General features: G+C 33.7%; 1 protein-coding gene across 1 annotated transcript; it reads right to left on the bottom strand.

The window, feature by feature from the left end:
• Positions 1–2628: 2628 nt before the first annotated feature.
• Calr (calreticulin) lies at positions 2629–30825 on the bottom strand. Its single transcript, XM_085807333.1, has 9 exons — positions 30631–30825; positions 20264–20368; positions 16552–16755; positions 11006–11100; positions 10715–10924; positions 5375–5632; positions 5205–5297; positions 4086–4226; positions 2629–2930 (listed from the first exon to the last, which is right to left on the bottom strand). The coding sequence occupies exons 1-9, from the start codon at positions 30710–30712 to the stop codon at positions 2907–2909; spliced, it is 1212 nt and encodes a 403-aa protein (XP_085663459.1). The 5' UTR covers positions 30713–30825; the 3' UTR covers positions 2629–2906.
• Between the last annotated feature and the right edge of the window lie 31216 nt (positions 30826–62041).

Here is a 62041-nt window from a genome sequence, read left to right as displayed (position 1 = left end):
CCCCCCAGACATTTCATACCTAAACTAGCTGATTCACAAGGCAATGATACTAATTCATATCTTAATCACCAACAGAAAACCACCTTTTATGATGCTTCTAGAGTAAAAGCCTAACAAATCAATTCAGAGAAATCGCATTTGGAATGCTAGATCTTTCACTACACTGCCCTCCAAAAGTTAAAAAACAGCATGTTTTTCGTGTCTAATTTGAGGATGAGGCAACATAGAATGCTTCTAAAGTTCAACACAAACATGAATTACAACAAAAACTGCACTCTTGGCAGAAAAATCCAATCTTGGAGAAACAGTATTCAACAGTTTTTTTTTAGGAAAAATGGGGTGGTAACATTACAAAACTGGGTTCTAATAAGTAATGTGTCCACCCCATTACATTGGTGACAGCGACATTCCATGCTCTCAATTAAGTTGTCAGTCAATGAAATGGGAAGCAATGACCATACACTGAGTAATCCTTGTTCAAGCTCATCTTAAAGCAGCAACCTGCCTCCCAAGGTAATCCCAAAGGATGCTCTTATCAGATTCAAGTCTGGGGAAGATTGTTTTTACATAAACCTTCATTACCATCGTACACATGAACTGTGAATTTAAATGCTACCGACATTTTTGTAATGCTGCTGCGTAACTTTTGAAGGGCAGTGTACCTTAAGCATCCAGCCAACTCAAAATTTACTTACACTTCTGGCAAATAACATGGCTCTTGACATATTTATGTGCAATATGTTACAACTTACGAAAAGAAACCAGCTTCCCACATTACATCCATGTATGCCAAAATCAGACTATCAGAAAATTTTAATTTCAGAAACAACTAAATGACTGACCCCAATTGTAGATTCTCAAACTTTGTTCTCTTTTAAAACAAAATGTCATCGATAACTTCATAATGTTCAGCCTAATTTCTGAATTATTAACTTATTATCTCAATTCAATAGATCCTTTTAACTCTCCAAAAAAATTTCTTATATCTAAGGTGAGAGACAGATTAATTTAAAAGTCAAACAACAGAAATCAGCATTATATTTGCAAATTTTCACAGGACTAGTTTTGATGGTTTAACCGAACCATCACCCTCAGGTATCAAAGAGCAAATGAAAACTAGTCCTGTGAAAATTTGCAAATATAACGCTGATTTTTATTATTTGACTTTTAAATTAATATTTTTTCGGTGTTATTTTTACCCAAGATTAGAACACATTACAATTTTTTTTTAATATCTATTCTAATCCTTGATAGTGCATCTGGAACTGCAGTCTCCCTCGCTGATAGGATTTAAATTACATTCCTGCACCTTCAGTTTCCACCTATTCATTCTTGGGGTGAAATTTTTCTTACTTGCCAATTTGATGAAAGCAGCATGATCAGTGAAAATGACAATTTTGAACAAGAGGATCTGCAAAACTCTACATATTTCTAAAACAGTAGCCGGTAGGAGCACAAGTAGGATGAAATTGAACAATTACATTGAAATTGCTTTCAAAATGATGTTACTTTAGAGTTAACTTTACTTATAAGAAAATTTCAAATATTAAAAACTGATGCTTAAAACAACATTTGAATGTTCTACATCAATTTCTGTAGAGATTACAGATAAAAACTAAGAAAATGATCAAGCAGCTATTTTCTTTAGGAACAAATTTATTAGTGCTTGGTTGGTTTTAATTACCAAATCAACTGTTTACCTACTACACAGGACTCTCATGTCTGCAGATGTTTAAAGAAAATAGATTCCCACTTAAGGAAACCTTGTATGGTATATTTTAATTTCAATGTACTTTCCTATGGAATGTTTCTTCTTACAACTCTCTACCAGTATGAATTTTTAGGATCGCTTTGAATGCAAATAGAAGGTTCAGCTTACTTCATGAGAGAGAGCTAGGAATCCTGAGTAGTGCACGTTTACCTTTGAGCTAAGTCTCTCTAGAAGCTGCTAAGCTTGATAATTTATTACATGCCTTTTGATATTCGCTGGCTTGTTTAAATTAAGGGCCAACTGCATTAGATTTATGTTAGCTTCAGCTGTCTAATTTTGTTAGTTTAATTTCTTATTTTGAGTTCAAGCATGAGTGAAGGCTTTGCTGTAAACCCAAAAAAGGGGCCAACTGTTCATCTTATTTCGAGTGAAATAAAGTGTAGTTAGCCCTTCAAGTCTAAGACTTTCGTTTTTGAACTCAGCGATAAGTTGCTTAACAGTTCACTAGGTTTTTTTTTTTTTTGACATTTACTTTAAAGCAGAATAAGAATGGGGAACTCCACAACCTTACCTCTTACTTTATCAATCTATACTGGTAGCAATATATATTTTCTTCAACAGAAAGCTACAGAGGAGGTTGATTGTGAGGTATGAATGTTTAGATACTTGCATACAGCGAGTTTCTGGGAATGTTATTGCTCAAAGCAAACAACTCCCACAACTATCTCAATGTCTTAGTAAACAAAATATTTTATCAGAACTTTAAAATTATTTTCATTAAAGTTTAAACCTGAATGTTTCAGACAAAATTAAATATGAATTTAAAACCAAATACCATTCATGAACTTGATTTTGATGAATCATGTTTCAGTTGCTATTTTAAAACTACCACCAATGTAAAATGAAATACAAGACAATTGAAACAAATTTTTATTATATTGAAAGATCATACCAATTTTACAAGTAACAAAATGTATAAATCTATTATATCATGATAATATATACCCACTGAAATATATAATACATAGTTTACAGTTTTTGAAAATAGTGCAAATGGATTCAATTGTTCCTATATGACCTAGTCAAAAATGATGATACAGAACAAAAACTTCATGTAAAATGCAACTATGAAAAACGAAAGTGTGAGCTATCAGTCCAAGTTGTACACAACATAATATAAATAACTCTTTAACAGCTAAAGTTCATCATGTGTATCACCCTGAAAAGGAAAAAAAAAATAATTATATGTATTTTGCAAAAATAATTACATTTTATACATACAACTTGAAATTTCAAATTTTAAAAAAGCCTTGAATTTCAAAAGAGAAAAATAAAATTAGTGTTAAGCTTCTGCAAAGGAGGTGCAAAAGATTTAAATCCAATACTGAATAAAATAGCCTGAACTTACTAGTATTCTTACTTGTTAAAGAAAATGCTGATTTCTGACAACTCGTAATAAAGATGAAAAAAATTTACCTTGGTACCATAAAAATTTAAAATTCCCATACAATGAAATCAACAAAATAGTTGAACAGCGACATTCGTTTCCAAATGCATACATTTTGTTCACCTGGACCTAAATCAACAGGTTACAAAGTGCAGGTCTGTTTCGGACATATTATGCACATTAAGAACTTTCATAATGCAGTGCTTGATACCTGTTATGTGCACCAGAACATTTTTATCGTATGAAACATGTTTCCCACAAGTTCATTCAAAATTTAGAAAAATTAAAATTGTACACCATTTTTAAACATACTCAAATTTTCAAAACTAAGATGTCTACAACTTAATAGGTATAGGTTAAGTGCTTTCCTACACTAAATCTGCTTATTCAAAATAGTTTTGATGGAAATTCCAAATAACTGCAAAGGAAAGTTCCAGTTGAGAGTCTGGCGTAACTACTTTGTATAATTGCAAATTAATGGCAGGGAAGTTTTTTTTTTTTTTTTATAGTTATGACATAATTACAATGTGGAAAATTGTAAATCTTGTAAAATTTGTAAAACGCTGCTCTGAAAATATAGCTACCGTAATAAACTGCTCTGCACTTTAAGAATCGACAGAAACAGACTGTAATTAGTATTTATTAGATTATAGCAAAATACACTAGGTCTAACCGGAGGAAGGATTGCCTTCACAAAATTTATAACCAATTATTGTAAATTTTTCATCAAAAATGAATTAAGAATATTAACTGTTTTAGAACTGACAAAAGGCAATTCATCTAAGCACTCTTACATGCATTTTCAAGACCATTGTATTATTTATTTACAGTCAATATCTGCTCAGGATAAATAAGTTTTAGAAATGGATTTTAAATAGAGCATGTGAGCTGATTATATTTCTGGAAGGTTATGAACAATTCTCATACCTCTGTTGATTCATCTGTACTGTCTGCAGCATCAGTTTCTTCTAGCTCATTGTCTTCTTCATCTTCATCCTCATCTGCTTTTGCTTCAGCAGATTTCCTTTCTTCTTCATCTTGCTTTTCTTTCATTTTTTTCTCCCCTTCCTACAGATAGATTTAAAACAAGAATTTGGGTTTATTCAGATTGCATTTTATATTTAGAATACATATTTAAACATGTCTCAATGGATATTAAATTGAAAGTATACTCTGGAAGATAAAGCTACAGATATTCAAACTGAAGTGATAAAAATGATATGGAAGGATGTAACAACCTACAGAATTGAATCAAATCTAGAAAAACAAGCAAGATCCAGAGAAAACCTCTTTAATTGAAAGGTGGTGATAAAAAAAGCCATCAACAGTTTATAAACTTGAGAATAACTGAAAAACTATTGATGAACAATCTTGAAAAAAATGGATATATCAAATCCTTATAAAAGTTAAAAATTTCAACATGTATGCAATTATAAATGCATCTCTTTATAAAAATAATTTTCAATATTGCATAATCAGTTTAATTTTATGCACCTGTTTACATTATTATTTTAGACATTATTAGACAAGACAGATATATTCACAATACACAAATTGCCGTTTATTAAACTCAGTCGCATAATATACTGAAATATGTTTGAAGCAGAAGATATTTTAATAAGCAGGTGATAGGAATGCTTTAATATATATTAGCGAAATACTGATATGGCTAAGTCATAGGCCTGTTCAAGTAGCACTAGAAATTTTAACTTAAAAAAAGCACTTATAATGGATAAAAACATTTAAATCAGACTGAAATCTGCAAAAATATGTATGAATCATTTTCTTTGGACCACGTAACTAGCTTAGATACATGAACCCCATTTACTTGAGTTGTGTAAATGCAATGCAAGAAATAATGTTCTGGGATACAATGTCATAAGATATTTTTACATGGTTATCCACATGCAGAAAACTGATATCTACTATTTAACACAAATTTCAAATTGCCCTTTAGAGGAACTAATAATGCAGTTCAGAAATAAATTTGCATTGAATTATAATCAATTATTGAAAAAAAAAAAGGATTCCAAATAGAGAAAATACCTTAATGGCTCCCAATGTATCTCTGCCGTGTTTCTCAGCTTCAGCTTCGTCATCAGATATAAGAACATTATCAAAAATTGTTCCAGATTTTACCTGCAAGACACAAAACTTGAATGTATCTAAAACTCACAGAAAGCTTCATTCAGAAAAATGCTTTATCATAGTCTTACCTGCCACAAATCGAATCCAATTCCACAAATTTCATCGTACTTGTAGAGATTTGGATCTGGAACATAATCGGGATTATCGATTTCAGGATGAATCCAAGGTCCTTTGTAATCTGGATTATCTAATAATCTTGGTTTAAACTCTCCTTTATATGCAGGATTATTAATCTGTGGTGGTTCCCATTCACCATCCATTTCATCAAGCCAATCTTCTGGCTTAACTGCATCTGGGTCAGGAATGTACTCAGGCTGATCCCAATCCTGTAATTAAGACAATTTTTAGCTGGAAGCTGTCATGATGTAACAAAAAAATTATAATTCAAAAAGTACTTCAACATTCTGCATCTCCCAATAAGCATTTAATTTATAAAGTTATACTTTCATAATGATATAAAATTTCAATGCAACATTTCATATTCTATGTTTTCAATGCTTTTGCAATATACAATGGGCCTAAAATCACTAAAATTTCATACAGACAAAGATTATGTTAAAATTAATGTGACAAACTTGGTATTTTTTCACATTTAGTTCAAAATTCTGTCAATAGCACTCCACCATAAGAAGCATATATATATATGCATATACTATAGGAAAAACTAATCTCTTGTACTCATTTATATTCAAACTTCAATAACATAAGCTCATTAAGACACTGCTAGTGAAATAGTTCTACCTCCCATACAACTTTATGTGTTGAAACAGATGAAAACATGCTGATGCTTGGTGACTCAACTTACTGAAGAGACACTCAAAAAAACAAATTTGGCAGATCACCACTGACAGAAACTGACCTTTTACCACGAAGAAACACAAATGGAAATCAGCAGCACAATCAATGATCAGGATCAGCAACATCTAGAAATTGTAAGAACCAAAAATCTACCAAATTCATCAGCACAGCAGGCCTTCTATGACACACTGCAATTAAATTCCTACAAGTTACAATCACTACATCATTTGTAACTAAGTGATACCTATAAGAGGGAGAATTTTCAAACTGGCTTTAAAAAACATTGCTAATGTACAGTGGACTCCAAATATCCTTTAGGTAGGACATTTTAAATACAGTCAAAAGTCTTTATTCCGGACTCGTCGGGACTTCGGCGATTCCGGATTATCGATCATCAGTTTAAATCTGGTAAGATGGCATGCAGAAATTATAAAATTAAAAATATGAGACCGTAATTTATAAAATAATGAGCAATTATGATCTAAAGGGTATCAAAATTTACCAAAAAAGAAGCCTAATATTTATTTGTTTACTTTATTAAACATTTCTTTCAACGTGCGGATGCGTAAAGCATACCTCATAGCCGAAATTAGAAAATTGCAACCAGAAAACTATTTGATTTGTATTCGTGATATTTATAATGACCAGGAATTTGATTTAAATCATATCAAAGACGGAGTACATCGAAATTAAATACTACATTTAGTAAGGAATTATAAGCTGAATAAAATAAAAACATCTGCCCTGAAGATAACGATAGTGTTGACAGATCAACTTCCAGTTCATTGCGCGCCGCGACGTCCCCCCCCCGCGCGCGCAGAGCAGCGTGAAATTGATAAACAGATTTCGGAACGGTTAGATAAACAAAGGATATGCTTTTATCCATTTTTTGTAGCAATTCGTTTTTTGTTTGATGGACATCGAAATATACTTTCGTTTTCTAGATCCTTTGGGAGCTCCAGCATCGGAAATTCTATTTGACATAATCGAAAGTTCAAGCTTACTTTTAGAAAATTGCTCTTACAGTCTGCAAAAAATAAGCCGGATCCAATTCGAAGATTAAGGAACAACGCAATTATCAACATTAACTGAAATAGATAATTTTAGCTTATACCGTCCGTTATAAATTAAACGCGCACGCGAAAACGTATTCTGCACTTGCGCAGACGCATATGCGCAGTCGTAAATGTCTTGCGCGCACGAGTAAAACGCCTATGCGCATGCGTCAATGCGGCACATGCGCAGAAAGATTTTAGCTTTGAGGTCCGGATTATAGATCATTCCGGATTACGGGTGTCCGAATTAATGACTTTTGACTGTATAGGGAATATATGGAATAATATAGTATATTGAATATAGGGAAAGCACACACCCCACAACTCACTGTGCAATACTTTCATGATATTATCACCTGCCTATTAAAGTCACGAGCAACAAAAGCTGGAAAAGGTACTTACAAGCTAGCATTACCAAAGAATATGGCAGCCAACTGCTTCTCCTTATAATAGTAGTTTTTCATAACAGCAGAAACCATAAAAAACAACAGTGGAGCCAGAGCCACCTCACATTAGCTCGAAGCTAAATCGAAATACCAGTCTTCAGTGATCTAAACTATTCAGCGACTGGTGGGTTCCTTCATGGCTAGAATTGGTAATCAAGGATTGTCTGTTAGTTTGGAGGTTATATGAAGTATACATTAAGTAGCCTACCATCCTCAACAGATGCTGTTTACCACAAAGTCATTTCTGTAACCCAGTTATGTTCCTAACATTAGTAAATGATACAATAGCATAAAATAACAATAAAGCACTTGAGTTTTTTTATCTTTCAAACCTGAGAAAAAGATCATGAAATTTAGATAACTAACTGTAATTAAAAATCTTGAATTTATAAGGATAACAATTTTGTAAAATTACACCCAAATTAAAAACTGAATAATTTCATTTCGCAAAAGAACTTTTAAATACTTGACTTTAACATTAATTACCTAGCCATCTATCCCTGAAGAAAATTTTAGTTTTGCCTCCCAAAAAAATAAAAATGTTCTTTGAAAATCTTTAGTTATATTTTATCAACTCCAGAAAAATACGTTTTTAATGGCTTTTCTGACTGCTTTCATAAATTCACTTTATCTTTTTGATCAAATACAAATTACATGAGTATTATGATTTTTGGAGATAAGCTATATAACTTACCACCATTAAAAATCCAACTATTGCAATAAGTTATTTTTAAAAAAACCAGCAACTTTAAATAAATTTTGGATTTATGACATTTCATACTTTTGAACACATTGTAGAAATTTAAGAATAGAGAGGAATTAATTGAAAAATGAATAAAAGGTAATACATTGCAGATCAAGAATTCTATTACAAAAGCCACACAAAATAAAAGGAAAAAAAAAAAACATTTATATTATAGTACACTTTATAAAAAGGATACCATAATAGAACTATTTTTGAAACCTTTCTGAAATTCAATCACATTATTTAAAACATACTCGAATGGCAAAAAGTTCCTTTTATCCTAACTTTAATAGCTGACCATGGCATTACACCTTTTACCACATGCAATGTGGATTTAAACATTATGTAGATAACAGCTCTTATAAAATAACTTTGCATGTCATTAAAAGGTTCCATACCAGCACAGTTTAGAAAACTTACCTGATAACTTGAATACATAACTTGTGTTTTGATCTTTTAAGTGTTACAACATTACTGTATGATGAAGTACAAAAGCAGGATATGATGCACAAGTTGTACCTTCTATGAATAAATTGTAGGATCTATGAAAATAAAAATTATGTGTGCTAACATGTGTTGTTGCTGATATTACAATAAAATTCTACACAGTCTACTTTCTTGGATAAAATAAAATTTATGAACATGAAATTAATAAGACTTAGAAAACCTGTACTCTAAGTCATAACCATCTATAGCTTAAGTCTTATTACATTTAAAATTGGACAATAACACTTTCTCAATTTATTAATGCATGTAATTACAATAATTTCTTGTCAACTCCAGCACACAAGTTACGTATCCATTCTCTGCATTTATGGCACCCAAATGTTCTTTGTGGTCTTCCTCACAAATATGACAGGGAGACAAACGTAATAGGAAACAATATAGTTTAATAGGGAGCAATTTGTTTTCCCGAAAGAGGTGCAGCTGACATATTACGCCTAATATTTAAAAGGTACAACTTGTGCAACCTTAACCTAAGTACATGTTACTTACAACTTGTAATTTTTTTTTTTCCCTGCTCAGCTATTTAATAAAATTATAAACACATACACATGCCAAAAAATTATGTGAGCTTTAGAAAAAAAGAATTCATGCCAAGGAGGATGATGAACCAAAATGTTAATACTTCTACATTATAAAAATATTAGGTGAATCTATTGGTTTAAAAAAAAGTTAAAAACTGCAAACTTTGACAGGATGACAATAAAATTACAACAGAAGCTGTTATTCTTAAAATATAGAGCAAAAATGGACAAACATTTAAAAGAAATACCACTTTAAAACATAAAAATACCAAGTTTCAAACTTCCTAAAAACTATGCAAGTCATTATAGCAAATAATGATTGCTTGGCATTCATTCAAGATTTATTTTGCATGAAATTAAAATCTGCAGAAATATTAATATACATACAGACTGTTAGTGCTCATAATCAGCATTACTAGAATAACTGCCTTTAATAACAATGTTAACTCTCCACATAAGAGCAAATTGGGCCAATGTTCATACTTGTGATGCTTTCTGCATTAGCTACTACAAATTATATTGGGAAAAGTGCAGAATCACCCACTGCTTGGCGTGTTTTTTAGAATTGCACAAAAATGGCATTGCGCACTCCCTTGATCCATGTACACATCGATCTATTTTCACTTAAAGAGTCAAAGAAAATTGACAATAATCCAATTCTTACTCTTGTCAAAAGCGCCAAACAAATAAATAGGCGATTTTGCACTTTATTATATTTACCATTAATGAAATTTTTAATATTTTAAATATAGAAGAACGCACAATTTAAAAAATAGCAAATTTAGTAATTGTAATACAAACTGAATCCGACAGCACATAAAAATGTACAACTTATATATGGAAAACACTGTCGGAAATTCCAACACTGTGCACAAACATTTAATTCTTCCGATACAAATAGTATATGCAAGCTTGCATTTAAAATTACCTCCTCCACAGTCCCACTACACTCTTTATTGCAGGGTTTCGCAACTGGCAGTTCGCAAACAATATTTGGTGGTCCTTCCAATTATTCCACAAATTTTGTATAAATAAATATTATGCCAATAGTTCAAATTGTTAACCTTACTGGTCCCTGATGAAACACTGAAACATTACCTATGAGTAAATTCGGTTGAGAAGCACTGCTTTAAGATATGATTACACTTGTTATAAAGCAGCAATACGAATAACCAATTATGACACCAAAAGTATTTTACTCTACCTATAACTGGTCATTTGATTGACCTTCATAAAACAGACAAATCTAAATATGCTAAACAAAATCTCAATACAAAAAGCCTATTTTAATCTCGCAAAATTATTTTAAAGATTAGAGCCATTAAAACTAGCATACTTCCGGTTTCTTATCATCAGGATCTTCAATTTTTGGATTATCAACCCAATCATCTGGCTTCTTAGCTTCTGGATCCTTAATTTTTCGTGGTGGGAGGAAATCCCAATCTTTTTCCAATTCCCCAGATTCAACCTTCTCATTATCAATTTTAACAACATAAGTGTTATCAGGCTTGACTATTAAAGTATATAAGTGCGTATATACATCATCCTGAAAAAATAATTGGAAATTAAACTCTTGCAATATATTGCAACTTAAATTATAAATCAGAAATAAAAACAAGCATCATACCTTACAACGAATTTCTTTGTTTATTAGTAAATTCTTTCCTTTGTAATTGAAAATAACATGTACTTTCTTAGTTCCTGGACCACAGATATCAGGACCTACAGTATTTACCATATTACTATTAATACTGATCAAAATTCAGTCAACATTTCAGTTGAATCAAAATGCAACTTAAAACCCTGATAATGACGAGGAAATCTAATTACAAAATTTCTGCAAGTTATCCAACACATGTTATGGAAAAAGTAATTTAGGCCAAAAACTCTTACAAAACATCAATACTTAGTACTTGAAAACAAAAATCACACATTAAAGAAACATTTAAGACTTCATACATATGCCTTTATATGAAAGGTAAGAATCTTAATGACCATAATGAAAAAAAAAAAACCTGGGAGCAGAAATGATTTGAATAAATTATAGGTAGTAACCTATGAAAACAATATTCAATATATTATAATACTTAACAGATTTAAAATTGCTTGAAAATTCCCAGGAACAATTAGTTAACAGTAAATAAGGAATAATTTCTTGAAATGGTTACGTTTCACAATTCAGTCGCTCAGAATTTCAGTATACTTTACATTATATACTTTTCAGTATACAACAAATTTTGAAAAGTAACATTTAAATAGCTAAGAGGAAAAACATTAAATTTCACTCTTTAAAGTAACATTAATATGCATACAATTTTATTTTTCCAAAAGGTGCTACAACGATTACACATTTAATATCTAAATTTTTGTGGCAGTATAAAGGTTCCTAACTTTTTTGTTTGAATTTTCAGATATAATTGCATCTGGTTTATAAATATCCATTTTCTCCAACTACATTTCTAACTTAATCACCTTAAATAAGCAACCAAAGTTCTTGCCATTCCAATATCTGTCAGTATTTTTAATATCTTAAATAATATTTACTTCATAAAATTCTTTTATGTTTGAAATCTGACTTGTTCAAAATTATTTTACTGTCACAAACACTGCATACATTTAAACTTTTAAAAACTTTCAAAATGAAATTAAATATTACATGCATTTATTTAAAGGCTGCAGAAGCTATAATTTCATTTCTTTATTAATTTCAACATAGAAGATATTTCCAGGAAACTAAAATTATGTATGACAGCATTAAAAATATGAAATCGGTTTTAAATGCTGCATTAATAATTAATCACCCTTTCCAGAGTCTGCCGATGTATTTTTCACTTTTGAATTGTGAAATAAAAATACTATCAAGAGAGATTAAAAGCTTAAAGACATATTTATTTTTAATCTCATTCTTTAAAACTGAACATTTAAAATACATCATGAAAAGGAACTTAAGGAAAACGTCGGAAAAGCAAGGAATATTTTCATATCTGGCCAAAATGGAAAATTTCAAAAGACTAAGAAAATTTCCATAAATGTTAAGCCTACATACAAATCATGTTTTACAGTTTGTACTAACCTTTCTTAAAATAATTCAAATGCAGGATATTAGGATTACACACAACTATACTTATGTATTAGTGCAGTTTGGTGATATTTTACAGAAGAAAAGAATGACTTAATTGAAAAAACACAAATATTTATTCAGAAAAACACACAATAAACCTATTACAAATGCAGTTCAGTTTTTTCTTACCAAAAATATTATGGTGATAATTTTAAGAATGGATTCAAGGCAACTGTTTCCTTTAACCTTTTGAAGACATGATGGCCATTATAGTGGCCTGTTTGAAAGGACGGGATTGTCCACTTTAGTGGCCATATCTCTTTTCTCCATTTTCCAGGCTGAAAGAATGGGGTGAAATGTCAAAATTGATGTCCCTGAGGTTTTAACCACTTATCTCTTTCAAAGATCTTTGCGTTAAGAATCCTGTTTTTCCAATTTTCCCCTTTTACTTCTTGTAGCTACAGAATTCTCAATAACTGCATTTGTAAATCGTAAACAGAGCCTTGCGTTGCTTTAGAATATTGCACATTTTCTTGTTTTCTTTTTAATTATTTTGACATTTTCTAGCAATATGCCGAAAAGGAAAAGAAGATCTGACTAAAGAAGAAATACAAAATCTTCTTCAAGAGCTTGATGATGAAATATATACATATATCTATGTTTAATACATGTATTCATAAATCCACATGCAAACACATATATATATAAATGCATATGTGTGCCTGTGTGTGTATATGTACGTGTCTGTATATACGTTATTTGCATTTAAGGGTACACATGCTTTCCGCTTTATGTGCATATCTGCACTTATACGATATTATAGCAGTGCAGACATACATACTACATGGATAAGTAGGTATATATATACATTTCCATAAACAAATTCCCACGTACTTATGTCCATGTACAAGCACTTTTTCTTACATTTTTATCAGTTCATTCTGGACCCTCGGGACCGGCAGTGAACGTTCCGTGTGCCGGCACTGGAATTTTCGTTTGGCTGCCGTCGGTCCTCCAGGACCGACAGTATAGTCTAAATGAAATGTGATCTAATGTATAGTCTAAATATAAGTATAGTCTAATGTATAGTCTAAATATAAGTATAGTCTAAATGAAATGAAAGTTTAAAAATATAGTCTAAATGAAATGTGATCAAATTTAGTTTTAATGAAATGTACTGAAACATTCTAAACAAAAATACGGTTTAGCTCACTGCCGGCTGAACGGAAAGGACAGCCAATTCGGCGCCACGCTCAACGTGTTAACAGTTCTGTCTGTATTTCTATATATATATCTGTTTATGCTGAAGTGACCTTCACACATGGAAGTTTACTGTGATGGTACTGTTATTCAGACAAACCACAAGGATATAAATTTTACGTCAAAGAAACAACAGTAGTTTTACTATTTCAGTCTGAAACCTGGAAATTGTAAATACACTAAAACTAGTCAATCAGTTTGAAAGGTCATCTGTAGCCATTAGATTCCACATATACTAATAATACACATATGCCATTAGATTCCACATATACACCTTTTAAAATAAAAGGTACCTCCGATCAGTGTCTCAATTTCACGGTCAAATAATTTTGAAGTAAGATGTGCAGAATGCATTAGAGTAGCATTTGTGAAATTTCACTGTCTGTTAAGCTCCGAGAATACAAACAGGATGTAAAAGCTCTCAAATAATATACAAATCATTGTTCTAAGACAACACATGTTCCCCATCTGAATTTCTGAACCTTGACCTTTTAAGTGATTGAATGCCTGTGTCATTCATTAGATATATATCTCAGCAATTACATTCAAGGACAAATTCCTGGGAGCACCTTAGGCACTCTGTTATGAAATAATTTCGACATGACAGCATAATGACCGAGGTGTTAATGAAACCGATGAATAGCTGCCAAATTTTCAATAAAAAAAAAGAGAGATACAGTTAATTCATCTGTGTCAGTAGATTTCACATGACCTGACAATGAAGATTTTTTGAGTAACTGCAAGTAAAAATACTCTAATATATCGTAGAATTTAAATTCCACCATATAAGATATGCCACCATGGTTGATGTTAAAGCTGCTACAAAGACAGTCTGTTCAAACAAACTGGTTTAAACATTAGAGGAAATAAAAAAATTCACATGGAACGACGACTTCAAACAGGAGAGAATTTTGCTGACAGGGTACCTGAAATTATCTTCAAATTTCTCTTAATGTGCTAAATTATATAGCATAATACAATATTGAAGACAACAACTAATTATTGTGTAACATTTATCCCACAGTTTTTTCAGACACTATGCATAACAAACAATTTTCCCTTCAATTTGAAAACTCTTTGCACTAAGAAATTACCTAAATTTTGATACCCGAGTGAACTTGTTCCCTTAGTGAGGCTAGGAATTTACGTTTTGAGTTATGGGTTTGCATACAAAATAATTTGACATTTTTAATGACTTAAATTCAGTATTATTAATACTTGAGAAATATATCACTAATTTTCAATAAACAGTATAAAACGATACAATAATTTTTCAAATTTTTAAAACTAAAATATTCTAAAAAACAGTTTTTGAGCGTGTTTTATTATGCATTAATTTTGGAAAAGAACTGAATTTTAATTAGTAGCACTTATGTAGTTGGACACTACATAACAGACTAACAGTCTACAATAAAATTATTTTTAATTAAACCACTTATATTCTAATTTGTTGAAGTTCCCTCCTTAAATAGGTAGTTTGCCGACATTTTGGTAAGGCGATAAAGGTTACTAGCTAGGACTTTAGCAGTGTATATGGATAAAGTCAAGAGTGTGCGCAATGCCATTTTTGTGCAATTCTGAGATGTTTTTTTAAGTGAAAATAGGTCGACGTGTACAAGGATACCGTGTATGTAGAATTCTTAAAAATGCGGCAAGCAGTTTGCGATTCTGCACTTTCTCCCAATTTCGCACCTAATTTTCGTTATGATTAAGCACTTTTGTTCCATAGAAGTTCTAGCATAAGCGTAATTCGGCTAGCAGATTGTTGGAAAAAAATGTTGAGTAAAAAAAATGCCTTTACTTTGTGAAAACAAAATGGCGTCCAAACAAAAACTAGCAGGTTGCTGTAGCAGGATTGGTCGGCAAATTTTGGCGAAAAAAATCGCCAAGTTACCATAATCCAAAGATTAACCAAAAATATCTACAGAAACAGAAGTTCAGATAGAACACAAAACTCTTATGAAAAAGGCAATACTGTTTGTTAAAATGCAGAACTTTTTTGCATTATTGCCAGATTTTGAATATTAGATTTCTACCAAGGTGGATTGATTGCACTAATACACAAGTACCAATGAAACTGAATTACAGTTCAAGGCTTTTAAATAAGAACTTCAAGAATAAAACAATACCATGAAAAAGCTATAAATTTACAGAATTAAGAAAAATGCAATCAGTAGCTCAACTTCAAAATCAGTTGTGCATCTTGATCTCTGATTATATAATTGACATGCAACAAAAGGTAAAACATGAAAAAGTTAAAAGGACATATCAGCAAAAAAAATTAGATTTAATGTTTTGACATAATGCAAATAATTAAGATTTCATATTTAAGCCAAACAAAGCATATTTATCAATATATGAACATAATAAAATAATTTTAGTTGCTATTCTTTAGATTAGCAAATTCCAAAATTGAATGTACTTGCTTATTATTTTTGGGGGCTGAACTTCACTGATTAAATACTTCTGTCTTAAATGACATATTAAAATATTACCAAGGTCAAATATTTTAAATTTGTTAAGAAGTCTATTTAGTTCTAAACATAAGTTTCATTAATATTTTAAAACGGCTATTCAGTAAATAATGACTTACCGTATTTGACGGCATACAAGACGCACTTTTTTTGCTACATTTGGTCTCAAAAAAGTTATATGCGTCTTATATGTGAAGGTAATAGCATTCAATAATTATTTATTTGGCTTTTATGAAACGTGAGAACTAAAAGAAACCACGCTATTGAAACTTTTTTTGTGTGTGGCCGTCTAAATAAGGGTGAGTCTTATATGCCGTCAAATACGGTAATAAATACACTGGCAATTTTAAAGGTTAAAATACTCAAAACAATACTTACCAAACATAATAAGATAAGGCGTTTCTCCATGAAGATCTTTTGGATCAAGGCTACAGTCAAATACTTTTATGTAACCACCTCCACAGTCGATATTTTGCTCGTGCTTAACAGTAAATTGTATGACTAAAGTTTTGTCTTGATTACTAAATGGCTCAAATTTCGTCGACAAACCATAAAACCTTGCATCTTGAGAAGTCTGAATACCTGAAATAATACATTCTTAGATTTGGCTTTATAAATAGGTTTATACAGTACTGTGCACATATTACTAAAAAGCAATTTGATAGAATACTTTATCAACACTTAAAATCAAAAATATATATTTTCTCATCTGGTCATAGGTTAATTGAATATGGCAAAGCTTGCACAGGAAAGCTTAGGAAAGATGCCTTTGTGGAAGACTTGGGGAAAATATTACACATGGAAAACCATAAAAACCAACTACACAGCCAGCATGTTTGCCCAATACTGCACGTGGATTGAACTCCCAATATTTAGCAGTTTTAAATACACAGCCACTGGTGGGGCCCTCGTCAGTATAAAAGATACTTTACAGATAAAAAAGGAAGCCTATTAAAGAATACAAAACATTTATGTTTACAAATCATTAGAAGAGAAAATTTCAGGTGATATTTCACTGCAAACACTTTATATTTTCAAACTTACTTATATTAAGAGAGATAATCAGGAAATAAAAGCAAATGGATGATTAAATATGTAATACAGTAAAGATGACTATAATCATATGGCAGCTAGTCATTTATCGGCAAGTTTATGCTATTAAAAATAAGAGATGTCATTAAGAAGTTACTGCTTGTAAAAATCCTAGACATCGGTTAATGTGAATACCTAAAAAGGAGCTTTATTTTCAAAGAATTACATAAATTAAACTGAATATTAAAACTCAAATTTAAAAATTTCAAAAATGAAAAATACTTTCAATGAAGATTTATTCAATATTCCTATCATATCACATCTTGTTTTTGCCATCTATTATGCTGCCTTTATTAATATTAATGATACTCATGATCAAAATCTTTATCCTTGTTCAAAACATGCAGTCACATGAATTTATACAAGCACATATTAGTCCATTAAGACAGTCATTTAAGAATAGATGCTACTTTCTTTTTTCTGTAAACAGTTTTTCACAGCTGGTGTAAAGAAAAAGAAAATTTATTTTCTAAACAAAACAATCCCTGCATAGACCAAAAGAAATTAACCCCCCCAATTTGTTTTACATCTATTCTATTCATAATTAACTTCTACTGTATAAATACATCAAATTTAAAAAGAACTGTTTTTGCAAAAATTCTTCTCTATGTCAATTTAAAAACAAAACTGGGTACAACAATTATTTGAGTATAAAGAACATTACCTCAGTATTTCTGTAAAAGCTTTTTCCTTAAATTACATGAAACTTACATTTCTCACCTTTTATAATGAAAAAAAAAAAAAAAAAAAAAAAAACTTAACTTTTTACATCCTCTTCTTACATCTACAGCAATTAGAAAAACTAATTAAATTTCCTGAAAACACCCATATTAAAGTTTATTTTTTTTATCCTTTTATACTGACTAACTGACATTTTCTATTGTTTATTCATCATTATTTAAAATAATTGTGCCATCCAAAATAAATGATATCAAATGTTTACTGTATATTTCATCTATAGCATCATATAAATAAAATCATTATTTATAGATTTCTGATTACAAATCTTTGTATCTGCTTTCACAGTCTTTTGCCACCCAAGTCTATCAGCAAAAAAAATACAATGCAGAAATGGCACCAAAAAATTTTTTTTTTTGCTTAAGTGAACAATATGCATAGTTATAACCTGATAATCTACGATTAGATATCACCCTACAGCCAAACACAACATTAACTGCAAAAACCTGGAATGTTACTTGGTTATAACGAAAGTTTTCTAGCAAAAAAACAAAGTTAGGAAACAAAACATGAAAGCAGTACCTTCAGAACCATGCAGTCATCCAGAATACAACAAACCATTGGTCCCATTTCATATAACAATGCGAGACACCCATTATTTTTCAATACTTTATTTTGAAAGATGCAAAATTAATTTTTATCCAGAGAGATGCAAATGATGACTATTTTACAACTTCATTGGAATAAATTATGTCCAATGATCATGTCTAAAGTAGCAGAGATTTCCATAACTTTAAAGAATGCTCTGCATCCAATAAATGAGATTTAATACAACATTTGAAAGAAGTTAAAGCTAGTAAGGGATGATACAAATTTGGTTAGGAATGCACGATTCTATACTAACCACTTTATCCTGATAATGACATAATAATCTACCATGCACAGAAAAAGAAGCTGTTCAGTTACGAAAATGAAGTTACACAGCCTAAGAAGCTAGCTAGTGAAAAATTATAAACTTAAACATTTGCTAGCCAATGCTACAAAAACTTAGCTTCCAAAGCTCAGCCAAGTCTAGTAAAACTGACATGCATAATATGTCAGAGTTAAAAATTCACAACTGCTTCTTTCTCCTTCAATTTATGATGAACGAAGCCAGAAAACTTTTCAGTTGCATTCCATGATCAGCCTTGCCTATTAATGCTTAAGAAGTAAAGATTACCTTACCAGTTAGAAATGCACTATTAAAATAATATATCAAAACTGAGAAATAGACTAGACGAGTAAGTTACATCCAGTTCTCGGGGAAAAAAATATTAGAGTTTGTACAGTCAAAAGTCGTTAATTCGGACACCCATAATCCGGAATGATCTATAATCCGGACCTCAAAGCTAAAAACTTTCTGCGCATGCGCCACGTTGGCACATGTGCACAGGCATTTTACGCGTGCATGTAAGACCTTGACTACTGCGCATATGCGTGTGCGCAAGTGCAGAATACGTTTTCACCTGCGCGTTTAATGTATAACGGACGGTGTAAGCTAAAATTATCTAATTATCTATTTCAGTTAATGTTAATGATTGCGTTGTTCCTTAATCTTCGAATTGGATCCCGCTTATTATTTTTTGCAGACTGTAAGAGCAATTTTATAAAAGTAAACTTGAACTTTTGATTTTGTCAAATAGAATTTCCGATGCTTAAACTTCCAAAGGATCTACAAAACAAAAGTATGTTTCGATGTCCAACAAACAAAAAGTGGAATTGCTGCAAAAAATGGATAAAGACATGAAGAATGTGACAGAGAGGGTAGTGAAAACGAAAAAATTTCGATTGACAAGTTAGTCGGTATTCTCGGCACAGCAATTAACGGGACTTGAACAGCAGAACTTTGTAACTGAACAAGAAATTATGTCTGTTTATAAAATTAAAGAGAAAGTATTATCACATAAAATGAAGCAACTTAAACAACTTACATTGAAAGAAATGTTTAATAAAGTAAATAAATAAATATTAAGCTTTTTTTTTGTAAATTTTGATACCCTTTAGATCATAATTGTTCTTTATTTCATAAATTACAGTTTCATATTTTTAATTTTAGAATTTCTGCATGCCATCTTACGAGATTTAGACTGATGATCTATAATCCGGAAAAATCGATAATCCGGAATCGCCGAAGTCCCGACGAGTCCGGATTAACGACTTTTGACTGTATTAGTTTGATTGGACTAATAATCAAATATACAATGATCAGTTTTAAATATAACTTCTAATAATGCTTTTTTAAAATTTAAATGTAAAATTACTAATGTATTTATTACTTTACCTTTACTTATTTCATGATCACCATAAAATTTCCCCGCAGTAAGAACAAATGTGCCCCATTCTTTACCAGGATGTTTTGAGGGGGTCCACCTTTCTTCCCATTTATCTGCAAAAATTGCATATAAATTAACATTAGGCACATACACTCAATAACAAATTTTACTAGCGCAATATATTATATCTAATATATAACAAATAAATTTTATATATTTAGGCTGATCATATATTGTTTTAAATGGTACAGTTCCATTTTATTCCTGTATCATCCATATTACTTAAACAAAAATGTTAAATTATCTGTTTTTACAAATATTTAATACAGGCTTAAATGATATATCATTATCACCTAAAAACATTGATCAGTTACAAAATCATGGAACTAAGGATTGACAAAAAATAAAAAACTGGGCTGTCTTATGACATTCGGGACACAAGGCTACTAACAATTAAATAATTTTATAAATTTTCACATTTTTCTGTACATTGGGCTAACAAGCACACAGGTGTTTTCTTTATGCATGATCAAAGTTTCATGCTGCAAAATTTTTTACCTATACTAAATGCATATTTCGATTAATCTTCCATAATCAGGGTGAGCGCCAAACTGGGCAAGAGTTTTTGATTTGGTTGTGGTTTCCGGCTGTATGTTTTCCTGTGGCAAACCTAGAGTTTTACATCGGTGGTGCAAGTTCAGTGTAGCCAAAATATTCTTTTTTAATTTAATTTTGAAATACGGCATTTTTAAAAGTTTTACTGTTTAATCTTTACAGGAGGTTAAGCTGTTGTTGGTGGGAGAATGTTGGATTTCAGACGACGTGAAGTTTATAATTTATGAAAGTTTTCATTTAATTTTATTAGTTAATGTTTTCCTGGTTGGTTAATTATTTTTTTAGTTTTGTTTCTTGCATGTGGCAACCGAAAGATGTGGAATGTTTAAAGTTTTGAACAAAAGTTGTTTAGTATGTTGAATTCCATGAGATAGTAACTTGTATATTTTAGTTAAGTTTATGATGCATCCATTGTTAGTGAATTTGAATATATTTTCTTGGTTGAAAATTTTGGAGTTCGAGGAAAGCGTTATACAATTTATTATTTTATTATTCCTTGTACTATTTTATTATGAATTACATAGATAGGGCCATGTTTTTACTTACAAAGCTGGATGGACTGTTTTACTCATCTAGTATTTTATCATCTCATTTTACTATTCTGCTTGTGTTTAAAAATCACATCTTAGTGCTCTAATTGCCGCCAAAAAAATCTGCCAAATTTTGAAGGCCAAAATAGTTTAGCACCAACTTACCCAGGTTATGGAAGATCAGCCCATAATTTGCACTATCAAATAGTTCGCATGGGATACAACAAAACTTTTCCTGAATCAAACCAGTTTCGTTCTTGTTGGCTCCTTTTTTGTAAATGTCTCAACTATTGTTTTCTTATTACTGTTGACCTCTCTTGTTTGTATAGCTGATCCTATATAATTTCTATAGAAAATGTTTCACTCTTTTCAAAAAAATTTATTAAGTAGGCATTGAATTCCAGTAAAACTTTTCCCCTTGCCTTCACAATATAATAAACCGTATTTTAAAATTAACACTTAGGAAGTAAAGATTACCTCACTGAGTAGAAATTTAAACTGCAATATTAAAATAATACATCAAAACTGAGAAATAGATTTGAAGAGTAGGTTACATCCAGTTCTCAAGAAAGGAAAGTCTGCTACAGCAGCAGTTTCTTGATATGACTAGACGACATCTCTATTTTGATTGGCCAGGAAGTAACCCACCATGAATGCCATTCTAGAACGAGTCTAAGCAAAGTAAGGATGCAATGCAGATGACACAGGCAACTACATGAGACACCAAATTAACCACTTGTGCTAAAAAGATGTGCCACCCATGTCGAGATGCTTTTGTCTGAAACCGCGAGCGACGTGAACACCACGTCAATAGGCATTTATCGCAAAAATTAAAATAACGTGGTGCACACGTTGCCTAACAACGAGATTGTTTATTTCTTGAGTTACAGCTCTGGAGTGCACTTGCAGACATGGAGTGACGTAAATGAGACACTTTACCACTTGTTATATTGTAGCGCACGGCACCGCAACCGTGAAGTATGGTCGGAGCACAAGTGGTTAAAAATTTGCCGTACATATTTTTACAGGACTGGCTTAATGCCATCATATGAAAAAACTCGTTCTGTTATTTTTTACAATTTTGATTATAACAAATAAAAGTTTGATAACAATGAAAATAAGGGATCACATATTTAAATATATAAATTATATAATATACTGTATATAAATAGTCTGAATAAATGTTAACTGTCAAAAGTAGATAATTTAGTACATACATTTATGCATCTAATTACTCATTTTGTTTTATATAATTTTGATTAGAACAACGAAAATTTGATTATAATAACGAAAATTGTCAATCAATACCCTTCTCAGGATTTAAAGTATCACTAATCACAGAGTATGAAACTCTTGTGATTAGTTCTTCACATAATTTAAGTCATGAAATTACTTCAAGTAAGTGATTTATTTGATAAGTCGTCCAATTTGAGTGCGGGAAGAAAACAACTGCATTATATAAAGAAATTTTTGAACTTCCGATTCTTTTAATTTTTTATGGCCCCGCGTATAAGTCAACCCCCCCCCACTTTGAAGTATTTTTTTTGTCCAAAATATCTTTACTTATATGCGGTAGTTAGGATGGCCCCGAGAGGAAAAGCATTGTAATAACATCTACTAACAACTGTACTGTACCCACATAAGTATTTAGCAGACCTTTGTTACAACCCTTGGTGGCAGACAAACTTTGTTACAAAAAGTGTTTTAATTCAAACAGTAATGTTTTAACATTTGCAAATTAAAAAAAAATTATGAAAACCATGAAATTTAACTTTTTATATGACCCTCCAATCCCCATACTCTTATTCAGGAAGATTTTCTGGTAAAAGTTTACAATTGGGTGCCCCTTGTTTATTGGCAATTCTTTTTTGACGCCAAGACCGGAGCCAGAAAGGCACAATTTCAAGATGGCCGCTACACAAAACCAAAATAAGAAGTCAAAGAATTGCACAAGATCTGTGTCGATGTACACATCGATCTGTTTTTACTTAAAAAAACATAGAATTACACAAACTAGGCATTGCGGACTGCCTTAAATATCTCCATGCACACATCAATCTATTTTCATTTAAATAAAATCGGGAAGCTAAAACAAGTTAAAACTATCGTGGTAACCAGAAGTGAGGTTTCATCGCCAAAATTTTTAAAAAAATTGTCGCCTATCGAAGGGGCACCCAATTCTACACTAGACAGGGTTGCCACTCAAACAGGAGAATGAAATTCCCCGACTTTTCCAGGTATGTTTCGAGAAAATTCCAGTCTATCTGCGTAATGTACGTTGGCTGTGCTAAGAAGCAAATTAATTATGGTATTACTTGTACTGTGTAGCAAATTCACTTTGTCTGATAATTTTGTTTACTTTTCCGCTTAAAAAACTTAATAAAATTTAAGATATATAACATTGGATAACAACTGTACGTTTTATTTAATTATTACTCATGATCATCCCCAGTTCAACACGAGGCTAATCCGGTTCTTATAAATCACAACCCAATGCTAAAAGTTAGGTTAGATTTTAGGTAAATTTAATTTGTGTGAGGTGTATTCTTAAAAGGCACCTTAACACTTGAAAACACAAATATAATTATAATAGGAGTTGTTTTCTCCACTGAAGATTGAAATTAGAATCTGCCCAATTTGGAATAAAATAAGGCTTTTTTTGCAGACATTCTGCAGCTAAACGAAAGAAAGAATCTATTTAATTATATTTTGTTACTAAATTGAGGTATTTTATATTTCGCAGCATACATAAGGAAAAAATATGTGCATTAAATTTCGTGATGTCATCATACTGCTAGAATTAATTTCAGGATTATGCCAGAGAAAATTTCCTGAAATTTGGAAATATTTACTAATGATAAATAAATTTAGAGGGAAGAAGCAACATTAAATGATATGAATAACAAAAATAAAGATAATTACTTAAAAATTGATTACTATTTTTTTATTTTACTGCAAAATGACAAGGTATTTATTAAAAAGAAAAGAAAAAAAAATGATTTTGCGGTAAAATCCTAGCATAATCCTAGCATAGGATACGGCCTTCGCATGATTTTGAAGATTGTCGCCAAGAACAAAATGACCCATTTACTGCTCATCACCATGTCGACAAATCCCGCTGTACCATACATGGAGATTATTCTCACCAAAGAACGTCTACGTTAAAAGCGGAGGGAAAATTTGCCAAGGGATTTGACGACGGAACGGCCAGAATTTCCCTCTCCGCGATGTGTACAGGAAATTGAGAAAAACACGTGTTAAGAAGAAACGTTCTTTGACAAAAAAGAAAACTACGAAAATCCGTTTTTAAATTATTGCGAAAAATCCAAGAAGAAACGTTTTATCAAAGAACGTTTTTTCTTGGATTTTTCGCAATAATTTTAGAGAGGTTTTTCTTTATAATACATATTTTTTTTTTTAATTCTAACCTTCATGGTACCGTATACTAGGATTAAACCCATTTTGTTTTATACGAAAACAGGTACTTTCTTTAGTTCATGCACTGCACATGCGATTCTCGAGGTTACTGGAAACCAAAAGTTGCGGGAAACTTGCTTTGCCTTTCTAAAAAGACAATCAAATTGGAGCTGCGAAAATTGGCTCTATGCCAGCTGCCCGAATGACGCGATACACAATTCGCCAAAAAAGTGATCTCTTCCGACGTCGGCGCAAAACTCGCCTTTTTTGGCAGGATCGTTGTATAAAATTCCCTGACTTTTCCAGATTTTGGCTAAAACACTTAAATTCCCTGAATTTTTTGGTCAGTTTCCGAATTCCCTGACTTTTCCGGTTTTCCAGGTAGCGTGGCAATCCTGACAAGAGCCGATTTTCTATTCAAAGAATGAAACACAGAAAGTGATTCTTGTATAATGAAAAACAGACCAATGCATTTAATTTCAAAATTCAGAATATGTGATGGCATTTCCAACTTGCCTCACGGTGTTTACTAATAAATTACTTTAACTAGATTTGTCCTTCTCCTCTCTGATGCTATTCCAATTATATTCTTTGTTTTATCAATTCATCAAATATATTTTTTAATTTATAAATTTGTTACATACTGCTTGCCAAAAGAATTTTCACATAATAAAAGGGTGTGAATATTCTAACGAAGTTTTATCACTTTACAAACATTATTTAATAATCATATAAAAATTCATTAACTAAATGCAGTTTAACTTTTTAATTTCTGTAAATAATACAAGTTAGCTACGTGTTAGTATTAAAGCTTACCGGTGTTTTCCACAAAACAAGTTCTACAAGTAACATCATTTTTCAAACTATATAGAAATACGTCAATCTACTAACAGAAACCGGTTAATCTTTACATTATGGTAACTTGGCGTTTTTTTGGCGAAAATTTGGCGACCAACTCTCCAACAGCAACCCTCTATTTTTTTTCCCCGCCGCCATTTTGTCTTCACGAAGTAAAGACACGTTTCTTTTCTTTTTATCTTCTGAACACTTCTTCCAACAATCTACTAGCCGAATTACACTTATGCTAGAAATTTTATCTAACAAAACTGCTTAATCAGGACAAATATTCACTGCAAAATTGGGAAAAAGTGCACAATACCATACTCCTTACGCGTTTTTCAAAATAACACATACACATAAACCATGTACACGCTGACTTATTTTTACTTAAAAGTAACATCCCAGAATTGCACAAAAATGGCATTGCGCACACTCTTCACTATATCCATGTACACTGCTTTTTTCTCATAAATTAGAAAAATTTCACGAAAATACATGACAATTTTCTCAATCTTTAAACCCGGTAAAAAGAACATATATGAAATTACCTGATCGCAAAAAAGTTTATACCCTTTCCAAATATGAACATTTCCACATATAAAATAAATAAAATATCCAAAAACTTTTACCTCTAAATCATCTATTATATTATAAACGTCACCAACGAATTCATACCGCAAGCATTACAAATACTTAGTGTCAAATATTTAAATTATTTCCATGCACGTTTACTTCAACTAAAACGTATACCAAATTCCTACAAACATAAAATTCACAAAATAACTATCATTTAATTAAATTATAATTAAATTCAAAAACACTACTTAAAATATAAATGAGCACATACATTAAATTAATACATACATAAATACCCATTTTGAATTCACTTTAGTTACGGCCATGGGATCCAAAAATTCACGAACACTGTTTCACACAACACAGAATAAAGCCAAATACAAAATTTCCAGATTTTTTCCCGATTTCCCCCCTTTTCCAATTAAAGAACCGTAATTCGTCCATTAATATCACATGACATATCCCATGATCTCTCATTTCCCTCACACAAAATAATGCGTAATCAGAACTGAATACTGCTCACATTATTATTAAAGTGCCAGGTAGTAACCTTTATCGCCTCCAAAATGTCACCAAACTACCAGTTACCATATTGTAAAGATCAACTCAGAAACCTTTTTCTAAAATGATTTTATTTTCAATTACACCTAAATTAAAATTATTGCACTCTTTCATAGCTGGAAGTTTACATCTACAACCAACATTTATGAAAATAAATGCTGGGTAAGGATTTTCATGAATGCAGAATATATTTCGGTTGATCTTTACAATATGGTAACTGGTAGTTTGGCGACATTTTGGAGTCGATGAAGGTTACTACCTGGGACTTTGGTAATAATGTAAGCAGTACTCAGTTCCGATTATGCATTATTTTGTGTGAGGGAAATGAGAGATCATGGGATATGTCATGTGATATTAATGGACGAATTACGGTTCTTTAATTGGAAAAGGGGGGAAATTGGGAAAAAATCTGGAAATTTTGTATTTGGCTTTATTCTGTGTTGTGTGAACAGTGTTCGTGAATTTTTGGATCCCATGGCCGTAACTAAAGTGAATTCAAAATGGGTATTTATGTATGTATTAATTTAATGTATGTGCTCATTTATATTTTAAGTAGTGTTTTTGAATTTAATTATATTTTAATTAAATGATAGTTATTTTGTGAATTTTATGTTTGTAGGAATGTGATATATGTTTTAGTTGATGTAAACGTGCATGGAAATAATTTAAATATCTGACACTAAGTATTTGTAATGGTTGCGGTATGAATTCGTTGGTGACGTGTATAATGTAATGATTTAGAGGTAAAAGTTTTTGGATATTTTATTTATTTTATATATGGAAATGTTCATATTTGGAAAGGGTAAATACTTTTTCGCGATCAGGTAATTTCATATATGTTCTTTTTACTGGGTTTAAAGATTGAGAAAATTGTCATGTATTTTCGTGAAATTTTTCTAATTTATGAGAAAAAAGCAGTGTACATGGATATAGTGAAGAGTGTGCGCAATGCCATTTTTGTGCAATTCTGGGATTTTTTTTTAAGTAAAAATAAGTCGGCGTGTACATGGTTTATGTGTATGTGTTATTTTGAAAAACGCGTAAGGAGTATGGTATTGTGCACTTTTTCCCAATTTTGCAGTGAATATTTTTAATGATTAAGCAGTTTTGTTAGATAAAATTTCTAGCATAAGTGTAATTTGGCTAGTAGATTGTTGGAAGAAGTGTTCAGTAGATAAAAAGAAAAGAAACATGTCTTTATGGCGGCGGGAAAAAAAATAGAGGGTTGCTGTAGGAGAGTTGGTCGCCAAATTTTCGCCAAAAAAACGCCAAGTTACCATAATGTAAAGATCAACCTATATTTCTTCTGCAGCATTCATTGAAAGCTGCAATTTTTTTAAAAAATGGATATGCAGCTTCTAGAATTTTTAAATTTCTTTTTCAATAATCTGTTTCAAGTATAGCATCTGCAGAAAATATCTTTATGAAATTAAACAGGCTCTCGTTAATACTGGAATTAACATCAGTTACAGACTCGATAAATACCGTTCTCATTTTTCAATCATTTTAAACAAAAATATAACTTTTAAAGTGTGTGTGTGATTATGGCAAAGCCTCGAGGGCTATCTGCCTAAGAGAAGGGATGCCTTCGTGGAGGACTTTCTAAGGGAAACTGGCTCGTATACACGTTACACATGGGGAAAACCATGAAAACGCCCATGCAACCAGCCCGTTTGCGGGATTCGAACCTCGGACCAAACTACCAGTGTTCAGCGACTTTACCACTCAGCCGCTGTATAACTTTTAAAACAAGACACCAAAAATATTTAAAACGATTACATACAGTTCATTTGAAATATATGCATAGCATAAAGACGAAATTAACTATTTTTCTTTATGAGCATAAAAGATTTTATATGGATTCTATGAATTGACACAAAGTATAATTTTTTTTCAAACCACTAATACAGTAAGTTTTCAAGCACTTAAAACATTCCTCTTATTATAATAATCAGAATTTATTACAGTAAATAAGAACTTTAAAAAGCTCAAAAAGGTTGCAAAGATACAGAAAACTCAATAAAACAAACTAAAACCACCAATAGCTCAGATTGGCTTCTAACCTACTTATAACTGTCAACCGAGACACCAATTTAAAAGGCTCTCTATAGTTTGAGGAGACACAAGATTCCACAATGAAAATTTTTCATATTTAGTTACATTCCTCTCAAATGACTATGCAGATCTAATTGGACTCTTGTTTCAGTTACGTTAAGGACTGAAACGTTAAGTTACGTTAATGATTTGCACTTAGAACTTATGAAACCTGAAGTTTTCTCTCTCCTCTGCTGCTCAAACAGGGCTAAGTAAAACTGCAGATGCTGAATCAGTAGATATAAAAGTATTACTGTATATTTCATCTGCATCTAGTGTTGCCAAACATCCAGGCTATCAAAATCCAGGAGAGGGAAACAAATAACAAATATCAATTTTCATAACTTTTTATTTTATTTTAAACTTATATTTTGCATTTGATCATACAGATTTCAAAATGGTCTGGAACTAACAAATTTAAAAAACTCTGCAGCCCATTTTAAAACTGAAGAATGTTAAGATTTCTGCCTTGACATAGTCTTCATTTAAATGGTTTCTTTCCTTAGCCCATATATTGAATAATATACTAAAAACATACTCTGAAGCAGTGTTTGATACAGATATAGACAAAACGAATGAAACTACTTTCTTCAACATATCTCCAACTATATTTTTGAACTGTTGAGAAAAATGTTGCCCACCTCGGATCAATTCTTACATTTGATTTAACAATGCTGTCTTGAATCTCCCTCAAAATGCAGAAGTCTTCCTAAAGTTTACGTTCAACAAAAGTGATCTTTAAATCAATGGCGAATTCTCTCAGAGCATCCCACGTAATCTGTTTTTTTTCATTGAAAGTTCGCTCAATTTACTATACTCCCGAGTTTTTGAAATCATACCATTTTTTCAGGTAATCTAAACATCTCTCAAAGAAAATGTTTGCGTCTTTATGAAACAGACTCGTCTGTTTCATTTGTCTAAAAAGACCTTTGACTAAACTACCAAAAAATTGTCATTTTTCAACGGATTTCAAGCTTAGCATCATGCAATTCTATTAGAAAGTTTCTAGCAGCATAATAGCAAACTGGTTTATATAACGTCTATGGAACCTTTCTTTATGTAGACATTCTATAGCTGCTGTGCGGGGTCATGCGATTTTCGATGCTCTCAACTATTTCATCCGTGCTCATTGTATCGTTATTTACGAGAAACTTTATATTCCTGGAAAGCAATATTTATTTAAAATTCCTTCAAAGAGCTGGGAGATTTTAATTTTCAGAGCTCAATTCTGGGTCAGGTGGGAACCTTAGCTGTGTCCTAAATTTGTATTGTCAATACTATGTTTTTTATTTCTGAATTGATGAATACTTCTATGCAATATAACATTTACTAGAAAATAAGTATGTTTCTAGTCATGCTGCTTTCATTAAGATTTAATTATGTGGATGAGAAAGAGGGTTTGCAATAAATATATCACATCTGCTCAGTAAAATACATTTCTGACCAACTGATAAAGAGCAAATTACTTATCCGATATTCTGGAAATAATATTCTGTGGAATCGAAATTGATTTATTTTAAACTGCATAATAATAAAACTATATTATTATTATAAATTATTTTTTAATAATAAAACTATATTATTATTATAAATTATTTTATAAATTCTCCCAAGACTATAAACAGCCAGAATTAGAAAACGAAAGTTAAACCGGTCAGATTCTATCATACAGTTTCTAAGTTTAACACTTCTAGAAAACCTAATTTCTTACATTTAGCAAATATGAATTTGAAATTACATACCATCAGAAAATTCTTCTTTAAAATACTCTTTCGAAAATGTCCTCGAAATACACAATAAACTTACTATAAGAAATCGCAACATATTTGAACACTTAAAAAAACTTAACTACTGACAAATCGCGAACACTACTAAATAACAACGAACCGATGCTTAAGAACCGGCAAATACACGGGCATTTAATCACTAGAAATGTAACATGTGCTACAGTGGACAGATGGACAATTTCAATTGGATACTCCGAAGAACCTATCACAGTCAACCACCTGGATCACATTCTCTTCATGTTGCCAAATCTTCAGAGTATTCCACACGTATGACAGACCAAGGTAACCTCCATGTGACAGACTGATTACTGAAATTCGCAAATTCTGAACAACAAAAATACAAAAATTGAATTAGGAATTTTTGATATATAGTTTATGGGAAAGTTTTTTTAAAACTAGTGAAACTTGTGGGAATTTTTTTCATTAGAATGTTACGAACAAGGAGGAAGCTATGACAAAAATATTAAAAGAATACCAAAACTTAAAAATTCAGAGTTTAATTTTGAAAATCTGCAATGCAAAAGAATAACTAATTATGGTCTTAACAAAAGTTACTAATTTTTTAATAAAGTTCCATTTTTATCTAAACAAATTGTCACAAAATTGTTTGTATTAGCTTCATTTACCCAAATGGCAACCCGAAGACTTGATTCACCAACTTGCTCGGGTAAACTGGCCAGTTGAAGAAGACCTCAATTCAGTTCCATGCTGTTTATATCACATATTATAAATGCTAAGCATCATATTGCAGTTTGCACCTGCAATTTGAGAAGTGTTAAAATACACAGCAAGCAGGTTCTATAAATTCCTACAGTGCCTTGCAGAAAAAAATCGAATACTTTTAATTCCCAAAAATAATGTAAAACATTTAAGCTACATTAACCTGAAACCATTTTTCAATAAGCGCTTAGCTAGTCTTCATTTACAACAAACCAATTTCTTGTATCATGAATTAAATATTTGTTATCATTAACATATAGACTTTGCACTGCGAAAATTATGTCATAAGAGTCTTGTGACTCTTCTCAGATTGCAAGCAAATTCATCATAAATAAATTAGATACGTGCATTTATTTTATGCCAAAACAGAATAAGCAGTACTTGAAAATTTGTTTTGCAATAATATTGTCTCAATATTTTTTTTAAATTTATTATTTCAATATTTTATTCCATGACCTGTTGCAAGAAAACATTACGTGGTTAGAAATTCGTAACATTCCATTTGGTCTGTAACTAGAAGAAACGAAAGCTATTAAAAAGTTAATGAAATGGCTCATTAAGGAATTTATCAATATCTGACTGAATAAACCATTATTCAAAACATCGCAGAATTCAGAATTAAAGATTAACGAGACCATTACTTCTGACCTTTAAAATAGAACACAGTACTGTCAAAAATAAATAAAATTATCGAAGCTTAATATAACAATGGCGAATATATTCCGCTAAAATGGTAATATTAAGTGTAATGGCCAGGTAGCAAAGAAAAAACTCTGCAGCTCAGCTTCAGTGAAGGAAGGACAAATTTCAGCACTTTCCCTCGAAATATATTAGAAATAAGAATTCTGAAATTTACAGAAATTCTGAAAATATTTGGCAAGAGAATCTAATTTAATGTTTTTTATCAGTTCTTAGCTCGCAGGAGAATTAAAAAGGGAATTTCGAAAAACAAATTTTAGTTTTAATAATAGAAATTACGAATCAGGAATTATGATATAGGCATGTATGTCGTTCTTTAAAATCATGATCTCAGATTTATTTGTGAGATAATGGAACAATAGAAACGCATCGGTATTTTATAAGGAAATTTGAAACCATCGACATAAAGCTTAACCTAAATAATTTCAAATTTTAACCTATATAATAGCTCTGAGGATATTTCCATGAATTTGCGGTTCTGTTTAATATTTTTGTAGTAACAAGAATATCAGCTTAGTGTCTAGTGTTTAAGTATTATGTGTAACACATGTGATGAGAATTGGACGATAAAACTCAAAAACAATGTATTTCTTTAAATTATTGTGGACCAGGTGCCTATTAATAATCGTTTGAGAAATTTTTGAACGTCTGTGGAGAGGCAGAAATCCCTTATATTATATTAACAAAAACAGTTCATTAGAGGTAGTGTTGTAAGTGAATAAACTTTCCTTCTCAAACGCCAGCTGATAGGCAGCAAATGAATGAAACTTCTAAGTTTTTATGCAGAAGTACTAACTGAATGTCAATAATATGACTCCCAATTGGCTAAGGGTGCGCATTATCCGATTTGAACATGAAGATATATTACGTTATTTTTCTTGTAATTCAATATGCCTGGATATTTCATTGAATGTGGAGAAATACAACCAAATGATTTCGTATAGAAAAAGTAATGCCATCAAAACAGCACTTTTGCATGATGAACAGTAGGAAGACGTTACACCCGCGAACATTTTGAGCTGAGACGACGAGAGAACTCATTGTGGTAAAGAAGCGAGGAGCTTCTGTTTAAGAAAGAAAAGAATAAAGAAAAAATAATGGATAAACTCAAAAAAATTCGAATGATAATATATATTATTTATTTGTTGTTTATATTACGTTTCACTGCTGCATTTGATGAAATATTCAAATAACCAAATAGTGCATATTTTTATACTTGAATATTAATGTACATAATAGTGTTCAATTAATGCTATGCGACAAAATAAATGTGAATATATGTCTTCCTTTTATTCCATTTGATATTAAATTTCTAAAGTATGAAAAGATTATTAGTAATGATACTATAAAATTTGAACTGACGAAATCTTTTACATCCTCATTTTATTAACTTAAGTGTATTTGCGTTCTTATTAAATTGAAAAGTAGCTGAAAGCATATAATACTCGTAGTTCATTGGCGTTTAAGTGTAATTAATTCTGGTGTTAGCGCAAAATAGCCAATAATGGCTTAAAAAACTGCTTTTTTTAATATTTTAGAACTGTAAAGGGAAGTCAAATAAAATTTTCTTGAAATTTGACTTGACTTATATACAGTTTCTGCTCCTAATACACCAAAAGTAGAAATGTATTCTCAAATTTTGATTGAAAAATTAAATAATATTAGCAAAAACAAGATTTAAATAGACAATTTTTTTAAAAAATTTGTTTCGTTATTAAAAAAATTGCATGTCATTTTTGTTTAAATCTATCCTGCTTAAATCTTCAGTTAATATTTCATAATTAATCATGTTGAACGCATATACTTGAAAGCATATAATGTCATCTATGTGTGCAAATTTTTAATGAAACGTGTCATAAATATGTTTATTGTATTTGGCAAAATATGTTGGTTTTTTATGTATATGATCTCTAAGTCCTAATTTTGGTTTTAGTTTTTCTAAAGTTATCCAAAATAATTTTCAGCTAATAATTTAACTGAAATCTTCCGCATTCATAAAATCCTATCTCTTTTAGCTAAATCACGAATTTCAAACCAGAAACTCCTGACGTGGTTAAAACTGTATTTTCTTTGCATTTAATTTATGAACGTTAAAGGAACTGACTAGCAATGTGATACTTATCAAGCGACATGAATAATAATTTAAATTTAAAAAAGTCTTAATGCAGGCTATTGTTATTTTTACTTTTGATTTCTGTTTTGTGGAATCACTGCATTTGTTCAAGACATTTCGACAACATCAGTAGTTCCTAGACATTGTTTTTGAAAACTACACCCTTTACTGCATAACCGTCATATTGATCCTTGGATCAATGAATTTATTAATAAGTCTGTAGTATGGTGTGGCCCCAGCTTGTCAGCAACTGTGGTAGTGACTGCTACGAAATATAAATTTACACAAACACGTAAAAAGGGTTTAAAGCCCTTTTATTCCACTTTAAAAATAACAGCTGCGTCCACTTGACGCTCACAAACTACGCCGACCCGGCCTTTTAACAGAAACAGAATGTACAACTTGAAAAATAATGGATGGATGAATAAATAACTAAATCACTACCTACCAGGCTCTGAGATCTTAACTAACCTAACAGCGTTCTAAAAATACAGCTGAGATTCAGCGAGCTTACTAATTAAGCAGTTGAAAGATTCAGCAAACTTCCGAGATAGGCACACAGTCCGAAACGCGCGGTTCTTAAATTTCTACCTGGCAACCTTCACGTTCGCGATTCAAGAAGCATACATACAATCTCGTTTTCCTTCTATTTAAACTCAACTTACTTCTGCTAAATTTGGAGATACTGCGCGCTCTACTACAATTTACATACTCTAGCATTGGCAATTCTAGGGGAAAGTAAAGGCTTGACAGAAAAGATAGCTTAAACTTAAAATAAATGTTAGTTAAAATAAATATAAACCCTACATTTGCCGCTGCCAGAATATGGTAAACTTGGAAGCAGGTCCTAGAAACGACCTGTTGAAAAGTTTCCATATTCTAAGCTAAGACTCAAGAGCCCCGTTTACATGAAACAAACTTTTGCCTAAAACATTTACAATCGTTTCTGTAGATGATTAGAATACAATATCTTGTTACAGGATCCTTTCTGCTGTTTAGTCTTCATCAAACAATCTTTTTCTCTTCCTTCCAGCATCTGGAAGGAATAAGTATCAGTATATTCCAAATACATTATGATTTACACTTTCTTAACACTCGATAATGTTTTCGTTTTCGATCCTTTTCTTTTCCTTATTTAACTGCTTACATTCACATTCATTCAAATATTCAAACATGAATTTAACTTTACCCTGGTTCTCCACCTGTGTGGTGTCAAACGGGAATCTTCGTGTTTTTGTATTTCAACTCTTCCCCTAACCACAATGATTTGTTAGAATTCCAACAACCAAATATGACACACCTTAATCCAACATACTGAAACTCGATGAGCTATGTTTAACATTCTTAAATTCAAATGTAGGTGGAGAACCCTAAAAAACACATTCATTCTAAATTTCCCCCTCATTCATCTTTTGACATGCAGGCTTTCGCTCTAAAGGCGGCACTGAAACTAAATTTTCCATTAATACAAGAATACGAAGTTATTTTACTTTCGGCCAAATTTTGGCTTTAACATAACAGAACCAGTCTTTCGACCAACCCGAACTGCTTGCTCTTAGATTTTACACTTAAAGAAAATAATATTTTTTTTTTTTTTTTTTTTTTTAAGCTAAATACAGTAAAACAAAACTAAGTCTCAACCGAGACAAATTGACTTCCGTCAACACATAGAACTTCGTATTTACACATAACATTTCAGAACAAAAGAAAATTTATAGAAGATTTTAACTTATCTTTGACTTTTCGATGCTTAAAACTCCGACATCCTCTTCTGGCAGAATTGATCCCAACTTAGAGAATTCATGGAAGTTAATCTCCTCTTTTGGTTTCTTCGAGTTTCCTCCATGGTGACTTTCCTTTTTCGCCCTCTGTACGCCGGCCTCTTGGGGTGGTAGTCTTCGTGTTCCTGACTTTTCCGTTTGGTTCCTGGACGGCTGGTCTTGGCGGCCTCCGGTCTGGATTCTTGCTTGAATTTTTTCTGCTGATGCCAATCTTTTCGTTCCTCTTGCTGTCTTTTACTTCTCATGAACGGCGGCCTTGTTTGCTCCTGACTATCTGGCCCTGGAAGTGGTTTCCTCGACGCAGATTTTCTACTGTGGGAAGTTGTACCTGGTCTTTTCCTGTTTACCAAAGATTCTTTACCAGGAGGCGTTGATTTCCTGCACTTCTTGAATGCTGGAGTGTGACCATTTTCCTTCCTTCTTTTCGGGACCCTAGAATGACTTGTAGAAGGGCAAGGTTCCTCTTCTGTTCTCTGCTTCTTGGGTGGTGGAGCGGGCGGCGTTAATTCTGGAATTTCCACTTCTTTTGCGCTTGAGTCCTGCAAGAAACTTTTAATGATTTCAAAATAATTTTCATTATAATATTTTTCACCTGGTCGAGACTTGCTTTACAGATTTCCCCTCTCTCGTTCTTAAGGTACAATACGACTCCTTTGATTTCCTATATTACATAGGGGCCTTCAAACTTTGGAGCCAGTTTTGCAGTGAAATTATCTGGGGCACTTGATAAAAAAATTTCCCTTTAACACTTTAAAATCTGCTTCACGGCGTTTTCGATCATAGTCTTCCTGTCTATTTCTTGCCGTATCCGAACTTTTAACCGCCTGATCAATAAGTTTCTGTATATCTTTTTGTTTAAACTCTTCTTCCCTTTGTTGCACAAAGAATAATTTATCTAGTGGCGTAATTAACTTAGGTCCTAAAAATAATTCTGCTGGAGTTTTTCCAGTAGTATCATGATTTCCTGTTCTTAAAGCATAAGCTAACTCATTTATGTAACCATCCCAGCGCTTGTGATTTGTGCTAACATAACTTCGAATTATTTTTACAATATTTTTATTAACTCTTTCTGCGATGTTTGCCTGTGGTCTATACGGAACCATTTTGATATGGCGTATGCCAAGTCCAGAGCAAATGTTTTCAAAAATTTGGCTAACGAATTGTTTACTGTTATCGCTAATGACTTTTATCGGTTCACCGTATTTTAAAATGTACCTGTGTAAGAATGCATCTGCAACTGTTTTGGCTGACGCGCGTTTAAGTGGAACAATTTCTGTCCACTTTGAAAAATGATCTACAATTACTAAAAGAAAACGATTTTTATTTAACTCACTCTGGGGAAAAGGACAAGAAGATCTGTGCCTAAAATTTCATTCGGAAATGTAGCGCGAATGCTATTTAAGTACCAGGCCGGGCTGTAATTAATATCATTTATTAGTTGACATTGATTTCAGGACATGACATACGCAGTTACTATTTTGTATAATTGCGGGAAATATACCGCCTCGCGTACCCTTTTTATAGTCTTTCTGACCCCTAAATGACCCGACGTTGGCGCGTCGGGTAATTTCTTCAAAATGCTGAATAGAAGAGAGGCTGGGATGACTGGTTTGTACTCGAGATTTTCGTTTGTTGTTATCGTATAAAATAATAAATTATCTATTGTTTCATAGTTTTCTGCTCTATTTCTTATCGCATCGATATCTGTGTGCTCAAAGCTTTTGGGGTCTTTCAAATATGCATAGATACTTCCAAATTCAGGATCAGCTTTCAATTCAGCAATAATTGTATCTCTAGAATCTAAAATTTTTGAAGTCAACACAGCGCATTTAAGTTCATTCCCTTCATCGTCCAGTTTTATTCGGGATAGTGCGTCGGCGACATTATTTTCTTTTCCCGGTTTATATTTAATTATTAGATTATATTCTTGAAGTTTTAAAGCCCATCTTATTAACCTGGGCGTTAGGTTTTTCCCCGAGTAAAGTCTACCAACAGCCGCATGATCCGAAAAGACTGTTACTGGCGCTTTGTCGAAATAAACTCGAAATTTCTGTACAGCCATTAATAAGGCTAATGTTTCTCTCTCTGTAGCTGTATAATTCCTTTGCGTAGAATTTAAAGTTTTACAAAAAAATGCCAAAGGATGCCCATTCTGCATGAGAACCGCACCTACGGCATAGTCCGAAGCGTCTGCTGCAATTTCCAGGTTTTCGTCCCCTTCCGGGAATTTTAAAACAGGGGCATTGATGAGTGCTTCTTTCAACCTTTCAAATGCTGTATTTGCTTCTGCTGTCCACGTAAACTTACTTTTTTTTCTTTTAATTACTAACAACGGTTCAACAATATTCGCGAAATCTTTCATGAACGACCGATAATAAGAACATAACCCAAGGAAAGAAGAAAGTTTCTTGGCGGTATTAGGAGGTGGGAAATTCTTGATGGCTTTTATTTTTGAATCCTGAGTTTCTATACCCTTTCGCGAAATTTTATAACCCAGATATTTAAGTTCTTTTGTCGCGAACTTGCATTTCGATGCGTTAATTGTAAGACCGGCCTCTTTTAATAATTTTAAAAGTTCTTCTAAGCCTTTAATATGTTGTTCCAACGTATTACTCGTTATAATTATATCATCTAGATAGATTAAAGTCGATTTTCCTAGGACGGGCTTTAGAACAATGTCCATAGCTCTCTGGAATGTTGACGGGACCCCACACAACCCAAACGGCATGCGTAAAAATGCAGAAGTGCCCGATTTTGTGATAAACGCGGTTTTATGTATATCTTCCGGTCTCATAGCTATTTGATAGTAGCCAGACGTTAATTCCAACGTAGTCATGTATCTCGTAGACTTAATCTTTCTGATAATTTCCTCTATCACCTGCAAAGGGTAAACCGGGAACTTAGTGATACTATTAAGTTTTCTGTAATCGATAGCAATCCCCCAAGCACTTTTATCCGAAGGAGGGAAATCGTTCTTTTTCCTACATAGTTCGACTGGACTCGCGTACTCACTATTTATGGGCGTTATTATCTGGTTCTGAAGCATTTCTTTAATGTGTTCCTCAATAATTTGTTCTTTCTGTTGATCATACGTGTAGGTTTTAGCCCTACGGGGTTTATCGGCAGTTAGATATATATCATGTGTCACAATTTGACAGTTACCAGGCCGTTCTGAAAACAAGTTTGAAAAAGTACTCACCACTTGCTGGATGGCTTGGCTTTCATGGACACTCAAATGGCTCATGTCTACCTGAGGTTCTTTCACTGGCTCCACCACCCTCCGATCCATTTCCAGCATGATCGAATTATCCAGAAAATTGAGCTTGGCTTTCGCGGTCTTTAAGAACTCCATGCCTAAGATAACTGGATTCTGTAAATTTTTAACTACAAAAAATAATACTTTAAGACTCTCATCTTTTATCTGTATTTTTAATGATAATTTCCCGATACATTGACAGGTTTTTCCTTGGGCTGCTATAATTTCTGTGTTTTTATTTTTAAATAACCGTAACCTATGAAAATTCTTCTTGAAAAATTTATCACTCATAAAATTACCTTCTGCTCCTGTATCAATGAGGGCTTCCACTGGTACATCGCCAACCAAGACTTGTATAATTGGTAATTGTGAATTATTTACCACGACCGTGTTTAGGTATTTTCTTGAGGGTTTTTTCGAAACTTCCGGGGTCTGGACCCTCGCTTTTACAGGCCCCTCTAATCGTTTAAAGCTTTCTTTTCAACTTCAGTCTTTTGGGTACGCGGACTGTTGTTTTCAAATTTCCTTTTTGCGCCTTGACCTTCGAGCTTCGATGAGTTGCCTTGATAGCTCTTTCCCACATAAGAGCGATTTGTGTTACCGGTCTGTTGATTTGAGAATTGCCTTCGGGGACCTTGAGAATACGATGCCCCTCTAGATTTTTCCGCTATTCGACGGTTTTAGAACTTGGCCGCCAACTCGAAGAGTTCCTGCAAGGTGCTTGGCTTTCGGATTTCCAAGTAATCTTGGACAGCAGGTAGCAATCTTGGTAAAATTATTTCAATTACCTCTGTGTCGGGTTTCTTTCCATACAGCATGTCTGTCAGCTTAACTTTTCGCAGAATGAAGTCCGTCAAATCTTCCATTTTACGTTGATAAAAACTATACAGTTCGGCTTCTAGCTTTGCTCGGTCTTTCACTATGGGGAAGGCCTTTAATAATGATATTTTAAAATTTTCAAAGGTATATGTTTGGCCTCCGAATTCCCCTAATAAAAATTTCCCTATACTCTTCCACCATAATGAGGCCTGTCCTCTTAGTGCAGACGTGGCAATGGCAACTTTTTGTCTTTCAGGCACAGGGTATAACTGGAAGTGATTTTCGAGGTCTTCTAAAAATATCGCCACCGAATTTTTTCCGTCGAAATTGACGGTTGGCTTGATAGATGCTCTCATCGTTTGGACCAGGTATCCAAACCCTTGTAACTGGTTCGCCATTTCTTGCTGTTGGAGTTGTACAGGAGCTTTCATCTAGTTATCGGCCATCTGAGTTCGTAAGATGTTCGGGCGCCAATGTAGTATGGTGTGGCCCCAGCTTGTCAGCAGCTGTGGTAGTGAACTATAAATTTGCACAAACACGTAGAAGGGTTTAAAGCCCTTTTATTCCACTTCAAAAATAACAGCTGCGTCCACTTGACGTTCACAAACTACGCCGACACGGCGTTTTAACAGAAACAGAATGTACAACTTGAAAAATAATGGCTGGATGAATAAATAACTAAATCCGTATCTACGAGGTTCTGAGATCTTAACCAACGTAACCGCGTTCTAAAAATACAGCTGAGATTCAGCGAGCTTACTAATTAAGCAGTTGAAAGATTCAGAAAACTGCCGAGATAGGCACACAGGCCGAAACGCGCGGTTCTTAAATTTCTACCTAGCAGCCTTCACGTTCGCAATTCAAGAAGCAAACATACAACCTCGTTTTCCTTCTATTTAAACTCAACTTACTTCTGCTAAATTTGAATATACTGTGCGCTCTACTACAATTTACATACTCTAGCATTGGCAGTTCTAGGGGAAGGTAAAGGCTTGACAGAAAAGATAGCTTAAACTTAAAATAAATGTTAGTTAAAATAAATATAAACCCTACAAGTCAACAAGAAATCTGTTTTCTCCAATAAACGAAATTGTGAGTTAGCTTTTGACCGTCCGATCCTGATTCGTTGATTCTGGTAGAATCATTTATAGTCAAAGTTAACGAACGGTAGAAGAACATACTCTGTATTAACATAGTCACCAAAAGAGTATTGGGGAGCAGTTGGATAATAGAATACTTTTATAAGATTTCGGAATGTAAAAATGTAACTTGATTTGAAAAATACGGGAGGCTTCCCCTTCCCAATGTACAATCCAAAATATTCAATTACTTATTAGTTTAAATTCAGAGAACAATGTTGTGTTGCTTTTATGTAAGTATCCGAGCGTCTGTTTCATTTATATGTGTTAATAATTACTCTGCTGTTATAAAGTAATAAATGTGTGCAACTGAGAAGTAACTAATGAATAGCTGATGTGTTTCAGATTTTTTTTTCTATGTTCCTGTAATTGTTTAGATTTGGTTTGTTGAAACTGTTTACCATTCTGGTATAACGAATTATGTAGTTTAGGTAAGACTAAAAGTTTTTTTTTTATTTCCTAAGTTAAAATCAGTATACATTTTATACATATAAGGGTCCTATACATACATAAGTAACAGTATTTGTATATGCATATAGTAAAGGTTTTAAACTTCCATCATTTTCTAAACTGTTAAATAACGTAAATCAAGTAACTGTTTCTTAACAACAAAAGCACCAATAATAAATTGTTTTGACATTTATACTTTAAAAATTCTATGAAAACAGTTGTAAAATTTGAATAATATACATATGAAAAAGAAAATAAGATAATTTGTATAGTAAAAGTTTAAATGTATGTTTATTAGCTATATAGTTTATGTTTTTCAGCTATTAAACCTTTTCAATACTGCGCTGAATTTCAGAGACTTCCCTTCTTTAATAATTTTCGTTTTTCGAACAGGTTGTTTTTTCTGTCATAAAACATTTATGTGGCATAACATGACGGTTGCTGAGATTTTATTAAAGTTACAAAATAATGATCTTGCATCATTTTGTTAAAACATAACACCTGTTGAATGTTATTAAATGGGACTATTATACTATTAGTCCTGTTCTACGTTCAAAATATAAAAATACTATATTTAATAGGATGAAATTAAAACAAAATTATAACCTAGCATGGAGTTTTCTCATTTATCACTTTCTTAACACAGTCTTAACAAATGTATATAAACCTAAAATGACTCTCATAGGTAAACAGGACAGCTATTGATGAGGTGTCTAGTCTTCGCGCTTTCTATAGCACTGCAAACGGCTTCCACGCATGAGCTGCTATCAATGATATGCAGCGTTGAAGACGGCCGCCGAATAGGCTACCTTTATGAAGTCGTCTGGCGACAGTAAACCGGGACATCTATTCTTACGGTTACCTTTTGTAACTGCTAAGGAATGCTGCGCACTGTCTGGTTGCTACCTCTTTTCACCTGTATTGCGATATATCATTCATGAATCACTGTTGTTTGCCTTGGCCGACCACCACCAACATTTATTTAGCCATACCTGCCGTACGGGTGGCTTTCTAAGTTCGCGAAAGAATACTTTTATCAATTTCAAACTCTTGGGCGACAAACATCAAACTACGCCTTTCTTCAAGCTTGCCAGTCATTCTACCACGTGTAAAGACGTTCTGATTTTGTCTTGTCCTGAGTTTTTCTTTTCTTTTCCCTACAGCACATACAACCTCACTTTCATTTGCAGAAGATTGCCTGGAATTGCGCCTTCCTTTCTTCTTTATAAAATGCCTTTGTTCCTTTCTTCTTTATAAAATGCCTTTCTTTATAAATGCCAAATTACATATAGTAAACATGTAAATTTCATAAAGGCTACTTGCTTAATTTTTTTGTTTAAATTCCCAAGTATAGTTACAAATGCAATGCTTGTGTGTAAGTGGGTGAATTTTAATGACTAGCCTAATGCACAAAATGCACTTCAATTATTTTTTAACTGTATATTCCATACCCATGATAATGTGCAATGAACTGATGACTACAGTTGCTGATAATTACATAATCGTTATATTAATTAGAAGTAACTTTAAATAAACGTTTTGGCAATCTTCATTTTTGCATTCATATATATGCACACATCTAATAAGTCATATATTTACCTACACATAGCGAGAGAGATGCGATGATTTAGAAGTTGTTGATGTATGTTTATTAGCATTAACGTAATGAATAAGATTTTTTATTAATGAATGTTTATACAAATGTTTTTCATCATTCATAATATAAAATTCATAATTTAATTCCAATGTTTTAATATGTAGCATTTATAATAAAAATATAGTTCTTAATGTGTTTATAATCTAAAAGGCATTTCATTAATAACATTGTAAGGATCTTAAGTTTTACTAACGTTTATTTTATTTTAAATCTTTACTATCACTTCTTATTTTCTACTTCCGGCCAGAATTATAAGCGTTAAGGTTTTTATGCAAAGTTTGTCTGGCGAACGCCAAGTATTTAAGTTGTGGCCTTTTGCCAAGCGAGAGAGAGGAAGCAGTGAGTCAAAGCAGGCCGCTTACCTTAGAAGTTACGCAGTTGCTGTTTGCCTTCCAGGCCAGAGGTTTTAATCCTCTTGATAAATTAAACGTATTGTAGTGTTCACAGTCTCTGTGCTACATACGCTTCCTGTTATTATAAGGCCAATCTTATTCTAAAGTTAAATTAGAGTTTAGTTTTATTTTTATACCTTTTACGTTAGACCCCGAGTGGAGGGTCATTGTATTCCGAAGTACGGAAGTTATTGTATATAGAGAAAAATAAAGGGTTTTGTATACCCTTCGTCGGTATCCTGTCTACTTACCACAATTAGTGAAAATAGCTTTAGTAAGCTCTCTGTTCCGAGTCAGGTCCTTGTATGTTCCCGAAGAAGGTTAGAAGGAACATTGACCCTGATAGTGGCCCCAACGAAGAAGAATAACCATGGCCGAGTTTCAAGAAGAACCTGTGCTGCCTGCAGAAACGGCTCAGAATCCAGAAATGCCAGCTGCCGCCCTGGAAGGATTTGGTTACATCGTCCAGACCATGCGCGCTTCGATGAAACCAGAAGCAACGTTTAATGGAAACTCACCGGTAACCAGTTTTCTGGAAAAATTGGATGACCACTTCATGCTCTACCCCGTGCACGAGTTTCAAAAAGTTACCTTAGCTACCAGCGCTTTGAGGGGCCAAGCGCTTAACTGGTTCAAATGTATCGGCAGAAGTCTCTTGGGTCAAGCAGGAAGTCCCACCTATACTTACGAGAATTTCAAGACTGCCATAGTAAAAGCCTTCCCTGTTGTAAGGGATCGTGCGAAATTAGAAACGGAACTTTTCAGTATATATCAACAAAGAATCGAAAACCTCTCGAGCTTTATTTTAAGAAAAATTCACGTTTTCAAGCTCTTGTATGGAAACCGTCCGGATCCTGAAATAATTCAAGTGATTTTGCCGAGGTTACTGCCCCAAGTGCAAGACTTTATTGAATTAAGAAATCCGACTACACTGGAAAAGTTATTTGAGCTAGCAATCCAGTTTGAAAGTAGAAGAACGGCGGACGTCGAAAGAAGACGCCAATATCAACAGCGAAACCAATTTGGTACGCCAAGACTACAGCAAACGCAAGCATACGGCTACGGAGAAAAAGCGAATCAGTGGGCAAGGAAACCCGAGCATTCAAAAACAGCCGGCGAACGTCAACAGTTCAATAGCAACCCAGGAAAAAAGTCTCAAGGCCAGGGGAAAAAGAAGGAAAGCACGGAAAGGAAAAATAATTTAAACTAAAACGGATTTCTGCTGACGGGAGGGTGCGGAAATCCGAAGGCCACGAAAACCCCTCTTCCTACAAGTTAAATACAGTAATGGTGAAAAATTTGACTCTTCCGAAGATCGAATTCTTGGTGAATAATATCCCAGCCACCGCACTCCTGGATACCGGCGCGCAGTGTTCCTGTGTGGCAGAAGAGTTTTTTAGGAAGTATTTTCGCAAATACCGCATATATAATGCGGATAATACGACAGTGTTAGCGGCGCAAGGAGAAAAATGTAAGTGCGTAGGTAAAGTACCTTTGTATATCCGTATCAAGGACGAACAAATAAAGGTGATGTTTTTTATAGTAAAGAATCTGCAAGCACATTTAATTTTAGGAATAGATTTTCTTTCAGAAGCCCAAGCTACGCTGGATTTTAATGAAGCGTCCCTTAAGCTGACAATGAAACCAGTTCGTACTGAAAACGCTGAACCGCCGATGTTAAAACTTGACCACCTGCCTAATGACGAGCAAGATAGAATCCGACAAGTGGTAAGTGAATTTGCTTCGTTATTTAGTGATAGTCCAGGATTTACTCAGGTTACTAACCATAGTATTGACACCGGAGATGCAATGCCAGTTCGCCAAAAACCATACCGGTATGATAAGAATAAGGAAAAAATTATAGAATGGCATATTACCGATATGCTACGTAAAAAGATCATAACGCCCATCTCAAGTAGTTATGCTAGCCCGGTGGTTTTATGTAAGAAAAATAATGACTATCCTTTGGAGCATCCAAAAAGGTGGAGATTCGCTATTGATTACCGTAAATTAAATTCCATAACGAAATATCCGGTATATCCGTTACCGATCATAGAAGAAATTTTAAGGAACATAAAATGAACCAAATTTATGACGACTTTAGACTTAACGACTGGTTATTTTCAAATAGGGGTGAGGCCTGAGGACGTGCCTAAGACTGCTTTTATAACCAAGTCTGGCACTTATCCATTTTTGCGCATGCCGTTTGGCCTTTCAGGGGCCCCGGCAACATTTCAGCGATGCATGGATATTGTGTTAAGACCTGTTCTTGGAAAGTCCACATTTATCTATTTAGACGATATCATTATTACTAGTGATAATCTCGACCAACATGTACAGGATTTAAAACAGGTGTTTTCTTTATTAAATGAGGCCGGTCTAAAAGTTAATGTCGAAAAGTGCAAATTTGCAGCCCCTGAATTAAAATATTTAGGTTACAAAATATCTCAAAAAGGGATCGAGACAGATGAATCAAAAATAATCGCTGTACAAAAGTATCCGACTCCAAACACGGCAAAGAAGCTCTCTTCTTTTCTAGGACTTTGTTCATATTATAGGTCTTTATAAAAGATTTTGCGGCTATCGCTGAGCCATTGTTAAAATTAAAAAGGAAAAAGGCAAGATTCTCGTGGACGGCCGAAGCCAATAGTGCTTTCGAAAAATTAAAACAAGCATTAACGCAAGCTCCTGTGTTGAAATTTCCTGAAAAGGATGAGAATTTAGAAATTTCAGCGGATGCTTCGGATTATGCGGTAGGAGCGGTACTTTCACAAAATCAGCTGCCCGTGGCATTTTTTAGCCGAACTTTAAATCAAACACAAACTATTCCGCGACCGAGAGAGAGGCACTTGCAGTTCTGTTAGCAGTGCAAAAGTTCCGAGTCTATTTTGGAAAGGCGCTGATAACAGTATACTCTGATCATGCGGCGGTAACTAGATTGTACTCAGGGAAAAATTTATCCCCAAGGTTAATAAGATGGGCACTCAAGCTGCAAGAATATAATCTGGTAATCAAGCATACCCCCGGAAAGGAAAATATCGTAGCAGATGCCCTATCACGAATTAAATTAGACGAACAGGGTAATACCGTAAAAGTTGCAATGCTTACAGCGTGTACAATAAATTCCCGAGAAACTGTAATAACCGAACTGGGTAAGGATCCTGAGTTTGGAAGCATTTATGAGTATTTGAAGGATCCTGAAAATTTTAGCCACCAAGATATTGTGGCGATAAGAAATAGGGCGGCCCATTACGAACTAATAGATGGTCTATTATTTTATACAAAAACTACGAATTCCAACAACGAATTTCGACCTGTTATCCCAGCTAGTCTTAGATTAAATATCCTGCAGGAGCTCCATGACAGCCCTTTAGCTTCTCATGCTGGTATTCGAAAAACTATCCAACGCGTACGCTAGGCAGTCTACTTTCCTGAACTGCAAAAGTTAACAAGGGCGTATGTCCAGTCCTGCCCAACATGTCAAGCCGTTAATTATGTTAATTTCCGCCCGGCCGGGTTTCTAAATAGTATTAAATCCGAATTTCGAAATGAAATAATTGGCATCGATTTATTGGGCCCTTTCCCCAAAAGTCAGTTAAATAAAAGTCGCTATCTCCTTGTTATGGTTGATCATTTTAGTAAATGGACCGAAATTGTTCCCTTAAAACGAGCCTCCGCGAAATTAGTTACTGATTCTATTTTAAATAAATATATTTTAAAATACGGGGCGCCCCTAAAAGTTATATCGGATAATGGTCCTCAATTTGTAAGTAATATATTTGAAGACATGTGCCAAAAACTGGGCATACGTCATTTAAAAATGGTCCCGTATCGGCCGCAATCAAATATAGCGGAACGGGTCAATAGAAATATAGTGAAAATTATCCGTAGTTATGTTAAAAATTTTCATAAAAGCTGGGATAACTATGTCAATGGATTTGCTTTCGCCCTTAGGACCGCAAAACATGATACAACGGGCAAAACTCCTGCTGAGTTATTTCTAGGCAGAAAGATTATAACACCGTTAGATAAATTATTTTATGTGCAACAAAGAGCCCCAGAATTTAAAATGGGTGATATAGAAAAACTAATAAAAGAAGCAAAAAAGAATACGGAAGTAGCACAAAGAAAACAGAAGCTATATTATGATTTGAAACGACGGGGAGTAACTTATAAAGTAGGGGATGAAGTTTTAAAAATTAAGCATTCACTTTCTTCAGCACCAGAAGATAAAACTGCCAAATTTTTTCCACGATTTGAAGGACCATATGTTATAGAAAAAATAACTCACGCTGTTGTAGTTTTAAAAGCCAGAAATGGTGAAACCTGTTCCGCAAACATTGATCAAATCAAGCCCTACTTCGATCGTAATAAAATGCAAATCTTTTCAGATCTTTTGCAAGATCCGGCACGGCAGACACCGCAGGTACAAGCTCCAGAGTTGGAAAAACGACAAGTACAAGGGCAAGCCAATGAGAGACAGAAGCAAGTGAAAAGAAAATTGCCCCGCGGAAAAATTGAAGGTAACAAGAAAAAGAAGCCGTTCCACCGTCCAGAAAAGAGAGTTCAAGAACACCCCCAGAATGAAGAAGGGAGAAGGACGACGTATGTGAAGAGAACCAGGAGAAATGACGGCAACTATAACCCGGCTTTAAAACGGAAGATCTACTCATCCGACAGAACTCTCCGCAGCAAAAGTCGCCGAACTGCGGAAGGGCCATCAGCGGCGGAGGAAAAGTTACAAGGAAAATTTGAACGGCCAACAACGAGGTCCAAGCAGGAACACGACAGAAGTTTCCCGGTTCCGCCAAGACCAGCTGCCATCAAACGGCCAAGACCACAAGCAGAGGAGAAAACGAAGGTATTCAAGGGTGGCCGAACTGGTGAAAAAAGGAAGCTTCCAGAGGAAAGCACTGAAGGGAGAGCCCGTACAAGAAGGAGGATAAATCAAACTACTATCTGCAGTACCTTTAAAGACTGGGCCCAGAAAAGGATGTCCGAATATTACAAAGATAAGTAAAATTTTATGTTACTTTACAAACTTAAGTTAATCTTTCATTCTTACTGCAAGTGGCAGATTTCAAGAAGTTTTACCTCAAGCGAGGTCTACCTTTATCGCCAAAAGGGCGAGAAATGAGTTGTGACCGATTTTCTTATTACGTTTTTCAATTACTCGCGCGTAAAACTAAAGTTGATGTATAATAGCGTTGTGTAAAGACTTAAATATTGTAAAAAGTTATTGTATAAATTTTATTTAAAACATTCTAACAAGAAAGAAGTTTTAGTCTGAAAGACTTTTTGAAATGTAGTATTATTTCAATGTAGAAAGAATTGGCACTTGCTTTGAAAAGAATAGAAGTTAACAATGTACTACTAATGTATGTTTTCAAATGTGTAAAATTAACGGCATCTTGATATGTTCTTGTATACATGTGAACTGTTATTTTGAATGTTTAGAAATAACGTGATATGGTAAAAGTGAAAGTAATGTTAAAAAATTTGTTATTCGTGTGACTGTAAAGATTAAATCATGGTGAATATGTGTTAAAGGTTGAATGATGTAGTTAGGCTCTCTGACGCTACACTTTAGAGTTAGCCACTTTCAGAATAGTACCTCAGGGTCTAGAGTTGAAATTAGGGTGTGTTAAGAGGTCTCGTATGTTGAATTTTAACACGTTAGTGTTTTGATTGTAGGAGGAAGTGTGGCACACGTAGACAGAAACACATTCGTGTTTGGTGTGCTTTTACAACACATGTCAGAGAGCACGGGGAGAGATAATTAAAATAGTCATGAATGAAATAAGAATGTTAAGAGAAGTATATTGTATATGTTACTTGTCATTTCATTGTGTAACATTTCATTAAACTAGTTTTCCTTCCAGATCTCTGGAAGGAACCAGAATTGAATAAAAGCTCCTGGTTAGATGCAGTACAGATGAAAAAAAGATTGTTGTATATCCTTGGAGCTGCTATTGTAACAAATTTCTTTCTTTTAAATTTTCTAGTTTCTAACGAAGTTATGTTTGTAAAAGGTTGGCCTCGCGTTAGATTCTACAGCTAAAAGTTTTCAACAAGGTCGTTTTAGACCTCAGTTTCAAACTAATTAACTCTGGCGGGAAGTATGTAAGGATCTTAAGTTTTACTAACGTTTATTTTATTTTAAATCTTTACTATCACTTCTTATTTTCTACTTCCGGACAGAATTATAAGCGTGAAGGTTTTATGCAAAGTTTGTCTGGCGAACGCCAAGTATTTAAGTGTGGCCTTTTTGCCAAGCGAAAGAGAGGAAGCAGTGAGTTCGAAGCAGGCCGCTTACCTTAGAAGTTACGCAGTTGCTATTTGCCTTCCAGGCCAGAGGTTTTAATCCTCTTGATAAATTAAACGTATCGTAGTGTTCACAGTCTCTGTGCTACATACGCTTCCTGTTATTATAAGGCCAATCTTCCACGTGTATTATTCTAAAGTTAAATTAGAGTTTAGTTTTATTTTTTAGAATTTTACGTTAGACTCCGAGTGGTGGGTCAGTGTATTCCGAAGTACGGAAGTTATTGTATATAGAGAAAAATAAAGGGTTTTGTATACCCTTCGTCGGTATCCTGTCTACTTACCACAATTAGTGAACATAGCTTTAGTAAGCTCTCTGTTCCGAGTCAGGTCCTTGTATGTTCCCGAAGAAGGTTAGAAGGAACATTGACCCTGATAACATGAAGATAATAGCATACAGATTTAATGTGTATCTTCATTATTAAATAATCTATGTTTTAATCAATATACATAATCGCTGATTAGGAAATTTCAATCTAAAAGTAATTAGCAGAAAAGTAAAGTCGCGCATATACAAACATATTTTTAAAAATTATTCCAATTAATCTTAATAAAAAAAGTTTTATTATATAATAATAACATTCTTTTCACACGATCAGCCCGAAATACAACAAATTTGGCGAACTTTTGGCGACGAATAATTTGTAAACAACTCATCAGAAATAGCACGTCATAAAATATTGTCTACTCTGAAATTTCCACGTTTATAAATTTAATAAATATACATAAACATTTAAAAATGACTTAGGCAGTTATATTACAACAAAACAGCAATATATATACGGCCTTTTCCGTATTTCTTCAATTAAATCAGCACCTATTTCCACCGTCCATGATTTCACAATGAGAGCCATCGCCATATTGAAAATTACCCGTGATCCTTCAGAAGCAGAACTTTCGTCTGATTGATTGAACGTACGAGGAACACGTCTCCAAGCGGAACATTTTCGGGAAGGTTTCAAAATGTTGCTCATAGCCGGGACATGTTGCGCCTAGCTAGACGAAACATTTCTCAGAAAGCCTCTCGTATACACCATTGCTACTAGAATCTCGTTTCTCGGAAATGTCCCGCCTAGCCGCAAACGTCGATAGAAGTGATAAGGGTTTAATAAGTGGGCCACCGTTGTCTCCTATGAAGGGAATGACAAATTACATCCATGCCTTCTCGGAGATTCGAAGCTGGGCTCTTCGTTACGGCAGTCAGAGTCACTAACCTCTCTTCCGTCTGGGCGGGTTGCTTAAGTATGTATGGCAGGTAATAATTCTAGCTTCTGACTTTCCGTATGAAATTCACATTTGCTCCTTTTCAAAGCTATAGATGCTTGATAAATTCCTGATAGAGTTTAAAACAGGTTTCGTTTTAATGAAGGAAAAATCTTCTAATCCGGCATCCAGTGGTTCAGGTCGCATCCGATGGTTTAGCACCATTTTTAAAGACAATCCTGCTGTTCGGATAACGCTACTGGCATTTCATTTGGAAATATTCAAAATGGCCTCACTGTTTCTTTACGTGCTTAGTTCCTCACTGTTCCTCACTGTTTCTTTGCGTTGAACTTCGCATTTATATAACATTTACTTTTGTTACCTTTATTTATTAAAAATATTATCAAGACTTGATGAAAATTTCAATAAAGGGAAAGAAATGGAAATAACCGAGTTCAAAAATTCACCGAAAGCTGTGTATTATTAATTGTTTTGTATCATCTCTAAAATAATTTTTTAAAATTTGGCCTTCTCAGTACCTCTATGTTTTCGGACAATTGTAGAGCGTATCATATGGCTTGTGAAACTGTACTAGAAAACATTTTGGTAACATGCTTTTGTGGTGATGGCGATAAGGAGCGCGCCTTGCGCCCTCCGATAAGTGTGGCAACCCTAGAGGAGAAGTTTCTTACGAGTAGCGAGCAGAGCGAGACAGACCGGCTGTCGGGGAGTGTGCGCAAAGTTCCGAAATAAAGCTTAATTTTTATTGTGCACTATGTCTTGTTAATATTTATATTAATGCAGTAAGAACATAACCTGTGATATGGAATTCGAGGACTAGTGGTAAAACATATAGGAAATCACTATAATGGTAATCCGGACTGTGTTAAATCGTATGAACAGTTCTCAAGCACTTTCGGTTTTGACTACAAGCCATCACTCAAGATCTCCAAACCAGAAGTAATGGATTACATCGGTTTTCATCCTCCGAATCACAGATGAGTAGTAATTATAGATCATTTTATAATTCTGTTTTCTACTTATCATTTAATTTCATTTTCTTTAGTTACATTTTTGCTTTTATTTTGGCTTAAAAACCTTGCACAATGTCTGATGTTCATGCCGTCCAAATTCCGGTTTATAACCGATCAGACCTATCTTTATGGTTTATTATGTGTGAAAGTACCTTTGCTCTTGCCACCCCCAAACCTATCACAGAATCCATTACTAAATATAATTATGTAGTTTCTCATATTCCTCCAGATATTGCATCAATAGTACGGGATTTACCTATGAAACCAGACCCTATTGATCCCTATGCAAAGCTCAAAACTGAGTTAATAAATCGTTCAGGAGAATCTTCTCAGAAAGAAATTCGCCAATTACTATCTGGAGAGGAATTAGGTTCTCGAAAACCTTCCGATTTGCTTAGAAATATGAAACGTCGAGCAGAATCTTTAAATGTTCCTGATAACTTAATGCTAGAATTATTCCTTCAACGTTTGCCTTCGACTGTTCAGTCTATTTTGGCAGCGGTTTCCAATTCAACTGTAGATAAAGCTGCAGAAATTGCCGACAGAATTTTAGAAGTAAATCCAACCCCAGGGACTTGTGCCGTTTCTCGCAAAGTCGATCAGTCTCTTGAGGATAAATTATTTAAAGAAATAGAAAAATTAAACAAACGTATTGATCGCATTTCTCTTTCTCGTGGTCGCTCGCCAAATCGCGGAGATCGCAATAAGGAAAGAAGCAATTCGAAAAGGAGAGATTATTTTGTTTGCTGGTATCATAGACGTTTTGGGAAAAAGTGTAGAGAAGACAAATGTACAAAACCTTGTTCATGGCAGGGAAACGAAACCAGCAAAGAATAGAGGCGACTTATTCTTTGCCTCAAGTTTCACGTCGCCTGTTCGTTCGTGACCGTAGAACAAACCTCTCATTATTGGTCGATACCGGCTCTGACGTGTCCTTACTTCCAGCAAATAACTCTCAAAAACGGAATTCTTCCCAACAAACACTTTTCGCTGCTAATTCTTCTACTATTCATGTTTATGGTCAAAAAACACTTTCTTTGGATTTCAAATTAAGACGTCAGTTTACATGGACTTTTCTTATAGCAAATGTTAGTACACCCATTCTTGGAGCAGATTGTCTCCATTTCTTTGAATTGGTGCCTGATCTCAGAAACAAATGTCTCAAAGATTTAAAAACGCAGTTTAAAAGCGTCGGTTGCGTGAAAAATGCAAGCATTTATTCAGTAAAAACTGTGTTTAGTGATACACCATATCACAAACTTTTAAAAGAATTTCCTTCAATTACTAAATTACCAGATCCTAACCAACCTGTTAAACACAACACCGTTCATTATATCATAACTAAAGGTCCACCTGTGGTTGCAAAACCTCGTCGGTTAGCTCCAGATCGCTTAAAAATAGCAAAACAAGAATTTCAAACTATGATGCAATTGGGGCATTTGAGACCTTCGAGAAGCAATTATGCATCCCCACTTCACATAGTTCCAAAAAAGGGAAGTCTGAAATGGAGACCTGTAGGAGATTATCGAGCATTGAACGCTCAAACAATAAAAGACAAATACCCTATTCCACGCTTAGCCGATTTTACTGCTGCATTGCACGGTACTAAAATTTTTAGTCATGTCGACCTGATTAAGGCATACCATCAAATACCAATTAACCCAGCCGACATCCACAAAACCGCCATATGCACACCATTCGGTTTATTCGAAAGTACCCGTATGCAATTCGGCGGCGTATGCAATTCGGCTTATGCGCGACTTTTCAACGTTTTATAGATGAAGTCACGCGGGATTTAGAAGGTGTTTACGCTTTCGTCGATGACTTGCTCATAGCCTCTAAAGATTCTGAGGAACATTGCAGGCATTTGAAAGCTTTATTTTCCAAACTTCAGGAATATGGACTTTGCATAAATGTTTCAAAATGCACCTTTGGTCAAACGTCTATTGATTTCTTAGGTTTTCACCTTAGTGAAAACGGAATTGAACCTCTTCCTGACAAAGTCAAATGTATTTTAGATTTTCTTCAACCTACCACTCTCACTCAGCTTCGCCGATTTTTAGGCATGTTTAACTTTTACAGATGTTTCATACCTAAAGCAGCACATATTCTTTCTCCTTTAATAAAATTGTTAGAAGGCTATATTAATGTGGGAGTCATCAACGTCCAATGCTGAATTAGAATACCAGGATTATGACGTCATCATTATAGCATCACCCAGCGCAGTAAGAATCATCCCAGACAGCGCTGAGACCTGGTCGAGAGCGGATGGCAGAAGTGAGCAGACGGCTCACACGTCTTCAAGAGTTTATGAACTTTAATTGTGCTTTCGATGTTATGCCTTTACATCATTATGTTAATCCTGCATACCGTTAACTTCATCTTTATATACTTTTATTTCTTCCTATTAAATAAACCATTTAAATATTACTTCGTGCTCTCATGCTGTGAATCAAGTCAAATTCTACAAAAAAATATGGCGACCAACCGTGCGGCCTCGAATTCCAAAATGTGCGAGTAGTAGAACTGTCCTTTGAACTACTGAGTGAAAGTTATTCGATTTATTGGATTACTCGTATAAAGTGTGGATTACCCAATTGACGACGATCATCTGTCGGGTGAGTACAAAACTTTCTTTCCAATATGAAGTTAGTAGAAATTCCAGAATTGGAAGCAGCTTTAAAGAACAGTAAAAGTTCTGAAATCAAAAGTTTGCATAAGCTTATTTTTAATACTGATGGAGATCGAAATAACCGAAAAAGATTACGTGAATTTTCTGGCTTTATATTTAAACCAGATTCTGAAGAATTTAATAAGAAAATAGATGCAGTGCAGAATAGTTTTACTTTGAATGAGTTAATTAAAATTTGCAATGTACTGTGCATAAATTCAGAGGGTTTGAAATCGGAAGTAGTAACCCGAATTGTCTCTTACCTATGTGATTTATCTATATTATTTGAAAATATTTTGCATGAAGAAAATAGTGATATTGAAGATGAAACTATTAATAAAATATCTGAAGTAATGCTTGATGATAATCAAAGAGACAATCCTGGTTTTAATGAGTCTCAAGTAAATAACAGTATGCAGCTTCCAATTCAAGATCATTTTAAACCTCATCTTAGTTTTTCTGATATTGAAAGTATTGTTAATCCTTTTTCTGGTAATGCATATGAAAATGTTGATAAATGGATTGATGAATTTGAAGATGTTATAAATTCTTTGAAATTGAGTGATTTGCATAAATTAGTTTTTGCTAAAAGATCATTACAAGGTAAAGCGAAACTATTTATTCAGAGTGAACCTAAAGTTAATGACTGGTGTAAGTTAAAAAAGCTTTTGAAATCTGAATATGGTAAAGCTTTTAATTCTGCTGAGTTGCATGAAATGTTATGTAAACGTAAATTAATGCCTAAGGAATCTTTAGATGAGTATTTTTTGAAAATGAAAGAAATGTGTTCGCGAGGTAACATTGAAGATGCTTCATTAATTAAATATGTTATTGATGGTATTCCCGATTCTGTGGTTAGGAAAACTATACTATATGGTTGCGGAACAATATCTGAATTTAAACAAAGGCTTAAAATTTATGATAAAATGAGATCGGACAATGATAAGTTTAAAAATCCGAAACCGAAAGTAGACACTCAAGTTAAAGATAGAAGTAAGCTTTCGTCATCAAACCGAAATCAATCTAACGTTAATAAGGTCAAATGTTTTAATTGCTAGGAATTTGGGCATTATTCTAAGCATTGTGTAAACAAATCAAAGGGTGTAAAATGTATAAAATGTAAGAAGTTCGGGCATTATTCAACAAACTGTCCAGAGCAGACCCCCGAGACACATCAAGCAGCTTTATTACAACGAATTTGTGACAAGAATAGAATTATGAAGACTGTAGAAATAAATAATCATTTAGTTGATAGTTTAGTTGACACTGATTCAGATGTAACAATATGCAGCGTAGAGTTACACAAGCAGATTGGTTCTCCTAATTTAAATTGTAGCGATATCACATTAAACGGAATTGAATCAAAGCAAACGTACCCCATCGGCTTTTTCATTTCTGATATTTCAATTGATGGTTTTTTACTTCGTACGAAAATTTATGTTGTTAAGTCATTATGTAATCAAATTGTATTAGGTTTGGATGTATTGAGTCAGTTTAACTTCTCTTTTACCGAGAATGGCCTTCAAATAATTTCTCATCGGAATAAAAGTAATGTAAACTTGATAACTGCTGAGTCATATCGAAATTCTAACGTTCGATCCGTTATGGGAAATTTGAATATTGCTGTCTCATTGAAGAATGTTTATGATCCTTCGCGATCGTCTGGCGTCTCTGTTAATGTAAACAAAAGTCCCGAAAGCGGAAGTAGCTCGACGTTTAATTACCTTTCACATCTGGTGAATGCTATTTCTGTCAACGAGATTGATTTATCGCATATTTCGAATGTAGAACATAAAGAAAGACTGTGTAATTTAATTAATTCGTACCAGCCTCGGAAAAATAGACAATCTGACTTCAAGATGCAAATAAATTTATGCGATGATATTCCTGTCTGTCAAAATAGAAGATACATGTCTTTTGCGGAACAAAAAAGTGTTGACGATCAAATTAAGGAATGGTTAAAAGAGGGCATAATAAAGCCTAGCAATTCTAATTATTCGGCGCCTATTGTTTTGTGTAACAAGCGTAATAATTCGAAACTTTTATGCGTTGACTATCGGAAATTAAATAAGAAGATTATTAAAGATAAATTTCCACTGCCTTTAATTCCGGAAGTACTTGATCGCTTAGAACAGTCAAAAGTTTTCACGACACTAGATTTGAAAAATGGCTTTTTCCATGTAGACATAGATGAAAATTGCACCAAATATACCGCATTTGTAACACATAATGGTATCTACGAATTTCTTAAAGCTCCTTTTGGTCTATGTATTAGTCCAAATGTTTTTCAAAGATATATTTATTCAGTATTTCGTGACTTGTTAAGTGAAGGTGTACTAATTATTTATATGGATGATATAGTCATACCGGCTAATGATGAAGCTGAATGTTTAGACAAATTAGAAAGAGTATTCAAAACCGCTTCGGAGTATGGATTACAAATAAATTTCAAAAAGTGCCAATTCTTAAAACGTAAAATTGAATTTTTGGGACATGTAATTGAAAACGGAACTATTCGACCATCGCCTTCCAAAACTGTTGCTGTTCGAAACTTTCCACAACCGCGTAACTGTAAACAACTACAAAGCTTTTTAGGACTAACGGGATATTTTCGTAAATTCATTCCTCAGTATGCTAAAATAGCTAAACCTCTTAGTGACTTACTTAGAAAAGGTATTGGTTTTAAGTTCGATTCCGAACAACAGGAAGCTTTTTGCAGATTGAAAGAAATTCTCTCTCAGGCACCTGTTCTACACATATTTAGGCAAGGATATCCATTAGAACTTCATACTGATGCTAGTAGTCAAGGCTTTGGTGCGGTATTACTCCAATTGTCTGATGATGGTAATTATCACCCAATCCAGTATATGAGTAAGAAGACTTCACCGCAGCAAGAGAAACTCTGTAGTTACGAATTAGAAGCCCTTGCAGTAATAGAAGCTCTGAAGAAATTTCGAAACTATTTGTTAGGGACTAAATTCAAAATTGTAACTGATTGTAGTGCGTTTCAGAAAACTTTAGATAAGAAAGATTTAACTCCTAAAATTGCGAGATGGGCAATGTTTATTGAAGAATTCGATTACGAAATTGTACATCGTTCAGGAAGCCAAATGAAACATGCTGATGCTTTAAGTAGAAATGCTTTAATTTTAACATCATACACATCCGATGTAACTGAGAAGATTCGGTTAGCACAACAACAGAATGAAGATGAACATGTGAAGTTAATCAAGAATTTAGTTGAGAAGGGAGAAGAAAATGGATTCTTCGTGAGAAATGATATTTTGTACAAATTTGAAAATGGTAAAGATCTTCTAGTAGTGCCAGAATCCTTACAGAATGAAATCATACAGAAGGTACATAAAAAAGGTCACTTTGCTGTAGATAAAACTGTGAATGCTGTAGAGCAAGAATTCTATATTCCCAGACTGAAATGCAAAGTTGAAAAAGTAATTGCTAACTGTATAGAATGTATACTGTACAACAAGAAGCAAGGAAAAGCAGAAGGATTTCTTCATCCTGTACCGAAAGAAAACGTTCCCTTGAGTACGTATCATATCGACTTTATTGGACCTCTTCCATCGACGAACAAGAGATACCAACACATTCTAACTGTTGTCGACGCTTTTACGAAATTTACTTGGTTCTATCCAGTGAAATCACCAACTACACAAGAAGTTATTTCAAAATTGAAGCAACAACAGACTGTATTTGGAAATCCAGTCAGAATCATTTCAGATCGAGGTAGTGCCTTTACATCGAAAGAATTTTCAGCGTATTGTACTGAAGAAGGAATAGAACATGTCAAAATTACTACCGGTATTCCAAGAGGTAACGGACAAATTGAGCGAATTCATAGAATTTTGATTCCTGTTTTGTCAAAATTATCACATGAAGATTCAACGAAATGGTTTAAATATGTTTCAGATGTTCAGAGAATAATCAACAGTACGACTACGAGAAGTACGAAATATTCACCGTTTGAGCTTCTCATAGGCACGAAAATGAAGAATAAAGAAGATTTGAGAATTAGTGAAATATTGAATGAAGAATATCTAAAACAATTTGTGCAAGAACGTGATGAAATGAGAGAAGATGCGAAAAACAACATTTTGAGGATTCAAGAAGAGAATCGTAAACAATTCAACAAGAAACGTAAGAAACCGAAACTATACAAGATTGGCGACTTGGTAGCCATTCAGAGAACTCAATATGGGACTGGTTTGAAACTACGACCTAAATTTCATGGACCGTATAAAATCATAGCTGTTCGATCAAATGACAGATATGAAGTCGAAAAAGTAGGATGCCATGAAGGACCAAATTTGATATCTACTGCGGCTGACCATATGAAGCCATGGTCAAATTGATTTGATGTGTGTATCAGCTCAAAGCCTAAGGACCTGATACTCTTTTTTCTTTCTTTTTTTTGTTTTTGTTATTATCTTTGCAGGTACATGATGGTGATGTCCGTTCAACAGACATCGAGGACGATGCCTCTTCAGGCTGGCCGAAGCTGTGGAAGTCATCAACGTCCAATGCTGAATTAGAATACCAGGATTATGACGTCATCATTATAGCATCACCCAGCGCAGTAAGAATCATCCCAGACAGCGCTGAGACCTGGTCGAGAGCGGATGGCAGAAGTGAGCAGACGGCTCACACGTCTTCAAGAGTTTATGAACTTTAATTGTGCTTTCGATGTTATGCCTTTACATCATTATGTTAATCCTGCATACCGTTAACTTCATCTTTATATACTTTTCTTTATATACTTTTATTTCTTCCTATTAAATAAACCATTTAAATATTACTTCGTGTTCTCATGCTGTGAATCAAGTCAAATTCTACATTAATAAAAAGAAATCTCGTTCTCGTGTTCAGTATTCCTCCCCACAATTAAATTGGAACGAGAATGCTGAACAAGCCTTTATTGCTGCAGAAAATGCCATTGCTCAGGCTACCCTTTTGAGACACCCTATTCCCGGAGCCCAGCTAAGCATCTGGGTAGATGCCTCAGACGTCGCAATAGGCGGCACACTTATGCAGTTGTCTCAACAAACATGGGAACCTATAGCATTTTTCTCTATGAAACTCAATAAAAGTCAACAGAAATGGTCCGCGTACGATAGGGAATTATTTTCTATTTATTCTGCAATTAAGAAATTCCGACACATGTTAGAGGGTAGAAATTTTATAATTTATACAGATCAAAAACCGTTAATATACGCTTTTAAACAGAAACCTCATGTATGTTCACCTCGAAAATTGCGCCATTTAGATTTTATTTCTCAGTACTCTACTAATATTAGGCATGAGCAAGGTTCAAAAAACGTCGTTGCTGACGCTCTTTCGAGAATCGAAATTGATTCCATAACAAAATCTCCATTTTTGGATTTTAAAAAATTTTCGGAAGCTCAACGGCATGATCCGGAGGTACAAGACCTTCTCAAAAACAACACATCATCTTTGAAACTGGACTTTAAACCGTGCCAATATTCTGATGGTAATATTCTTTGTGACATATTAACGGACATTCCTCGTCCATTTGTTCCGAATTCCTTTCGCAGACTCATCTTTAATCATCTGCATAATCTGTCACATCCAGGAATTGCAGCTACTGCGAAGCTTATTTGTTCTCGTTATGTATGGCCCGATATGAAACGTCATATCAAAAATTGGGTGAAATCCTGTGAATCTTGCCAAAAATCGAAAATTACTAGGCATACTAAAGCACCTCTGGGCACATTCTCTCTTCCTGATGCACGTTTTTCAGAAATCCATATGGATATCGTTGGACCGTTACCTCCATCAGAAGGCTACGTGTACCTTTTGACTCTAATAGATAGATTCTCCAGATGGCCTGAAGCCATTCCCATCCCGGATATGAAAACGGAAACCATTTGCAGAGCCATCTTCAACTGTTGGATATCTCGTTTTGGCTGCCCATCGATCGTAACTACAGACCAAGGTTCTCAAATGAGATCCGCACTTTTTGCAGAATTTACGCGCATTTTAGGTACGAACAGAATCACAACAACAGCCTATCATCCAATGTCCAACGGCATTGTTGAACGATTTCATCGACATTTAAAATCTTCTTTCAAGGCTCACGAGACCAATAACTGGACTGAAACACTACCAATTGTTATGCTTGGTATTCGGACAGCCGTAAAGGAAGATCTACAGTCATCTTGTGCTGAACTGGTGTACGGCACAACTCTCAAGCTGCCTAGTAATATGATAACGTCATCTAAGATATCTCCGTATGACACTCAAGTTATAACGAATCTTCGGCATAGAATGCAACAATCAAATCCAATCGCAACATCTGCACATTGCCAAGAAAAGTGTTACGTAAATACTACCTTAAAGTCATGTACGGATGTATACTTACGTGTCGATAGAGTAAAGCCACCTCTGTGCCAACCATATACAGGTCCGCATAAAGTCCTTTCTAGAACGAACAAAACTTTCACAATTGATATTAACGGTCTGAAATCTACTGTGTCTATAGACCGTGTGAAACCAGCCTATTTGCTTTCGGACTCTAATTTGCCTGAACAGAAAACAAATAAAGACTTAAAGACAGTTCAGCAGAATAAATCTGCAAACGAACTCTCTAATACACAAACTGTCACCAGATCGGGAAGACATGTTCACTTCCCTAAGAAACTTGCTTCTTACATAACAATTTAAAACTTTTTTTTTAATTCATATCGTAACATATTTTTTGTAATTTCATGTTTATTATATGTGTCATTACCTTGTTATATATTGAACTGCATTTTGATTTTTTCTAATTTTATATTCTAATTTTGCAATTATGAAAAAAATACCCGACAGTACGAATCCTCTGAGATATTTTCATAACCCGATGTCGTTCCTTTGAATGGCCATCAAAGGAACTGGGGGGAAACTCTGTGGTGATGGCGATAAGGAGCGCGCCTTGCGCCCTCCGATAAGTGTGGCAACCCTAGAGAAGTTTCTTACGAGTAGCGAGCAGAGCGAGACAGGCCGGCTGTCGGGGAGTGTGCGCAAAGTTCCGAAATAAAGCTTAATTTTTATTGTGCACTATGTCTTGTTAATATTTATATTAATGCAGTAA

Source organism: Stegodyphus dumicola, chromosome X1 (genome assembly GCF_044657685.1).
Source record: "Stegodyphus dumicola isolate Sdum_Otavi_A_Nest chromosome X1, ASM4465768v1".
Classification (NCBI taxonomy): Eukaryota; Metazoa; Arthropoda; class Arachnida; order Araneae; family Eresidae; genus Stegodyphus; species Stegodyphus dumicola.
This window is presented reverse-complemented; position numbering and strand designations above follow the sequence as displayed.

Excerpts from the sequence above, each read along its gene's own strand:
- Calr (XM_085807333.1), bottom strand. The coding sequence starts at position 30,712 with ATGTTGCGATTTCTTATAGTAAGTTTATTGTGTATTTCGAGGACATTT. Across the intron at positions 16,756-20,263 it reads TGATCATGAAATAAGTAAAG|GTATTCAGACTTCTCAAGAT; the intron begins GTAAAGTAATAA and ends GTATTATTTCAG. Across the intron at positions 2,931-4,085 it reads GTACAGATGAATCAACAGAG|GGTGATACACATGATGAACT; the intron begins GTATGAGAATTG and ends TTTCCTTTTCAG.